Source organism: Balaenoptera musculus, chromosome 10, assembly GCF_009873245.2.
Source record: "Balaenoptera musculus isolate JJ_BM4_2016_0621 chromosome 10, mBalMus1.pri.v3, whole genome shotgun sequence".
Classification (NCBI taxonomy): domain Eukaryota; kingdom Metazoa; phylum Chordata; class Mammalia; order Artiodactyla; family Balaenopteridae; genus Balaenoptera; species Balaenoptera musculus.
The window spans coordinates 8,325,049-8,395,437 of record NC_045794.1 but is presented as its reverse complement, the minus strand read 5'-3'; the positions used below and the strand labels follow the sequence as shown (position 1 = coordinate 8,395,437).

The following is a 70,389-nucleotide window of genomic DNA, read 5'->3' as shown; positions in this document are numbered from 1 at the left end:
CCAAAAGGTCCTTGATACTTGGTCATATTTGGTCCTGTCCAAAACCATTTGGCGTGGACCAAATATGCTCATTGACATATTGGATAGGACCAAAGTTCAAGGACCTTTTGGCGTGGACCAAATGTCTTATGGACGTTTTGGCCAGGACCAAATGTCTGCTAACCTCCTGACCTGCAAAGCTGTTTCTGGGGCTTTGGTATACTGACCGTAGCTGTCAGTATGCACACGCCCTAGCACAGCCCCTATTCCAGATCCCTTAGTATATTTCTTGTTACTAGAGAAACTAGGCGTTCCCTCGGTCCTTTTAGTCTATCCTGTACCTGTGTAACAGGGTGATCGGGTGGGGCTTACGCTCTCCCTCTCTCTGTGCATGTGTGATCTCCTGGCTGATGCAAATCCCTCTATCAGGACCTTTGCTACGACACATACAGGCCATGGCTGTAGACTAGTGAGTGCTTGAGGGCTGTGAGCTTTCTGTTATTTTTCTCCTTAAGACTTTTTTCCAAGAAACTCTATGTTATATCTGCACCATGTGGCACTGGTGATTTGTGCCCCTTCGCACAACACTAACAATATCCAAACACAAATTTAGAAACTACTTTCTGTGGTCAGTAGATATAGAGAAATGAGAAAAGGAAGGGATAAGAGGAAGAAAGATGCTCTCTGTTCTTCTCTGAGGCCATGTATGGCAGCTCGTTTCCGGGAGTGTGGGTGATTGGTACTGTGCATTAAAACCAGAAGTTTAAGGTTATAGGTTTAAGCTTTGGTTTATAAACAGAAGTTGAAAACACAACTCCTGTTTATCATCCAACTCTTTTAGTTCACCCTCTTCTTTTCTTTCTTTTTTTTTTGCAGTTTGTCGGGCTTTCTTTGCATAGCCATCAATGTCTGAAGAAGTCACTTATGCAGATCTAAAATTCCAGGACTCCAGTAAGACAGGAAAAATCCAGGAGTTTGACAAATTTGGGATAAAAGGTAAGATTTTAAGCTATGGATGTGGTCAGAGTGCAGAAAGTGGCAGAAGTATAAGAGCAGATGCCCTGCCCCTTGGGTGTTAGTGAATTGGCAATGAACTCTCCATTTGAATTTTTAATTAATCTTCTTATTTTTACCAAAAATGTCCATACAAAATGACTATAAATTTTTTTTAAGGCAATGATCAGTGCATTGAACACTCAATCTTTTACAAATTTTCTGTTTTGTTTTCATATCACGATCAAGATAATTAGGACAGGATAGTATTTTCGTATGACTGGATTGTGAAACATTTTTCCCCCATGAAAGGAAGCCATGGACAATGAAGACGTGTTGTCCAGGGAAGTCATGGCTTTGTATGTTCTTTTTTATAAGAAAATGCTAGTGTGTGTGTGTGTGCATGTGTGTGTGTGTGCGTGCGTGTGCGTGCGTGTGTATGTATGTCTAAAAAAGAAATAGAGACAGAGAGACAAAGAGAGAGACAGACAGACAGAGAGGACCTTTAGAGGATTTTATTTGATTTTTTTACCGAATTGGGCCTATATTACTCTAAAAACTTTCCTACTTCTTTGGAGATCTTTTCCCAACTTTCTAAAACATAGAAGAGGTTCAGTTAAATGAAAAGACACATCAAGGACTAAAGAAAGAAAAGAGATAAAGAAATATTAGAAGATACAACATTCAAATCCACCTTGTGCCTGGAAGTTTTGTATTTTTTTATTCAAATTTAATTACGATAAATGGACTACTTGTGTTTCCTTTCAGTTTTTACTTCAATAAAGTATACCCTTATTTCCATCCTACTCAGAATCCCATATTTCTCTTATTGTAAGTAGCTTCTGCCTCTTGGCTTCTGGCCTTTTGGATGAAATCTGCCCCAGTATATCCATACTTAAAATCAGTGTGTATAAATTAAACAGTACATATGGAGAACAAAAAACGTGGTGGAAACAGTGAAATTAGGAGAAGGGGACTAACAGAAAAATTCTCATGCATTCTTTAAGTGTTTTTTTCCCCCATACAACATGTAACATTCTTTAAAGTTCTAACTTTACTGTGAACAGAATTTTCATTGTTAAACCTTGGAGCCATTTATCATCAGCATTGTAAATCCTGAGAAAGGATATCAGCTTAATTCTGCGGCCTTTTCCTTTAATACAGACTTTTTAAAAAAGGGTGGGAAGTTACTGATTTTATAATACTTCCTGTCTGAATTTCCATTTGTATTTCTCCTTTTTTATGGTGTGAGAGGAACATACCATGAACTTAATATACCATGATTGCTCTTTACATATACCATCACATCCTTTCTCATTTCCTGTCCTATTAATCATCCTTATTCTAAATTTGCACTTCAGAAATTCCTTGTCTCTGCAGAAATCTCGAATCCATGTCTCGTATGTCTTGTTGACTTTCTCAATTTTGTCTAATCTTCTCATTATTCAGCTTAAAGTCTATATTACGTAATATAAGTTTTATATTATTTAACATCTACCCTTACTCTCTTACTCTCTTATACACCCCCTCCTCTGTTTTTTCCTTGAAAAATTCCAATTCTTATTAAATTTAAGTATCCACCCAGTCTGTGCCCCACCTGAGCAGCTGAACACTGCGGGTAAAAACACACTAAGTTTCGAGCCCAGCTTACTCTCACTTGATGAGCTTTGCTCCTACTTCACACCACCCCTTTTCTCTCTATTACCAGAATTTCCATCCTGCCATATCCTCACTCATACTCTCTGCCTTACTTCTAGATAATATTTACAATGTACTTCTTTACTCTTATCAAAAGGCAGACCTCCTCATTTGGCTCTAAATTTCAATCCAGGTGTCCTTCTCAAAGACATTTCTTCCATAATTTTCTCCTTTCTCTCCTCTGCTATTCTCTCTCCTTCCTCTAGTTAATTACCCCTCCTTGGTGCACCAACATACTCTGCTACTCCTGTTTTAACAAAACACAGTCCCTACTTGGCCACTTAAAACTCTCCATTTATTCTTCCATTTCTTTGTTTCCTTTCACAACCCAACTTTTCGAGTGTATTGTCTTTGGTCACAAACTCCCAGTTCTCCATCTCTTGTTCTCTTCTCATCTGACTCTCCTGGGCTTCTGCTCTCATTGTCTCATGGAGACGATTCTTGTCTAGGTCACAGATGACCTCCTCCCTGATTCACCCTGACAGTCACATCTTTGATCTTGTACTACTTGAATTTCCTGCAGCATTTGCAAAGCTGAACAGTCCCTTTTATTTGAATACTTGTCTTTGCCCACTTTCACGGCCACGTCCTCATGGTTTCTGCTACCACAGTGGCTGCGCCCTCTCAATCTTCTCTTTCAACTTTTCCCCTTGTATCAGATTCCCTACAGATTACTTCAGGGCTCGGTTCTGGGTCCCCTTTTCTTATGTCACTGAACATGGGGTTCTAATTTCATTTCAAATTTAAAAGACCAAAAATAGAAATATTTATTTTTTCTCTAAAACTACTTCTTCTCTCCAATCATCCTCATCTCATTAATTACAAATATAAATACATATTTAAATACAATCACTAATTGTTTGCCATATGCTAGCACTGTTCTAATTGTGTTACAAATATTAAATCACTTAATCTCTGAAACTCTGTGGCTCTCTTTTTTTAACCAATGTAGAAACTAAGACACAGAGAGGTTAAATACCTTGTCCAAGGTCCCACGGGTGATACACAGAAGAACCAGGATTCAAGCCCAGGCACACTAATCTGAGAATGTGCTGTGCTATTTATCATAATGCTGTACTGCCTATAAATGTATACATCTTATTATCTACCAACTTTATCAAGTTGGAGCTCTCATAAACATTTCATAAATTTGAACTATAGATTCTAACTATAAGATGTATTGTTAATCTATCCATGCATCATCATTTTCTAATACTAGTAAAATCAAGCTACCATTCTCTCGTGCGTAGCATACTGAAATGTTTCTTGCTATTCTTCCTGCTTCCAATACTGTAGCCCTACAATTCATTCTCTATATTCAGTGACAGTGATCTTTCTATTAAAAAAAAAAACTTAATTATTTTCTCTTCCTGATTGCACCCCTCCAGTGGTTTTCCAAATAACTCCAATGCCCTTACTCTGGCTAACAAAGCCTGTAAATCTGTCTCCTGACTTTTTCTTTGACCACTTCTAACATCATTTCTCACCTTGGCCACAATTCTTTAGCCACTCTGAATCTTTTCTGTTTTTCAAATAGATAAAGCTTTCCCCAAAATTAGAGTCTTTGAACTAGGTGTTCTTGCTGTCTGTAATTTCTTTGCACTGATTTTTCATGCTGATTCTCAGTGGCCATAGGATCTGAACTACCTGCTCTCTATAATATAACTCAGTTTCAAATCTGTGCATACCATATAACAATTTGAGATATATCTCTATCTATCATCTATCTATCTATCTATCATGTATCTATCACCTATCTATCCATTTATTTTCTCTCACAATTAAAATTAATCTCCTATGAAAGCAGGAACTGGCATGTCTTGCTCACTTCTGTATTGTTAGCACCCAGACTAGTGTCCAGTGTTCAGATGGTATTCAATAGATAATTTTTGATTAATTGTATACATAAATACATTAGAAAAAGTTCGTAAGAATGATAGCACTTGAAGTCATGATTCTAACCTTAGATATGATCTTGACTATGTAATTCTTTTGCCATTAACTATTGTTCAAGGTCTAAAAAAGTTGTTTCACATTTTATTTTCAATTCTTTCTATATTTCACAGTACCACTGTATCACCAACTGTGATATGTAGGACATAGATCAGAAGTATTGTGAGGTAATGTTAACCCTGAATTGTATTTTCTTGAAATATCTAGCATCCATGTATACAAATGATGATAATTTAAATCACATAGTAACTTAATAATAATTAATTTATAATATAAAGTTTATATTATAAACTGGAGGATTTTTAGTAGGGAAATGATCTGTTTGGAGCCTCACTGTTCAGCAAAAAAGAAACATTCGACAAAAGTTTGTTGCTAAAAGCATGAAAAAATTCTGAGGAAATTATGCAATACAGAGACAGCTGATCATTTATGTTCCACAGCCGAACTCTCAGGATTTCCTGGGGACAAACATAAATAAATGAAATTATTTTCTCTGACACCCCACAATTGTCGACTCAAGGAAGGAATACTCAAATCGACCTTTCTGTTAGCTGCCTGCTACTCAGTTTCCCCAATTTTGTACAGACAAGATACGTTATTTCCAGATTGATTGGTCTTCTCACTTCTTTTTCAACCCAATTTTTGCCTGTTTCTTGAATCAGCCTATGAATTAACAGCCTCTCCTTTGAGAATCAGTTTGCATGCGAAACAATTAACAAAATGTTTTTGACTTCTTCTTGAGTTATTCTCTTAAAAGTTATTTTAAAATATCCTTGAGTTTCTAGCAAAATGCATTCCTTCACCAGGGACATGGGAGGAAAGAAATAAAGGCAAAATAAATGAATGCATGAATCAAATTAAGATGTGTACCATTCCAGGTGTCTTTGCTAATTTTGCTTCCAACAGTACCACCTGCTGCGTCCCACGTATGGCGTCAAAGAGCCTGGGCTCTGACTCTTCTATGCCTTCTGCTGCTGATTGGACTGGGAGTCTTAGGAAGCCTATGTATGTATTACCTGTGTTTTTATTGACAGGGAAAACACCTAGAATTGCACGAGTTTTACTCTTTGAATTGAGGCTTTGGAATGATTATAGGTGATATGCCCACAAAGGGACTTATAACTAGGTACTTACAACACGGTACTTAGTCTCTTTCTCTCACTCTCATGAAATAATTGCTTCCCTAGACCTTTAATATTCTTAATACAATTCAGCAAAAAGGAGGTGATGGTTGTACTGAGGGATTACAATTTTATATCATCTCTTTTTTTTTAATCTGGAGTTTACATAACTTCGAAGATACACATGGAAAAGTTGAATAAACTACAAAATTTCAAAGAAGAACTTCAGAGAAATGTTTCTCTACAACTAATGCATAACATGAATAGCTCCGAGAAGATCAGGAATCTCTCTATCACACTTCAAGAAACAGCCACCAAATTATGTCATGAGTTATATACAAAAATCCCAGGTAATCCTATATTTCTCTCTGAGTTATTTACTAGACAATGAACTAAACCTAGGAGTCACTTGAGAACCATTTCATCAACAGCTAGCAGCTTTTCCCTAGGAAACCATTATTTGGAGGAAAGAATTAAATGTAGCTGACAGAAGACTCACTGATATTTCTGTGCAGTTAGAAGAAAAACAGAATAATAACTATAGGCCCCCAAATTATCAGAAGATGATAGTTACTTACAAAAACATTAGACAGTCTACAGTTTCTCTAATCCTTCTCTAATCCTTTAAAAAGGACAGCGATGGAAGATAGGTCATCTCTTTACAGATGACCTCGTTCCTAAATTTCAGTCAGTGTTTGATGAGTTAACGTTAAGAAAAGAAGTCAAGTCTTACCTTTGGAATTGGGAGGAATTGGTCTTTTAATATCTCTAAGTTTCTATAGTTATTATAACTAAAACATGTTCTTTGTCCTCTTGAGAAGTCTTCCGAATATTCAGCAAGTCAGAGAGCTGGAAATGCTCTAGTTGGAAGAGGCAATGTTTCTTGTTATTACCTTTTATTGCCATGTAGAAATACGCAAAATGACAAAGGGAAAGAAGGAGATTAATTAATTGCTATTCAGGGCTCCTGAGGTAGGAAAATACACTGGAATCTGAGTGTTTAACTTCAAATATGGTCTAATTATGTTTTGGACACATTGTGGTGGTATACAGAAGCCTGGAACACAGGATTTATTTTCTTCACCTTTGATGTAAGAAGAAAGACAAGTAAATGTGGTTAATTTAACATAGAGAACAATGGAAATAATAAGAATTATGAAGATTAACCCCACAAACCAAATGAAAGTATGCTCTTCTTCCAGAGCACAAATGTAAACCTTGTCCAAAGAAATGGATGTGGCACGAGGACAGGTGTTATATACAATTTATGCATTACGAAACGTGGCAAAAGAGTGACAAGATATGTTCTGACCACAATGCCAGTCTGTTGAAGATTACAAACAAAAGCATGTTGGTAAGATCTCACGGATCTCTTCCTGTGAGGAAGGAAGTCACTTTCCCCATCATAGAACAGAGAGGAGTGAGGCATGTTGGGGAAGATTTGTATTAGTCCAGACATGAGTCTGGCTTATTTTAGTTGGGGTATGAGGTGAATAAAACTTAGTACACTTATCTCAGGGTATCAAGCCAAGGTTAGTCATATGAAACCTTAGCTTAGGACCTTAGCAGCAGAGAAATCTCAGAGGCTGAAGGGCAGATGGGTAGATATGGGGCACCCAGAATCTTTAGGTCTGCGAACATTTCCAAACTGGAACTTTAGGATCAACTCTTAGAGCACTATTTCTGAGCATTTATCTAAAAACAGAAGATCTGTAATTATTCCTGACTGTTACCAATTCCATAAGATCTACACAGGAGGAGGTTCTTTGTTTCCACCATTTTGTATTTTTTAAACTAAGAGAAAAAGCCAACATGTATTAGAATAAAAAGATAGCTTGGATAAAATATGTATAAAAAAGTAGAATTAAGATGGGGTAGCAAAGGCAAGTGCCAAGCAGATATATTGCACTGAGTTCCTCCTGGGTCCCAGGAAAAGTGAGTTCTCTGGAAGATTTATTTATATATTTATTTATTTATTCTAATATTTAAATAGTATCTCTATATTTTACTCATTAATTAGCATTTCTGGTCTTTCAGACAGTAATCCCATATTTATTTTTAAGCAAAAATATATTTCCCCAGAAGTCTCAGCTTCCCTACTCTAAGAATCCTTGCCCTCCTTTATAGAAGAGCGGAAATCAATCCATAGTCTCTTCCTTATCTGATTATTCTCAAATGATCCATTCATAGTTATTTGCTCAACGAATTACTGGAATATGAGAAAAAAACTATTACTTTGGCTACAAATTTCTGGACTGGTTTTGAATTCTATTCTATAACCACTCTCATCTGACCTTCCTACATTTTTCTCCTGCTCCTTGTGTTTCTCTTAACTTGTGTTTTTGTGAATAACCACCTCTTTTGCCCCCGAACTGAGTATTTACTGCTTAGCATTTGAATCCTGAAGTTTGTGACCCTCACTGACCCTAAGTTAAGGTTACACATGGATTAGTAGATCCTTCTCCATGTGAGACAGTAACTGAGGTATAAATGTTGAAGGAAATCTTACAGTAAGAGACACTTTGTCTCAATTTGTTTTAATGGCATAGAAAATAGTAGTAGAATGTCAAAGATGTCACCTTAGCACAGTAATTTGTAAGAAATTACATTGTGAGGTAATTTATAGAAATGGGAGAAAATGATTTTAACAAACAACCTCTGCTTCCTGTAGGAATTTATAAAATCCCTGAGGTTATATGACTATTGGCTGGGATTATCTCCCAGAAAATATAAAAACGGTTACAAGATCTTGGATGAGACAATTATATCCTCTAACTGGTAAGTCTTTATTCTTGTTGAATTTTTTTTTTTTTTTTTTTTAGTATTTATGCTTTCATTTTATTGTTTTTAAGAATTAAACTGCCATCTCAGTAGTCTTAAGAGCAATATAATGAAGCATACATACATTTAATTTAGACTTTTGTCCATCACAGCTTCAAAGACTTCCCTGAAGTAAGGCTAGGATTCACATCTTTTCCTTAAGGAAAGAAACAATACAGTAATTTCACTATCCTTCTACCCACCCACCCTCATTCAAACAATAACTGGATGAATTCAAGTCTAACACCGTTTTAAAAAATTGTCTGCTACGACACGTTCACCTGATCTGTCTTCCTGCATTGCACATATTTCTTAAACCTAACCAAAAAGAAATCATTTTTTAAAAGCCTACAAGAATTCTCTTAACATGTAGAATTTTATCATGATATTAATATTTTTGTCCAATACACAGGCTAAGTGGTTTCATGCCACATTCAATTCTAGTGAATTTCAATTAAAACAAGTGAGCTCTTCATAAATAGTTGAGAAGCTTTAAAGTGAATTCGGCTATTTCCTATTACATGAAACAAAAAATGGTACTGGATTTTAACAGCTCCTAAATAGGGCCGTGAAAGGGAATCAAGTTTGCACCAGTCCAAGTACCTACAGTAATATGATAGACGCACTCACCACCATTTCATACTATTTCACTCCCATGCTTCTAATAACAATTTCTCACTAGAAATATTGTGTTAACACTGAACTCTAAAATTGCTAGATGTGAAAAATCCCATACTTTCACTTAAAGAAAAGTGTTTTAGTTATTTTCAGCTGGTCAAGTTTGAAAGGGCCATTTATATTATTTCTAACTTCAGCTCTAAGTTCGTAGATGACTTTGCATCTGATTATCCAAGATGAGAAGTTGTTTTGCCTGTTCCTGAGAGAATTAAATGGTAAATTAGCAATCAATTCACCCTTTGTCGAAAAGAAATGTTCTAAATTTATACACTACAAACTATTTAATAAATGGTATCTGCATACTACACATTTCATGTTTACATTATGCACCATTTTAGGGGGGAGGAAGTGCTTCACAGGGGTTTATTCAAAGGATATATAGTAATATCCTAAGAATGTTGATTTATACATATGAGTTCTGTACAAACTGTAAGTGGTCATCTCAGCTGGCCTGTAACAGCCCCTATAATGCAAAAGCTGACTCTGAAGGCACCTTATAAAGCACTGAAATTCACAATTTAGGTTACTTTTCTTTTCTCCAATACAAAATCATCTGGTAGTCTTCACTGTTGACTCCATGCTAAAACGTTCCAAGTTTTAGACTGCTTAACTAATAAAAGAAACAGGAAATCACTAATAGTTTTTAAATGTCAAGTTAGAGGAAAAAACCTTATCACACGGTGATGAAACCTGAGCAACGCAAGTATGTGATTACAAGCATGTCCTTCATTAAGACAGTATTCAAATTCCTCCATGGCATGCAAATTATAGTTTAAAACCCAATAAACAAGAACCCACTTAAGTGGGGATCAAATTAACCCACGGGATCAAATTAACTCACGGGATCAAATTCTACCATGAAATGAGGAATTACATAAAGCCTGTTCAGCCCTAAATGTTTAGTTTAAGACAATGCGCAGAGAGGAACACACCTCATCTAAAGCACACCATTTAAACAGTTCTATAAAATAACGTTACTTAAAGATTAATTGGTGTGGTGCATCATGTGATTCCAACCATTCAGTAAAAAACATTAATGAGTACCAGCATCCCCAACAGCTTGGAGCCTACAGAGTTGATTACTTTGGCCGCAACTTTCCAAGTAACGAACACTGCCTTTCAATATTACAAACATAAATATTTCTTAGTACTGGAATTCCAACGTATTTTGGTGCTCCTGAGGCTGCCTACAAATGAAAAGGCATCCAAGTGAAGTGCCTTATACACCTAATATACCTCAAAATTTCAGTGCCTAACCTGTGAAATAATTTTCTACCATTTAACAGTCTGCCTTACAGTAAATTCTAGTAGATTTTTACTTTTAGGATTTTATTGTAACTTTGGGAAATTAGTGGTAAAACATATGCTTTAAAAAACAGTATGTGGCTGCACTTAAATTCACATAAAAATAGAGTTTTTACAACCCTATTGAAATTTAATCCTTTTACACAGGCTAACAAAATGTATCACAAGAAAAGCTAAATATTGGGTTTAACAAAAGCAATACTTTTGAAAGTGGAACGATGAAAACATGTTTTCAAATGTTTTACAAATGGTCACCTCTCAGTCAATTTACCACACTAGGGGAACAAAGTTGTTAAAATATAGTTGTGATCAACTGAGCCACTTATCTGCACTACAGTATAGGACTTGAAATCACTCCTAAGGTCAAGATTTAAAGCCATTTTAAGAGACAAGACCCTAAGTGTTTTACAGTCACCTCATTAAGAGGTGCTTTCCCTTCCCCAAACAGTCAAAGCTTAATTAAAAGATTGACTATACATAAGTTTGTTTCCTCATCATATCTTCAGTTCAAAATACTATTATCATTGGTAATACGGTTGTTAAAGTTTTATAGCTGGTTTCAGTAAAGGCGAATTCCCTACACTACAGTAGCAGTGTAGATTACAGTGAAAACTAGCTTCTATTGAAATTGCATCTTTAAAGAACTCTTTTCCATCAGGCTTCTGTACTGTGTTTAATAACGAAAAAGTTTCTGCGAATGTCTTCCCATTATCTTGACAAGTGAGTAAGGAACTTATAAGCCAAATAAGGGAGAATTTCTGTGAGTAATACGTTTATCTAAGAAAATTACAGAAACCAACAAAATTCACTAGGCTCGAATATGTACTTAAAATTGTGCTAAGTGCTGGGATTCAAAGAGGAATGAAAGACTGATTCTTCCCTTAGTTACTTAACCATTAATTGTATGCACAGGCTAATTAAACAATTTTACAGACGAAAAGAATAAAATGTGATAAATGCTTCAGTAAGGATACACGGAATAACAAAAAATAAATTTTAGCTTTGAAATTTGTGTTATAACTGACAGTTGAAATGGACATTTTTTAAAAAAATAAATTTATTTATTTATTTATTTTTGGCTGCACTGGGTCTTTGTTGCTGTGCGCGGGCTTTCTCTAGCTGCGGCGAGCAGGGACTCTTCGTTGCGGTGCAAGGGCTTCTCATTGCGGTGGCTCCTCTTGTTGCCGAGCACGGGCTCTAGGCACGCGGGCTACAGTCGTTGCGGCTCGTGGGCTCTGGAATGCAGGCTCAGTAGTTGTGGCGCACGGGCTTAGTTGCTCCGCGGCACTTGGGATCTTCCCGGACCAGGGCTCGAACCCGTGTCCCCTGCATTGGCAGGCGGATTCTTAACCACTGAGCCACCAGGGAAGCCCTGAAATGGACATTTTTTGAATAAAAAATTTAGAGATTGACTAGAAGAACATTTCTGGTAAAGAGAATAAAATGAACATGGGCATGATATATTGCATATATGGGATATATAAAATATTTTGTTGTGGTTAAGACATGTGGTTATAAATATAAATGGATTCATATGTTGCATTTGTTCTGTTTATAAGGGGGGGTGTTAGGCTTATCCATTTGTGTTTTATAATTCCTTAAATTTGGGAAGCAGACAGGATTACACTGAAGAAAGAAACCAGAGCCTCAAGCTGCTGGATGCTGTCCCAATCTCACAAATTTATACGTATTTGCTGGTTGAGGACACATCAAGCAGGGGTGAGCTCAGGATAACTGTTGAGGTGCTGCCTGAATCTAAACCCTGAGGTTCCTCCATACTCACCACGTTGGGCAAAGTGGCAAATAGAAGCTTTGATTGTTTTTGTTGTTGTTGTTTTGTTTTGTCTTGTTTGCTTTTTCCATCAGATAGAAATAGTATGTGTAGGAATAGGGGTCAGAAAGACAAGGCAGCTCTATCTTTGGCAGTCTGCAATGACAGCACAGAATGGGGGATAGGATATGCACAAACGGAGGAGAGAAGGTTATATATTCTGAAGACCTCATTTGGAGTGAAGTACTAGAGGTAAAGGTAATGTGAGCATCAGGGAACAGTATAGATGGACTCATTTCAAAAAGCAGGATTTCCACGTGTTTATTTGTAACTATTGCTAATGGGAAGGTAATCTATAATGGGATGGAAAACACAGTAAATATTTCAAATCATCAAGAAATAATACAGAAATAAAAATTATATTCTAGTATAGGTGAATACATTATTATGTATATATTTTCATATATAATATATGTAATTCCCTTTTGTTTTTTATCCTCGATGTTATTTTTGGGTTTGTTTCTGGAATTGGGATGTGATCAATAACATCTGTATTATGCCACTTCAAATGGGAAATTTCACTTTTGAAAATGTAACTGAGGAACTTATTTATTGATTGATCATTATTTATTGACCCAATATTGATGTTACATTTTTTCCCAAAGATAATATACTCAGTTTACAAGTTTGTCTCTAATGCACAGTCCCTCATCAGTAATCCTGTATTAGGGGCTGGTAATTATTCAGAACTTCATAGTAAAATCTCTGAAAAATGGCTGGAGGGAGGGAAATGTCACCTGGAGATGATATTGAGCTTAAGGTATCACAGATGAGGTTAATTCCTGGTTTTGGTGATTATGATTTGAGGAGGACAGTCTCAAAGATACACTACTGGTCCAATTTTCCTAGAGAATCTAATAGAATTACATTACTCCAAATCATATTAGGTATTGGGAAAGGGAGGTGTCTGGAAATAAAGGACAACAAATATTCCAGATGTGAGAAAGCAGAAAAGGCAGAGAGAAATCAGGCAGTGTGTGACACTGCATATTTGTCAATAAAAATGAGTAATTTGGACACTTGACATTCTAAATAATGATTAAACTTTATTTTAGACAACGCAGACCCTAGGAGCAATGATATGTTGGGAAAGTAATTTTTTTTCTGTGAATGTGTTTCAAATGTTTGACTTGCCAAGTGTAATTCTTTATTTTCTCTTTCAGGTTTACAAGAAATACAAATGACTTAGATGATTGGATGTATTGTGGATACACAGAAAACACATATGTTTATCATACTAGGTGCACCGAGACTAAACGTATTATATGTGAGAAGCTGGCCAATCCAGTGAAGATTGAGAGTATACTAATGAGTGAAGTACCAGAAGCATGAATGTAGTTAGTGCAATTATTTTGCCCCAGCTATTATCCTGCAATTAAAGGCAACTTTAGGGAGCATACATCTTGCGGATCACACAAATGGAATAAAGATGCACTGAGACTACATTTCTGCCTCTCTCCTAACAATTTAAATTTTCAAACTTTCTTCTTTCTCCTCGTTTGCTAAGTGAATAGAACCTAAAGTCATACCTAAAGTTATACTTTATCATCCAGATACAAGCCAGATACCGTTGCGCATAAACAGTGTTTTGGGTGAGAATACAGAAACTGAAGCTAATTTTTCCTGCTTCTCCAGAAACATGGTAAATATCAACTTTACAGAAAATCAAAGAAAACTAAATATTGGAATATATAGAAATAATCAAGTGGGACAATATACATTGATTTGCTTTTTGGAAGAAAAATAAAACAGAATACAGTACTATTTCAACAGATGTAGAAAAAGCATTAGATAAAATTCAACACCCAATCATAATAAAATCGCTTAGAAAACTAGAAGCAGAAGATATCTTTAATCTGATAATGTTGACATTAAAAAGAGAAAAGAAAAAAGAAAATACAACTAACAACAGTAACAAAAAACCCTAAGCCTAACATCATATTTCTAGTAAAAGAGTGAAAGTTTTTCTTTTGAAACCTGGAAGAATATAAAAATGGTCTTTATCAATTATTTTATTCAACAACCTCTACTGTTTATTGGAGGTTCTAGAAGTGAAACAAAGCAAGAAAAAAATTAATAATATAAAAAATGAGAAAGAAATAAGATTTTTAGATAATTTAATTATGTACATAAAAACCAATATAATTTATAAACTGTTAAATAATTTATCAAGGTCACTGATAAATTATATTTAATATATACTCAATATATATACATCAATCATATTTCCTTGTTAGCAGTAAGTAATGCAAAATAAAATTTAAAAGGCAATACCATTGATAATAGCATCCAAAAACAAAATAGTAATAAATATAATAATAAAAAAGTGAAAAATCTCTACATGTAAATATTATATGCTGTGTGATCCTATTGCCTCACCCAAAGTTACACCACCTTCCGAGGGATCTCTATATCCAGTGACTGGTAAGCACGGCATAGCAAGGACCAGGAATCCACTGTAAGATGCCTCAGAGAAAACAATAAGCTGTTTGCTGTCAAATTTGCTAATACGTACCCGTTCCACAATGGAAGGAGCCATGACTCACTTTGACAGGAACAGAGGCATATTTTGGGTATAGAATTGCTTGTCCTGTCCATAGCGTTCAGCCAGAACCAATATCCACAAACTTGGAGAATATTTGATCAACTAGAATAGGACCTTACATAACACCATGTCTGATGCTTTCTAGCAAAGAGGTAAGGGCTTGGACAATTGACCATGAGATCCACTAGTTATATCACAAATTGAAGCCACATACAGCTGCAGGTCAGATAGCACAATGGTAAGACTCAGGGCCTGTTGAAAGGACAGTTGGAGAACCAGCTCAGAGTTAATACTTATGACAACATGATGCCATCTTCCAAATTATAATGTATACTTAAATCAGTAACCTTTATATAGTGCTGTGTTCTCAGCAGGTAGAATACATGGGTCTAGAAACCAAGGGGAGAAGCAGGAGTGATCCTTCTTACCATCATTTCCAATAACCAACTTGGGAGATGTGTGCCTTCTGTCCAATCTTGCCTGTAAGGGACAAAAACTTCCACCAGGGGGCACAACATCTTGTTAGATGAATCACTATCTTGGGATGAGTAATTGACGCCGATCAACAGGAGAGGGGTAAGTTTGCTGTTACACAATAGGGACAGGAAGAAAGATGTTTGGCATCCAGTTATTCCAGCTGAGGACATCTTTCTAATCCATCCCCTATTTTGATGGTAAAAAGACAAATTGCAGTCACAGCCTGAGAATGGTAGGATGGGCTCAGACCCCAGGTAGGTGACTCTAAGATCAGCAGAGGTGCTGAGAGTGAGAGGAATTGAGGAGGAGTAATAGGAGAGGGAGACGATGAAGATCAGTTGTGACTCTGAGCTCAGCTGCAGCACCAGGGGCTAGAATTCATTCCACACACCTTCCTCTTACAAGTTTATTCCAAGAAAAGAGACATACCTTCAACCTGGACTTGCTTCACTTCCATGAAGGAATACATCTAGGCTGAAGAAACTTAAACTGTAGTGGACTCTATAATGTAATACACAGATCCCTCTTCAGGACTGAAGGGCTTATTCTTCTGGTTGCTGGGAGAGCTGTCAACATACAACTCTCAAGTATGAGCCCTTGCCTCTGTTGAAGAGAATTAACTCAACCAAGGTCATGTTGCCTTCCCAAGGCAGCTCATATCCAATGATTAGTGATGTGGGAATATGAAGGCCTGGCTGTCCTGCCCTAACTGGGTCAAACTCAAAAGGTCTATACCAGCTTCAGAGCTCCAACTGGAATTGACTGAGGCCTCGCTGAGAACCCATCACGCCCAACTTCCCCTTCTGCCCGACCCTGCTTCCTTCTGTTCTCTTCCACAGGTGGACGCACCAAGGGTGTCCCTGATAAACCTCCATCATACTAATCTTGTTTTCAGAATCTGCTTCCTTAGAAATCAAGCCTGTTAATGTTGCTGACAAAATTAAAGAAAACCTTAATAAGTGGAGAGATAACTATATACTTGGATTAGAAAAGTTCATATTTGGGGGATGTCTACTTTCCCAAAGTTGCCTCTAGATTTAATACAATCCCTGAACTTTTCAGATGGATTTTTTTTTTAAGTGACACGCTAATTCTAAAATTAACACAGAAATGCATAAGATTTAGAATTGCCAAGATAATATTGAAAAAGAAGAATATTTGGAGAAAGTACAGTACTCAATAACAAGACTTACTCTAAAGTCACAATAATAAAACAGTTTTGATACCAGGATAGATATACATCCACGGACCCAGATCAAGAGTCCAAAAGAGAGGATATGAAATGAGGTGGTCAAAAGGTCCAGACTTCCAGTTATGAGATAAATAGGTCCTGGGGATCTAATGTACAACATGATGACTATAGTTAAGACTGCTGTGTGGTATATTTGAACGTTGTTAAGAGAGCAAATCCCAAGAGTTCTCATCACAAGGAAAATATTTTTTCTTTTCTTTTGTATCTGTATGACATGATGAATAACTAAATTTATTGTGGTCATCATTTCACAATGTAAGTCAAATCATTATACTGGACACCTCAAACTTCTACAGTGCCGTGTATCAATTATATCTTAATAAAACTGGGGAAAAAAGAGTTTTGTTTGTTCAGTATCTTCACCAAGACTTGATATGGTAAGTTTTATTTTTACATTCTAAGAGTTATATAGGGGTGTCCTTTGTGATATTAATTTGCATTTCTCCAATGCATAATTATGTTGACTGTCTTTTTTTGTGCTTATTTGCCATTTGTATAACTTCTTTGATAATGTGTCCGTTCTAATCTTTTGCCCATTTTGTAATATTTTATTATCATTTTTCAGTGTTGAGAGTTCCTTATATAGTCTGGATATCAGACGTGTTATATCAGATATGTGAATGGCAAATATTTTTTCCCAGTGTTTGGCTTGTTTGTTCATGTCCTTAGGTGTCTTTCAAAAAGTGGAAGTTCTTAATTTTCATCAAGCCTAATTTTTAATTTATTTTGTTATTTTTGGATCTGCTTTTGGTGTTGTATCTAGAAAATCTTTGCCTAACCCCAAATCATAAACATTTTCTCCTTTATGTTCTTTTTGAAGTTTTATAGTTTCAGATTTTACATTTAGGTCTATGATCCATCATGAGTTTTTGTTGTTGCTGTTTTTATTGTTATTTTCTATGGTGAAAAGTATGGATAAAAATCCATTTTTTCATAATGATATCCTACTTTAGAAATTAATATGCTGTCTTCAGTGAAAAATAATCAACTGGCCACATACATAGGGTCTACTTTGGACTTCAATATTTTTCATTGAATTATTTATCTGACAATAACATCACACTGTCTTACATATGATAGCTTTTTAAAGAGTCTTAAGTCAGGTAGACAGTAAGTTTTCCAATATGTCTTTCTTTTTCAATATGTTTTTCAGTATGTTTCAATATGTTTGACTATTCATCATTGGTTCATGTAGAATGTCAAACAGATCAAGTGGGTTGATAGATCTGCTCAAGTCCACTATATACTTGCTGATTTTTTGTTAATCAATGTGCCTCATTTCAAAGGAAGCATAACAATCTGTTGAATTGCCTCTTTAACAAATTATTTTGTTGAAATAGTTCTCATATGCCAAATATTAGAATAAGAACAGGATGCAGGGGATAAGTTGGATCAAAAAGCCAATCACCTGGCCAATGTAAAAAGCAATTATGTAAGGAGTGTGTTCTCTGAGACCTTTTAACTCCCATTTCTACCATACTTCTGTAGTACTTTGAGGTAGTTGAAGGGAAAGGGTCTATTTTTGGGGAATAGTGTATTAATCAATTTCATCCTATCCCCACATTGTGAATTAATACATTTTCACTTGGGAATGAATGACCCAAGTCATTCCCACCAAACTGTTTTGGTAGGGACAGTTTGCCAATTTTTTTTCCAAGATGAAGTACATATTGTTACATGGAAAGTAACTAAGCAATGACTTTTGCCTTTGCCCAAATGGCAAAGTGAAGCTTTGTTTATGCGTGAAATCTCTTGACACTTGTGAGCTGCTCTGAAATGAGACATGTGACAGTGTGTTAGGAATTATGACAAATTGTGTTTAATCACACAATTTTCTCAAGGAAAAGTTCCATTAGAGTAAAGCTAAAATTAAGCATTAAAATGTTTATTTTTCACTACGTCAATGTTAACAAGTTATTTTTGCTACTCTGAATACTGGTCCCAAGGATGTGTTGTAAGTTGAAAAATCACCACTGAATACTCAAAGCATAATAGGTCAGTAATAATGAGTCTCTTTCTGGTAACTGAAGTTTTTTCCATATCTGCCAATTTTTAAAGTCAATTAGTAAAACCCACGGCTAAACTTTCATTTGATTTTTAAAAATAAGTTGTCTGAAAAAAATATTGGGTCAAATTCTATCATAACCTGTCTTTTCCAAATATAATCAAGCCTCATTTTATTTCACTTTATAAATTATTTAACTTTTGTTAATGAAGATATTATATACCGATTTTTTAACAGAGTAGATTTCAACAGGACAATATATACATATGTGGAGGGGGTTAATTATATATGTTGGAAAATTTGACCATGGATTTGATTCATGCATGTGTATACACACACATACAAACACACACACAACTAAATTGATAAAATGTTGTGCCTTGTGTTCTATACTTTACCCCATTTATATCTTAAAATTTTACCAACACCATACCTTGCATGATTACAAGTTAAGCAATGAGAAATAACATATTAATTGATTACTTTACCTTTATAACATGAAAGTGTGTAAATTAACTTCATTAGGTCTACATTATTTTAAATATGATTTAACTACTTTGGTGTTACAAATATAGTTCATAATATATCTTTAGTGGCTTTTAACGTATTTCTTAAAAATGCATATTGTTAACATGAATAGGAATAAGGTATTTTTTGACACTGTATAAGTCACATTGGAGGATGATAATGATTACTAGGTTTGTCAATAAGATTATAAAAAATATTTTTCATAAATTCATTGAACTATGTGGCTATCCTTTATTGACACAGATATACTAAAAACAATGAGATATAAACATTTTGTTTTAAAAATATGTTGGAGTTTAATGGAATTAATAGGATTTTGATAATTCAACATGCTCTGAGTATACTGGGTTCAACTAGTAGTCTCTAAGTGAAAAAGTATGATAGAGCTGTCACAGAGATAAATCTTAAGCTTTATATTTTCCCCCAAACTTGAGAAAATGAATGAAACTAATGACTAGGTAGCAAATTATTTTTGCACTTCTCATGGTTTCCAATTCTTTCACAAAAATTGGGAGAGGATTTAATCAGCTTATTAGGTAAATAAGTGATATTTGCTATTAAATAATTATGTAACCTTGGCAGGTAATTCACAAGGAATTCAAACAGCCGAGTGGCACTGCTAGAATGAATCGTTCTGTTTTCATCTTTTTATTTTTATGAACAGGAATTTTCTTAGTTTATACATCTATAAATAACAAAAAATAAAAACTGTTGAAAACTGTCTCAATCATAATTATGTAAATGTACCTGAACTAATTATAGAATGCACTAGTGTCATTAAAGAAAGCATTTCCAATACATTTGTTTAAAAGTTATTCAAATGAGTGATACATTTATATTGTTTTTATCAAATGAATATCAATTATTTTAATTGTAAACTTTAATACTTAGAGATTCAATTTATATATACAGGAATAAAACAAATATAAAGGGGCTTCCCTGGTGGCGCAGTGGTTGAGAGTCTGCCTGCCAATGCAGGGGACGCGGGTTCGCGCCCTGCTCTGGGAGGATCCCATATGCCGCGGAGCAACTGGGCCCGTGAGCCACAACTACTGAGCCTGCGCGTCTGGAGCCTGTGCTCCGCAACAAGAGAGGCTGCGATAGTGAGAGGCCCGCGCACCGCGATGAAGAGTGGCCCCCGCTTGCCACAACTGGAGAAAGCCCTCGCACAGAGGCGAAGACCCAACACAGCCAAAAATAAATAAATAAATAAAATGCTGGCTTAAAAAAAAAAAAAAGACATCACAAGTAAAGAAAATTATAGACCATCTTAAAAAAAAAAAAAAAAATATATATATATATATATATAATTCATAATCTGTACCCATACTTCACCGCAGAAAGTTTAATATGCTAATCAGTGGGTTTTAAATTGAGGGCAGAATCAACAGTAAAGAAACCTGTTGAGGCAAGGTCAGAATGAAGGCAAATTATGAAATGGAGAGAACCTTGTTTAATAGATATGAATATACACAATTGCTATTATTTTCATTTTTTCAAAGTAATATGTGTACTTGTTTAAAACAAAATAGACCAGAACAGCTTATTAGCCAATAAAAACATCTCCCCTCAAATGACTGTCTCGCTCCTCAATGGCAACTGTTTTTTTTTTTTTTTTTAAATAATATTTATTTATTTATTTATTTATTTTTGGCTGTGTTGGGTCTTCGTTTCTGTGCGAAGGCTTTCTCCAGTTGCGGCAAGCGGGGGCCACTCTTCATCGCGGTGCGCGGGCCTCTCACTATCGCAGCCTCTCTTGTTGCGGAGCACAGGCTCCAGACACACAGGCTCAGTAATTGTGGCTCACGGGCCTAGTCGCTCCGCGGCATGTGGGATCTTCCCAGACCAGGGCTCGAACCCGTGTCCCCTGCATTGGCAGGCAGATTCTCAACCGCTGCGCCACCAGGGAAGCCCCATGGCAACTGTTTTTAATAATTTGTTTTTATTTCTTACAGTGATTACCTTTGTAGCTTTAAATAATATTTATACTATTCTATATAGATTTATAAACTTTAGAAATTATCTACTGGCTCTGTTTTGATAAATGATTCATTTAAGACCACTCTCTCTCACTTCCTTTCCCTCACCCCTTCACATAAACCTTTATTTCTTATTTAACCACCATGGGGCATATATCTAAATTCTCCACTTCCTCCTATTCTCCTGTCCTCCCCCTCTCTCTTCTCATCTTACTATCTCTTAGTCTCTGTCATTTGATCCTCTGCTTTTATACTGCTAATATTTCAATATTATGAATAGTATGCATATACTCCATAGCCATAATTATTTCATGATTTTACCTTTGGCTGATTTTAAAAGTGAATTTTTTAAATGCATTTATTTATTTATCACATTACAATTGCATAATGATTAATTTCAATGCAGTGATTGCAAATCTTTCTCTGCATCTCCACTTAGCAACTCAAAGGACAATATTCTTAGCATAAATTTCAAATGGAATCTGTCTAATTGTTCAGTCATGCCAAATTTGTGTTTGCCTCACATTTGAACATAGTTATTCTAGTTTTTTGCTTTTGCCTCTTGATTGCCTAGTTCCCGTTCTTCTTTCCTTACTTTTTCTTATATCATATCCTCCAGATATTTGGATTGTCATATTGCATATTCTGTGATGTGTCCTGTTCTCCCAGAGTCCCCCCGGTCCTCCTACTTCATTCTGTACCAGTATTTTGCAAGAGCTGTTGCAATAATCAGCCTGGAACACTTGTTACTGCACTTGTGAGGATTGTCCACTGTTAGCCAGATCCCATATCTGTCAGCTTTTTTGGTTGCTGCCTTCTTTAGCTGGCTTGTTATTTTTCCAGCTGGTACCATGTTTGTGAATCGGTCGGTTTGGATATATCCAGGGATGAAGGGGTTGTGATTCAGGCTTTCAAGATAAAGAATCTTTGGTTGTGAAACACACCCAAGAGTCGATGTGCACCAAGTTACCGTGACTGCATCAGTGGATCAGAGGCTGGGAACATGAAGTAATTCTTATTCAGATCAAATAAGAACAAATATTTGACACATTTCCTGCCTTGGTCAAATTTGTCAAGGGATCAGTTTTGGGCCAAAAGTTGAAAAGGAGGAACATATTATGATGAAATTGAAAAGAAAGGGGAAATTTAAAAGGAACTGAAACCTTTGAAATTGAAGAGTGAATAACTTGTGACTCTTAGATTTCAGTAACTAAAAAAGATAGTAGGTATTACAGTATTTAATTAGCATGTTTTCATAGAATATATTTTTGTCGTTATTCTCTGGTTGTTTCAAATGACGCCTCCACAGAGAGGCCTTCCATGAGTCTCCCATTTAGTATAAGCCTCCTCTCCTTTCTCTCTCACGCTTTCTTCTACCTAGCTTTATTTCTATCCATAGTACTTGTCACTACTTTACATTATATTGCTTATCCATGATTAAATATATAAAATATTAATATAAAATATATATTTAAAAGTAAATATATGAAGTATAGAATGTAAACTACCTTAAGGAAAAAAACCGTTTCTATCATTTACTCTAGAATATTGCATAGCATACAGTAGGTACTCAATCTGTTGAATAAAGGAATGAATAAATGGATGAATAAGCAAATGTTTCTGAACCCCCAAGGAAAAATATTTACTTTTCAAAGTTAAATAGGCAGAATCCACTTATGAAATAAAATACATTGCATTTATATTTATGGAGACAAAGTTTATTATGATTAGACTAAGACGGGATGCACATCTATATCTGGGAGAAGAAAGCTGAGCCTTTGAAGATTTAGGAAGTAAACTACTACTCAAGTTTTCAGAAAGTAGATTGGAATATTGAATGAGTTTTCCTCAGGTAGTATCCTTGAGGATGCACATTTAGGAGGATGGTGGAAACACCTGTTCCTCCAGAGCAAATTCAAGACAGTGAAAATTCTGGGCTTCAGGGTAAGAGTTTTTGGTCTTTCCCTTTTTATCGAGGTTTACATATCAGAACGTGGTTTTCATACATACATGTATATATATATTTATATTCTCTTTCTCAACAACACATGAAATATTCCTTAACTTCTACCTTTATAATGTTTTTATTTTACCCTAGACACTGTACACCATAAACACATTTTCTGTTAAGAAGAGAGGTACAAAACATCAACCTGGCTTCTGATCTCATTATCTGAATGGTCAAGAATTTCAATTTTTCTTTTTGTCTAATATTTAACTCTTTTATCATTTCTCACCCTTTATAAATTAACAATATGATGAACATGAAAGTGCATAGATCTTTATCTATCTCTGCATCAAGTCCAAACAGTGAGATTACTGGCTCAAAGGAAATGTATGTTTTAAGACCTCAAAGAAGCATTAGATAGACTCACTCTTGGAAGGAGAAGTAGAATGAGAGTATCATATACATTTAGAAAAAATAGGTTAAAAGCTTTAGGTCTGAGAGACCTTCAAGATGGCGGAGGAGTAAGACGTGGAGATCACCTTCCTCCCCACAAATACATATGAAATACATCTACATGTGGAACAACTCCTACAGAACACCTACTGAATGCTGGCAGACCTCAGACTTCCCAAAAGGCAAGAAACTCCCCACGTACCTGGGTAGGGCAAAAGAAAAAGAAAAAACAGAGACAAAAGAATAGGGATGGGACCTGCACCAGTGGGAGGGAGCTGTGAAGGAGGAAAGGTTTCCACACACTAGGAAGCCCCTTCACTGGTGGAGATGGGGGGGTGGGGGGGGTGGCGTGGTCGGGGGGAAGCTTCAGAGCCACAGGGGAGAGCACAGCAACACAGGTGCAGAGGGCAAAGCGGAGAGATTCCCGCACAAAGGATCGGTGCCGACCAGCACTCATCAGCCTGAGACGCTTGTCAGCCCATCCGCCGGGGCGGGTGGGGGCTGGGAGCTGAGGCTTAGGCTTTGGAGGTCAGATCCCAGGGAAAGGACTGGGGATGGCTGTGTGAAGACAGGCTGAAGGGGATTCTTCAATATATGCTAATCAATCAATGTAATACACCATATTAACAAACGGAAGGATAGAAACCATATGATCATCTCAATAGATGCAGATAAAGTTCTTGACAAAATTCAACACCCATTTATGGGAAAAACTCTCCAGAAAGTAGGCATAGAGGGAACTTACCGCAACATAATAAAGGCCATATATGACAAACTCACAGCTGACATTGTTCTCAATGGTGAAAAACTGAAACCATTTCCTCTAAGATCAGGAACAAGACAAGGATGTCCACTCTCACCACTATTATTCAACATAGTTTTGGAAGTTTTAGCCACAGCAATCAAAGAAGAAAAAGACATAAAAAGAATCCAAATCAAAAAAGAAGAAGTAAAACTGTCACTGTTTGCAGATGACATGATACTATACATAAAGAATCCTAAAGATGCTACCAGAAAACTACTAGAGCTAATCAATGAATTTGGTAAAGTAGCAGGATACAAAATTAATGCACAGAAATATCTTGCATTCCTATACACTAATGATGAAAAATCTGAAAGTGAAATTAAGGAAACAATCCCATTTACCACTGCAACAAAAAGAATAAAATACTTGGGAATAAACCTTCCTAAGGAGACAAAAGACCTGTATGCAGAAAACTATAAGACACTGATGAAAGAAATTAAAGATGATACAAACAAATTGAGAGATATACCATGTTCTTGGATTGGAAGAATCGACATTATGAAAATGACTATACTACCCAAAGCAATCTACAGATTCAATGCAATCCCTATCAAGCTACCAATGGCATTTCTTCTCAGAACTAGAACAAAAAATTTCACGATTTGTATGGAAACACAAAAGACTCCGAATAGCCAAAGCAATCTTGAGAAAGAAAAACGGAGCTGGAGGAATCAGGCTCCCTGAGTTCAGACTATACTACAAAGCTACAGTAATCAAGACAGTATGGTACTGGCACAAAAACAGAAATATAGATCAATGGAACAGGGTAGAAAGCCCAGAGATAAACCCACGCACATATGGTCACCTTATCTTTGATAAAGGAGGCAAAAATATACAATGGAGAAAAGTCAGCCTCTTCAATAAGTGTGCTGGGAAAACTGAACAGCTATATGTAAAAGAATGAAATTAGAACACTTCCTAACACCATACACTAAAATAAACTCAGAATGAATTAAAGACCTAAATGTAAGGCCAGACACTATAAAACTCTTAGAGTACAACATAGGCAGAACACTCTATGACATACATCACAGCAAGATCCTTTTTGACCCACCTCCTAGAGAAATGGAAATAAAAACAAAAATAAACAAATGGGACATAATGAAACTTAAAAGCTTTTGCACAGCAAAGGAGACCATAAACAAGACAAAAGACAACCCTCAGAATGGGAGAAAATATTTGCAAATGAAGCAACTGACAAAGGATTAATCTCCAAAATATACAAGCAGCTCAATATCTAAAGAACAAACAACCCAATCCAGAAATGGGTGGAAGACCTAAATAGACTTTTTTCCCAAGAAGACATACAGATTGCCAACAAACACATGAAAGGATGCTCAACATCACTAATCATTAGAGAAATGCAAATCAAAACCACAATGTGCTATCACCTCACACCGGTCAGAATGGCCATCATCAAAAAATCTACAAACAATAAATGCTGGAAAGGGTGTGGAGAAAAGGGAACCCTCCTGCACTGTTGGTGCGAATGTAAATTGATACAGCCTCTATGGAGAACAGTATGGAGGTTCCTTAAAAAACTAAAAATAGAACTACCATATGACCCAGCAATCCCACTACTGGGCATATACCCTGAGAAAACCATAATTCAAAAACAGTCATGTACCACAATGTTCACTGCAGCACTATTTACAGTAGGCAGGACATGGAAGCAACTTAAGTGTCCACCAACAGATGAATGGATAAAGAAGATGTGGCATATATATACAGTGGAATATTACTCAGTCATAAAAAGAAACGAAATTGAGTTATTTGTAGTGAGGTGGGTGGACCTAGAGTCTGTCATACTGAGTGAAGTAAGTCAGAAAGAGAAAAACAAATACCGTATGCTAACCCATATATATGGAATTTTTAAAAAAAAATGGTTCTGATGAACCTAGGGGCAGGACAGGAATAAAGACACAGATGTAGAGAATGGATTTGAGGACACAGGGAGGGGGAAGGGTAAGCTGGGAAGAAGTGACAGAGTAGCATTGACATATATACACTACCAAATGTAAAATAGACAGCTAGTGGGAAGCAGCTGCATAGCACAGGGAGATCAACTCTATGCTTTGTGACAGAGGGGTAGGATAGAGAGGGTGGGAGGGAGGCTCAAGAGGGAGGGGATATGGGGATATATGTATACATATGGCTGATTCACTTTGTTATACAGCAGAAACTAACACAACATTGTAAAGCAATTGTACTCCAATAAAGATGTTAAAAAAAAAAAAAGCTTTAGGTCCATCCATTTAGTTTTTAATAAATAAGTGAGGTGACACCTAGAGACTTCCCTAATTTACTTAATATTAAAGAAAGCACTAAAGCACATGTTACCCACATATTTCCTGCCCCATCCCTGCCTCCACTCCAACCCCTGGTTGGAGTACAGTTTCTCCCCTCTATCATAAAGAAAAGTTCACTGTATTCCTACCTGATTGCAATGAGTTATGAATATTTCTTACTGTGTCTGAAGCATTCTGTTTTTAAAATGTTTCGAAGTCTGTAGTTTAAGGTAATGGCTTTTTCTTTGTATCAAGTTTCATAACACTTTCCTAAATTTACTCCTTATAGTTTTTTCTTTCTTTTTTAAAATTCGGTGGGAGGTTCTGTCTGCTTATTGCACAATGCCCCAATCTTTCTTGAAAGTCAATAAAAGGGAGGAGAGGGAAGGACAATCTTTATTTAGTGTAGCTCACTGCAGCTCTCTTTTTCTTGATTTTGTATTGCTCCATTAATATTCTGCTTTTAAGTTCTCAGGATTCTTCAATCCACAAAAATAAAGGAAAAATGGAAGGAAAAATGTTTTGGTGAGAATTAACTCACCTGTGATTTCCTGGGAGTCAGCCATGGGTTACGTACTGCATGCAATTACAACACAGTTCTCACAGGCACATGCTGATTAAGAGCTGATTATATATGCAGAAATAAATACACTTTCTTTGTATTTCCCTAGGATAGTCTCGAGTCTGGAGATCCAGATGGTTTTCCCACTAGCTGAAAAAAAAAAGATTATTTACATTTAAAACCCACATTTTTCTCTTAGTCATTTCTTCAACCTGGTGTTTTACTGGAGGAAGTTAGGAAACGAGAGGTAAGAGGGATGTACAGAGGTGAGAATAGTGCAGTTATGAAATTCTCAGTGGAACAGTTCTGTTTTCTGGCACTACTTCTTTTGCTTGGTCTTTACAAAGGTAGATCAGTCAACTCAGTGCCTGCGTGCATAGGTCACCCAACAGCAGCTTCTGAGAGTTCAGGGTGATATGCACAGTACACAGGGTGACTGAATTGTGCTCTGTTTTTTCAGTGATGCCTGAAGAAGTGACCTATGCAACTCTCAAATTTTCAGGTCCTAAGACGAAGGAACCCCGGGAGAGCCACAGTCTCAAAAGAATGGGTAAGACTCTCAATGAGGATCAGAAAGACCAGAGAAGCGGTTATTCAGCTATGCTGGTGGGTTCTCGTGTTTTCAACTCAAGGCTGTTAGTCCCCCCTGAGATTTAAATTTTGGAGTGCTAGTCCGTACAGCAGTCACTACACCAGAGCTTAGTTTTGTCTATCTTATTTAGTTTGTAAGATCATCATAGTGTGTGAAAAAAGACTGTGGGCTAAGCCTCTGGAAATCCAGATCTCCGTTGCCACCAAAGTAGCATTTCTTATATTTTTTAGACATTTTAGGATGATCTTACACACAGGATATTAGGGGAAGGAAAAACAGTAATAGCATGAACATAACTATCCAGTGTTTTTATTTAACTGCTAGAAGATGTGAAATAGGCATATGCTAAGGGTTTCATAGGACCATGGCACCCCAGTCAGTGATGATGTCGTAAACATTTATTTCATTCTGAGAAGGAATAAGACTGAAGCTTCCTTATCTCAGAATAATAGAATTGTAGTCTGTGATTCAATTCCTAGACAGTTAATAACAATGAAGCAGTAGGAAGATACTTTTTAGAAACATGAAAGTCATATTCACTGAAATTTCTTTATTGCTATGGGATACATGGTTTCTTGTGCATTCCCTCGGATTATTTTTTGTTATTTGTTATTTACATTATTTTTTCTGCTTTTGTATTTGTTTTTAAGTCCTTTTTATCTTAATATAAAATTATATCTTCTATATAGATGTGGATTTTTTAAAGTCATAAATTTACCTCAAAGTATTTTACATTTAAATAATGAAGTAAAAGCACTCAATATGAACAAATCTCTGATTGATTATAGAATTTTCGGCATCAGGTTAGTGGATGATGTTTTAGGGACTAGCTTCCCCCAAAAGAGTCATCTTCTCTGTCTCTATAATGTTTGATGAAGGCACTGCATGTATTTGGGAGAAGTACCACATCCTCACCATCCAATTGACATCATAGGCCACTGACTCAAGTTATTTATAAAATTGGAGATGCAATTTATGTTCTGATACGTATTTCCTAATATGTGTTTCCTTTTCTATACATCTGAGTAAACTGTTTGAATTCCATTTTTATAAAAGGTCACAAAGTGTCTATTTAAAAAATCTATCATCAGAATCAGAATCAAGCCAGGAACACTGGGAATATCTGGATAGTTAGAAAGTAAAAGGAAGATGAGAGAAAAGATTGATTTTTTTAAAAACACTGCCACTGTTTTTTTCCTGAAAAGACAACCATGAAGTGCCTGAGTTGGAGCTGGGTGTTGCAGCTGAAACTGCAACAGGGAGCATTGAGGGCACAGCCAAGGCGGCCAAGAGCAGAGCTGTGAGAGGTGAGACCTACTTCAATAAATAGAGCCACTGCGGCAAGAAGAAAATTAAGGACATAGTGGGAGATGCTGGGGCAGAAAAAATAAAGATTGCTTTTAAAAATAAAAGATAGATAATTTCTGGAGAAGGTGTGGAGAAAAGGGAACCCTACTAACTGTTGGTGGGCATGTAAATTGGTGCAGTCACTATAGAAAACAGTATGGAGGTTCCTTTAAAAACTAAAAATAGAGCTACCATATGATCCAGCAATCTCACTCCTGGGCATATATCTGGAGAAAACCGTAATTCGAAAAGATACATGAACCCCAATGTTCATTGCAGCACTATTCACAATAGCCAAGACATGTAAGCTACCTAAATCGACAGATGAATGGATAAAGAAGATGTGGTACATATATACAATAGAATATTACTCAGCCATAAAAAAGAATGAAATATTGCCATTTGCAGTGAAATGGATGGACGTAGAGATTATCATACTAAATGAAGTAAGTCAAAGACATATACCATATGATATCACTTATATGTGGACTCTGAAAAATGATACAAATGAACTTATTTACAAAACAGAAACAGACTCACAGACATAGAAAACAAACTTACAGTTACCAAAAGGGATCAGGGGGAGGAATAAATTAGGAACCTGAGATTAACATACACACACTAGTATATATAAAATAGATAACCAACAAGGACCTACTGTGTAGCACAGGGAACTATACTCAATACCTTATAATAACCTATAATGGAAAAGAATCTGAAAAAAATACATATATAAAACTGAATCACTTTGCTGTACATCAGAAACTGACACAACATTGTAAATCAACTATACTTCAACAAAAAATAAAACAAAAATTTTGAGAAAAGGAGGATAAACCAAAGGTAATAAACTCATGCCCTTTAGTTATGGAAAATCATCTCTTTTTGATTATTTTCTCTATCTACCTCCAGAGGTTTCATATAGTTTTCTGATATTTCCAATTTTTATAATATTAACCTCACTAACCCTCCCATTTTTCGTCATTTTATCTTTTATTATATTTCATGGGTGACTTTCTTAAATTATCTTTTTCTATTAAAAATGTGTTCCTGGTATTATTTTATTTTCAATGAACTCCTGCTATTGTTTTCTAAAGGCTTTTTTATGGCATTCTATTCTTATGTGTGGATGCAAAATCTTATCTTACTTCTCTGATGGTTTGAAAAATTGTACTTTCAAGTCAACATTATTGAAGCGTAATTTAAATACAAAATAATATGCCCACTTTAAGCATACAAACCACCAAAATTAAGATACAATATTTCCGCCACCCCAAGAAGACACCTTGTGTGTCTTTCAAGTTACCCTCACCACCATCACCACCAGTCTTAGTTTTAGCCCCAGCTAATCAGAAAGATTTACCTTCTGTCATTCTAGACTACTCTGTTAAGTCTAGAGTTTTATATAAATAGGTTCAAATAATACATATTCTTCAATGACTGGCTTCTTTCATTAAACATAATGTTTTTGAGATTCATCCATGTTCTGTGCATCAGCAGTGAATTCCTTTCCATGGCTGAGTAGTATTCCAGTGTGTGGCTATACTATACTATGTTGATCCATTTATCTGTAGATGAACGTTTCAGTTGCTTCCAGTTTGGAGCTAGTATAAATGAGGCTGCTATGATGTAGAAGTCTTTGTGTAGACATATTTTTAGAAATTTTATTAGGTAAATACCTAGGAGTAGAAGCCTGGGTTGGATGGTGTGTGTTTAACTATATAAGAAACGGACAAAACTGTTTTCCACATTTATACCTCCATCAGCCATCTAAGAGAATTCTAGTTTATTTACAGAGTTTCTGAAGTGGTCTCATTGTATTTCTGCTTCCTCTAAATTCTTGCTGTCTGTGTTTTCTGTTTCTTCAGTCTTTTATTATTGGCTGCTTTCTTAAAATATCTGATGACCCTTGGCTGCCTGCACTCATTTAAGTGTGTGGTACTAAACTGATTTAGTGAGACCTTGTGTAGATGAGATGGGCTTGTTAAATGGTAGCCTTCATGGACTGGAGCAGTTCACTGAGAAGTCCAATTTTCAATATTTGTATGTTTTTTTCCCCCTCTTGGGCCAGTTAAACTGCTCTGGAGATGAATGAATCCTCCAGTACTCTGACCAGGGTATTCTGCTATTATAATGGGTAAGAGAGGGTAACTCAGTTGTACAAAGTGGAGAGAAAAATATGGTATGAGGGGAGTATCAACATCTTATGTCGACTTTCAGGTATTTTTTCAGTTTTCAGGCTCACCCATACCTCCACTTGGAAAGATAAAGTACCACGTATCACTGATACATGGAGCCTTTGGGGTTCTTAAGTGAGAATCAGCTTGCTTCTTCTGTTTTCTCACTGCTGACTTTGCTTCTAAGGGTGTACAAAGTTACTAGTAGCCTTTGTATCTGTTATCTGCCTTCCAAAATGCCATTTCTGTGGCTTCCTTTCTCTTTATTATTGTGAATCTACACCTTCTTTAACCTATTTTCTATATTTTATTGGAGCTTTTAGAGAAAACCAAGGTAAAGGGATGATATCTATCTATAACCATTCATTCCAGACTGATTTTTAATCAACATTTCAATCAGCCCAAATGTACTTTCACTCTGCCTTTCTTTCCCATTTCCTACTAGCAAATACTTCCCCTGAAAGGAGCAACTGTAGGGGCTAGTAGCTAGGCAGGGCATTGCGGATATGTTTATGCCCCAAAGTCTTATGAGGTTCCAATGAAGAGAAGAGGTGATAGATTTGTGTACCACTGTGCTACTTAACAGCCTGGAGATTCACAGAAAAAAAGGCTTAGAGGAAGATTCAGGCCTCTCTGGTGCCTAGAAAGAACTTAGTCTGTTGAGATTATTAGACTCCATAGAAAAAAGGTGATACCAACTTTCTTGTGTGGTCCTGGGAGGACCTACTTGTCTTTCTGGCCTCAGAGGATTAGTATGCAAACTAAACAGGCATGCAGAAAAGGCCCTCTGTAATCCTAAATCATAGAGAGCACCAGACTTCATCTGAGAAGACAATGGACCAGGTTTCTTCTTTTATGGGGCATAAAATTAACAGCTTGTCATCTGGCGTGCCACTGACACAGTGAAACAAACAACTGTGCATTCTATCACACATAGATTTGACGCTTCTCAAAGTACTCCAAAGCTTGATCTCAAATCCAAGAGTCAGTAAAACTAAGGGAAAACAAATAAAAGCAACTAATTTTAGGGGACCCAGAAGCCAGAGGAGGAAGAAAAAGCCTAACAAGCAGCTCCTAGTAAAACAGAATCCCTGGAAGGGAAAGATAATCAAATTAAACAACCAACATAATAAGATAATTTATGACATTAAATTATGGCACTAAAATTTTAAAATTTGAAACATCACTTTCACTGTAATAACTCCAGTGGATGAGTTGAAAGAGAAAATGATAATTAAGGCCCAGTTGCATGTCCTGAAAGATCATACAGAAGAAATTATTCAAAATTAAAGAGATATGAAAATCATGATTGGATAATAAAGCCAAGTAATCTAATATGTAAATAATAAGATTCCATAAAGAATAAAAAGAATAGATATAAACAAGGAAATAAAGTAATTAGATATATCTAGTATTGAGTAAACATGGAGAGAAAATAACTGTCATTCATTCATCCTGAAATCAGAGAAGATAGAATTAATCCATTTTAGCAAAAGAAAAAAATCGTCATACACTCCATCTGAGAAATACTCAAGAAAATTTCCAGTCACGTGATTAATTAATAAGAACTTAAGGGAACATTTAGAGGCATGCAAAAAAATAATAGCTGATAATGGCATCATACAAAAACTATAAATATAAACGTGCTAAACAATTTTTCAATGAAATAGATATACTGCAAGAGAAAGTCTATAATAGTCTAGAACTGATTTTACTAAACCCTAGGGTAAGGGAGAGAAGCAGTGAGGGAATGAAAGTACTATAAAAATTCATATTGGAGACTGGATTTTCTACTAACATATTAAATAGATCACTTGAAAAGATCAAATCATCAGGGAACCGACTGTCAATTACATTAAATAGTATATTTCAAAACGAGCCTGGAAAAAGTAATGAAGAACATCCAGCAGGTGGTTAACACTGATTACCTGGAGATGGGAAGGTAGACCAACGAGAACAAGATTAAGAAGGTAGAGGGGAAGAAAGACTGCTAAAATATAAACAAGAGAGTATTCATAAAAATATCCAGAATATGTCATATGATCACATTTACATAAAATTCTGTGTTTTTAGTGTGAATGTAGAGGTGTATTCACGTTGGCTGAATATAAATGAGAACTCCTTGACTTTACAAGCAGTATTTTTAATTAAACAATAAAATAGAGATCCAACACTACTATGAACAGAGGAGTAGGGGATGGAAGGGGTTAAGGAAAGAGGAAGCAGCCTAAAATGTGTGGCTTCTTGTCATTTTCCTCATAGGACGTAGCACTCCATCGAAGGTGTGGTGCCCTATTGCTTTCATTTCACTGTTGCTGAACCTGGTGGTGCTGGCTGGACTGGGAACCCTGGGCTTAACGAGTAAGTTTCCACTTTTCTCTGAGGCTGTCCCTTGCTTTTATCAGGCATATCACAAATGAATCCTAGTCCTGAGACATACCCATATGAAATTTCCAGGAAAACAGGTTTCATTTCTGTATGACCATATAACATTAGTCATTCTTTTTAGGCTATTTTAATATCAGATCCCTTCAGTGCAACCAATGATGAAGACAGCAATGTAAAGCCTATGTTTCTAAAAGTTATAAAATCAGTACAACGACAGAAGTATAACTAATTTATACTCTGAGAGTTTTCATGATGATTTCATTTATTAGAAACAAACTCTTTATTTTCATGACATTTTCTCCCTGCCCAACCCATTCTAATTGCAAACATCTTTCAAGATACCACTATCGTTACTTGATTTTCTTTAATTTTTTCATTAGTAGGCCAGTTATTTTGTTCTAAGAATCACAATTTCAGATAGATATGATCTGGCTTCATGGTGCTGTCATTTGAAAAATAATTTCTCCCAAATGATAAACTAATTTTTTCTAGAACTTCCATAATTGTTCCTGACATTAGTATAATAATTGATGGGTAGAGTCTCTTTCCTCCAATATACTGCAAGCTTCTTAAGGGCACAGACTGTGGATTATTCATTCTCTGTACTTTTTGGTTGAATGAATGTATTAGTTGAATACACGAATGAGTGAATGAACAAACAAATGAATAAACAAGCAGAAACTAGTAGGCTTTTGACTATTAAAGCTGAAGTATATTTACAAGTAAAGGCACATCTCAACCTACTCTTTCAGCAGTTTGTTCCACATTTACGAAAAAAGGCAATCTCAAGTACTTTAAAATATATTTGCAATAAAGATCTTGTACATTGCCAAAACTTCAAAATATAGGAAAGGACAAGAAACTAAAAGCAATTAGTATCTGCCAATGGGAGGTAATAACTATTAAAATATAAAGATATACATTAATATCTTTTGTATCATGGATATCATTTTATATCAACATTTCATTGAGTAATGTAAATAAACACTCTCATAACAATTTACTTACTTTTTTGAGTACTGTTTTCCCAAGCTCTTCACATGCATTATCTCCTTTAATCTTTACCCCAACCATACTTTATAGTTACATTTTTCCTCAGTTTCCAGAGTCAGAGAGCCCAAAGTACTTTTCCAGTTCTGTGCAGTTTGTAAGTGACTAGTGGGGAATATTTGATCATACATCTATCATTTTATTTTACACTTTATGGTTTAATACCCCATTGTCTTTCCTTTGCTATATTGAGCATGTTTTTTTCTCTTTCTTGACTGTCTTCCCAATCATTACAATACTTTGTTTCTTTAAATATCCGTTAATTATGTATTTGATAAATAAAAGGTTTTTTTTTTTTAAACAACTCAGTATTTGGGGAGCATCGCTTCTCAAGCCTGGGTGCTATTGGGAAATGCTATTCCCTTTCCCTTCCCTCCGACAACAGTGGGTACAAAGCCATTCTGAGGAAATAGAGGATGATTAGGACAAAAATTGTTAACATTTCTTGAGTGTCCATTCTTTGTGATTGTTTCTCATTTAATCCTCATAAAACTTAAATTAAAAATGAAAGATTCTATGAGGTGGAAGGGCTGGCAGATAAACTAATATCAGTCTTGTAGAAAAGATAGGTTCTGTGTAATAATCCACAAAATGGAGATGCTATGTTTTCTGAATCTTCTGAAGTTCTTAGATACATGATTCCTATCTTCGGAAATTATTTTTTTTAATTCTGAGGCTGGTGTTTACTAATTCCGTATCCATAAATTATGGTTATATCTGTCCAAGAAACTCAAAATTACAACGCATAGGCTCACCGATGTATTCTGGTGCCTCCTAATCTCAAAAGAGTGGTTTGCATTTTTAAAAACTAACTACTGAATTGCACTTTTATTTTGAAATCTCTGCTTCTCATAGATATTTTTTGTTTTGTATTTTTAAACTTATTTGGGCAGTTCCTTAAACAAGAACTGGTACTCTGTTGAGTAACATCAAACATTGTTATCTCAAATAAATGTTAATCTTAAAAGTATATAGTATTCTACACTTACATAGCTATCATTTAAATATGTGCTCTCTATTAAATTTTTAAATGACTACTGTGATAGTAGTATAATTTACTGGTAGATTCTGAGTATGTTTAAGTCATTAATCTCCTGATATGACTTATAGATTACTACAAACTCATCATCTTCGGCAGCAGGACACATTATGACGTGCAAGAAAATGTAACGGAACGGGTGGAGAGAACTACGACATTACCCACGAATATGCCTACAAATGTCTCAGGTGAGCACATCATTTTAATATGTTAGAAAACACATTACAAGTGTTGAATAACTTTACCTCAAAGTACTTTGAAGAATTAAAGCAGAAGGAAAATGAAAGTGAAAGATGTCTCTGTTTCAGAGTCTCATCAGTAACATAGTTTTCTCCAATTTTCCCTTGTCTTTTCACTGCGTTCAAAATCTTGAAATATTTCTGAAATTTAAAAAAAAACATGGAAATATGGTAACCATTTACAAATTCTTCTATTAAGTAAACACTTTTTGTCTTTCTTGACTTAGTTTCTTTATATGTTTAATTATTATTTTTATCAAACTAACCTCCTTCCTCTCTCTGTTGGGTTAGACTGTTTTCTTGATTCCCTCTTTCTTCTTTTTTCCTTCTTTAACACTGACATTTACACACATTTTAATGGAGTTTAGCTGGGTATATGGGCGATAAATGTTCTGTATTATTGCATGTCTGAAAAAGTCTTTAATTTGGCTAACTATAAATTTGATGGTTAAAAATTCATTTCTTAGAGAATATTGAGAGAGTTACTTCATTGTCTCTGGCAAACAATGTTAATAAGAGGTCTGTTCCCAGTGTAATTTTCATTCTATAAAAATGACCTGACTGGCTGCTGGGGATCTGAAATTCTAGGATATTCTTGGGTATGAGTGTTTTTTAATTATTTATTTGCCGTGTACTCTGTGGGCCTTCTCAATCTGAAAGTTTAGGGCTTTCAAATTTAGGGAAGATATGTGCTATTCCTTATAAGTTTATTTTGTTCTCTACTTCATTTCCTCTGTTCTTTCCATGACTTCTCTCCTTTGGATGTTCAGATTTGCAGATTGTCATCTTTTCTTTGTATTTTCTGCCTCTTTTAGCATTAGATTCTGGGAGATTTCCTGAATTTTATTTTTCAATCTTTCTACTGATGATTTTTTCGACAATCATGTTTTTTAATGATCCTTGAGAGTTGTTTTTTGTAGCATCCTATTCCTACCTTATGTATATACTATCTTTTGGAGACATCTAAGTATATTAATTAGAGGTGTATTTTAAGATGTCAATCTCTTCTTTCAGAAATTCATTTTTTGGGGGGAGGGCAGTTTTTTCTTTTGTTTTTCTTTTATCATGAGAATTCTCTTTCATGTGCTGGTGCTCCTATATACCCTATGATTCTTGCTTCTCTGTTCATATTCAAGAAAGGAAGTGATGGCTGGTGTGGACTGACTACTGCTATTTAAAGAAGATACCAAATAAATAAATAAAGAGGACAGCTTTTCCACTAGATCTCTCCAGAAGTGAGAAATTTATGTGGATATTTTAAGGGTGGAAGGTCAGGGTGGAGTGATGAACAGGCAAATTTCCAGTTTAAATGAAGGTGGATATAAAGTACGGCACCAACAATTACAGTAGAAACCAAGGCTTTGCCGGATAGCTCATTCAATTTTTTCCAGAGATGAACTATGTCCTTTCCTCTCTGGAAAATTCTATAGATGCTCACTGATTTTATCCCTCCCTCTCTTCACTCTTTATCTTCTTTAATTAAACAAAAATGCACTGCACACCATATGTCAAGCACCTGGGAAACCCTGAGAATATAAATTTTTCTGCATAACAGTTATAACAATTTCTCATCTTGAGTCACTTACGGTGTGAGAGGAGAAGCAGACAAGTAAACAAAAAAATTACAATTCAGTTTAATGAGTGCTCATAAACATAAACACATAGTGCAAGAAACAATATAGTTGGAGGAAACAGTCCAGACTGAATAGGGGTACAATATTCAGTGCAGGGATTGGAGGCATATTTCCATAAAAGTAATGAGATAGCATGGCATTCTCAGGACAAATTCAAGATATTCAAGATAAATGGATGACAGGAAGCTAAGTGGACTAATAAGAGATAAAACTGGAGTGCCATGAGGGTTCCTATAAATAATGGGGAGAATCTGAATTTCAACCTGAAATCTATGGGAAAATAATGAATCATTTAAAGCAGAGTCTCATAGAAATGTCACTGGAAACAGTGAGGTGATAAGGTTTCTGTAGAAAACATAGCAGAATAGATAGGGACTAGGGTCCTGTTACAGCAAACTAAACATTCTGAAGTTTTCTCTGAGTGCTTTTAATAATCCCGTCATCGTTTTTTCCCCTCTATAGCTACGATTTTTCTTCTGTCTTCAGATTGTTCCAGATCCAAATCCTGTTTCATTTCAGGTCACACTCTCTTCTCTCATATTTTAAGCAATCATCTCTTTCAAAATATAACTTCTGTTAATCATTTCAATGTATAATGCAAATGTTTAGAAATTCTGATATATATGCTTATCTGTGCATACATATTATGCGTATGTGTGTTATCAGTATCATATCTTTATAGACTTTCCTCGTTTGTTTTTCAGACCCGGGATTTTACTTATGCTCAGAGTTGTGGATATGGCATGGAAGTAGCTGCTGTTACTTTTCTGCTGAACTAATGAGTTGGAATATGAGTAACAGTGACCATGGAAAGAATCACTGCTCCCTGATGAATATGGGCAATGGGGAAAACTGGAATAGAACCAAGGTCTGTGCTATGATTTGCAATACATCCATAGAAATTTCTTGGTTTTGTTAAAGTACAGGTAAGGAGCATTTGGGTAACAGCATTACTCCTTGGCCTTTCCTAATAAATGGCCTTCATGCCCTTTACTTTTGCCTTCTCCCTGAGTGGAGTCATTGGAAAATTCCTGTATCATGGGTCCAGAAAGCAAGGATTTACAGTTATTTGCTGGTCCACATGGTAAGCTATGGAAGTATATTTCTTTGGTATTTCTTGTTCCCTGTGATTTCTGTTTTTTGTAGAACCAGGAAGGAGAGAGTAAGGGTTTATTTCCAATTGCGAGGTATATTTTAAGTGACCACTGATGCAAATTACATCATACGATTCTCCTCCCCCTTAGAGCGGTTGTCCAGTGATGAAAAATCATACTCTGGGCTATAAACCACTTGGTACAATCATGTAAGTTATCTGTCTTATCTTCATATATTACAACCCTCTTTAAAAGTTAAAATTTAAAAAAAATCAGATAAAGTTACTGCAATGCTCATGATTATTTTGCTGTTGTTTTTCTTAATATGTGAGTGTAGAAAAATACCAAACTCCCAACTGTAGAATGCCAAAACCCTTACTATCCAGCACAATCCATTTGTTTAATTTCTTGTAACACACAGCATGCTCCAATCCAAAAGATTTTGTCATCAGCATTAATCTGAACGTGGTTCATGCCTCTGTGATTTTTGGCCTTTATGGTTTTACTACCTGAATTATTCTTCTTTCCCTTTTGAACTTGATTAATCCAACTCAGATTTCCAGTTTGTGGCTCGTTATAGGCATATAGTAAATAATTTGTGTCACTACTTATATGCATTATTTAACCATTTTGAGGTGTTTTCACTGTTAATTGCACTATTCTCGAAACTCTTTTCTTCATTAGTTCCCATGGCATCATGCCTTCTGTCAAACAGTCTCTATACGTTATCCCTAAATTTAAGATCCAGAAACTGAAATTCACAGAGGATAAGTAAATTTCTTAAGGTCACATGAGTAATAAGAAGCAGAAGCAAGCTCAAATCCTAGTCTGCCTATCTCCAAAGCCCAAGGTATGTCTAAAAATAAAGGATTAGTTGACAATTTAAAGATGACTCTGACAAGAGTCTTTTAAATGCAGTCGGTAATATGGGTTAAATATTGATAACATTTCAAACAAGTGCTTCTTAAGGGTTTACTAAGGTCTGCAACGTGGACTAAATGCTGGGGCTATAACAGTAATATATGTAATAAATCTTACAAAAGCTTATAATCTAAGGTGAATCGAAATAATAAATCAAGAATTATGCAAATGATTATCTAACTGCAATTTATGATGTTACGTTTATGTAAAATGAAAAGTACAGCTTCAAACTGGAGGAAAAGAAGAACAGACATGTGCCATTAATGGCTTTCTTACTGAATGGTTCTGTGAGTTTTTCAGAAGTTACCTTATCTGACAGCTACTTACTTATTTCCTGTCAGAGATAATTCTTTTGAGCCGGTTCTTCCTCAAAGAAGGAAGTTCCAAAGTTTTGGGGTTCCACAGACTCTCACTATTAGGGTTTCACTGGCTAGAGTCCTCTCAGATTCCAGCCAATGAATTTTTTAAAACTGTGGTAAAATATACATAACATAAAATTTCCCACCTTAACCATTTTTAAGTGTACAGTTCAGTAGTGTTCAATGCATTCACACTGCCGTACAACCAATCTCTAGAACTCTATTCATTCTGCAAAACTGAAACGCCGTATTCACTAAACAACAACTTCCCACTTCCCCCTCTTTCCACCCCCTGCCAAGCACTATTCCACTTTCTGTTTCTATGAATTTGACTAGTCTAGGTACCTCATATAAATGAAATCATAGAGTATTTGTTTTTCTGTGACTAACTTATTTTACTTAGCATAATGTCCTCAAGGCTCATCCATACTGTAGTATGTGTCAGTCCTCAAAGAGGATAGTTAAGAGACGGCTTGAAATCTGAATGAGGAAGAAGCATTAAAACAGAGCTTAAACTCCAGATTTTCTCTTAAGAATCTTGGAAGTTAATGGAAGACAAAATATCTTTTATATCTCGAGAGAAAATTCATAAGGCCAGTAAGAGTTTTAAAGACATTATGATTTAGTTCAGCGTGGGGAGGAAAAAACTTAAAAAGCAGGATAGAGACAAGTAAATTGGAAAAGAGTGGGGGGCCTCATTGGAAAGGCGAGTGTTTAATGAACGGGAACCTATTGCACAGTGAATGCAGAAAAGAAAATTAGAACCTCTGCAGATGTCTACAGGGTGGTATTTGCTCATCTGATGACTTGTTTTTGCCTATCATCTGCAAAATGTTAAGAGTGTAGTGATGGTGTTAAGTAGGACACTTGAGAAGAATAAAGAAGGTCTTTAAATCTCACTGAGGGAAAAGGGACAAGGAACCAAGAAGAAGTGAAATGATTGTTGAATGGAATTTTGATGACATGAACTTGGTTCTGTTGCACTTGAATTAGCTTCCAGTTGTACAAAGTAACCGATGTTTCCTTTTTTTATAGCTGCTCATTAGATGTCTTCCATCACCTATCTCCTGGACGAATCTGAATTTTACTCTCGACAACACAAATCACACAGCAGAGAATGTTTCAAATTTTTCCATTTTGACATGTGAGTTAACCTGTCTCTTCCTTTTTGTCAATAATAAAGGAATATCTGGCATGCTAATTTTGAAGATGTTTCTCTGACAGCCATCCTCCATATATGGTCAAAGGTGTATAAAGAGAAGGCAAGAAATTCCGGGAGCATTTGTCTGTAACTTAGGCAATTATTTTTTAGCAAAAAAAATCTATTCTATATAGGAGTTCCTTGGAATTGAGAGCACTTGGGGTAGAAATTCAGAAGCTTTGCTGTACTTCCCTTCCCTTATTTCATACTACTGCTCCATGCTTTCCTAGGATACTAAGGAAAGGAGACAAGGTAAAAGGACAAAGTCAAATCAGGGTCAAGGACATTACCCAGTGCAATAAAAAATAAAGTGTCTCCCTGGAGCCAAGAAATTCTGCTTTGTTTCTACTACTTTACATTGTTTAAAGAAATAATATAAGCTTATATACTTTACTAATGGAGGATTGTGATAGTATTTTAAGTGAGTTATAATCTGGGTGACCATATGATTTATTGTCCAAACCAGAACACTTCTGAGAGTGAAATGAGGCACTATTGATAATTACACCAAGACACCGGGCATAAATCAGTAGTGTCCTGGGCAAGCCAAGATTACTCAATGACCTCTTGGGTAAAATTGGTAACAGATAGACCAGAGGTAATTTGGGGTCCTAGACAGTTGAGGGGGCTGGAGAATTCTTAAAATAGTGTAAGGAATCACCAGAGCTATTGTCACTTTCTTCTCTTTTAACTAAAATAATCTAACAAGAAAAAAATGATAAGTTTGGAAGCAACATATTGGATTTATGAAGTAATTGTTTTTCAAGATAAAGCACAGGACTCATTTTCATTTATCTTTTTGTTCCAGGTTTGGTACCTCCGTAAGTATTTCACGTGCCGAAACAGTGAAGTATGCAGTATTCAATGGAAATGGAATAACTGGAAAATCTAATGACTCTAGTAGTTATTGTATCCGTGAAAACAAAGTAGATGTACCAAATTCTCAATCTTATGTAAATGCAAACACTTGTAATAATGCAGGATATAGAAATGACCGTGTAAGCTGAAACTATGCAAAAACAATCTCAGAATCAAATGGGGTAAATCTGATTGTTTTGTGACCTTTAAAACTTTTTGTCAAAACATTAAAAACTCCCTTACAGTTGATTGTAATTGTATAGGAAAATTTTTTTAAAACCTTACAGTTGATTGTAATTGTATAGGAAAATTTTTTAAAAAGTGAAATTAATATTACCTAGTCCACTTTAATTTAAAATATTAGAAACATTGAGAATTAAAGTGGCTTATTTTGCTTATCAAAAGTAGCATGAACAGTGGTACAACTTCTTGCAATACACTTTACTATCCAGATGGAATAGTCTTTTCTATCTTAGGTAAATTGTCACACTCTTTTCTAAGCTGGGAATCAGCTTCTATCACTTTATCCTTTCTGCGCTCAAAGACATGAAATATTTCCAACAGCTCCTTTAATGTGAAGGTTTTTTTTGCTGGTGTCACTTCCTTTAGACAATGTCATTTTCTTCATTGCAACTACTTTCCTTATTTATGTCAAAAAACTTTCTTTGGTAAGTTCCTCTGACTGCATATTGAGATTCTCTAAAATGATGGCGGTGTCAACATTCTCACAGTGAGCGATTTCTTTTATAACTATATTTAGATTATTATTTGCACAGTGTGCTAAAAGTTCCTGTCATACTATGAAGATGTTATTCACTGTTACTTCCTGCCAGGATGCTTGAATATTTTCAGCTGTATGCTTTATATCATATTTCTAAAACTCGGTTACTATTGCATTATCTGTAGTCTGTCCAAATGTCCATCTAAGATAAAAGATCTTAAAAGTTGAAATAACTCCTTGGTCCATTGACTGGATTAATGATGTTGCGTTTAATGATAAAAAGCAAATTTTCACATTTTCACTCAAGACCCTAAGAGAATAGTATGACCTAGAGCATTATCTAACAGTAGAAGTGCTTTAAAAACTAAATTATTTTGCTGACAGTTATCTCTATAAACTTGGAGGCAAGGAGGGAAAAGAATGGTATGCATTACTATCTATATGTGAACTGAATAAGAGATTCTCAGTAACCAATCCTGGAGAAATATTAAAAGAAGTAGCAAGATTGACCATAATGAGTATCTGTTATTTACATAGCAGCAAAGTTTGTACTTCATGCGATTACTCAGAATTAATATACTGTGGTAAATGAAAACTGAATCCTGTAGTTGGGTGGCTGGTGTTATTTAAGTGAACCGTGCTCTCTGAAATCTGCACGTGTGAGAACCATGAAAAGCAAGATCTGTCTGTGCCTCTAATACAATTCAGTTACTGCACAATTTGAGTACCTCCGTTAAATACTGTAGGTTATAGCAATTTTTAAATTCAATAATATCTATCTTACTCCCACTATTGTAGCATACTGGATATAGAGAAGATCAATGACTTTGTCTTTTCCCTCAAGCTGCTCAGTATGTACCTATAAGATACTAGTAAAAAATTATTATTTACCTTTTAACTCAAATATTCTATACCTTGGTTTTAAAAAAAGTGTTTTGTTTCTGTTTTTGTTTTTTTTAGAAACGATGTGATTTTTCTTTAGCCTTCCTTTTAGTAAAATTCTTTCTTTGTGCTATTGCAAACTTCATGTGAAATATTGGCAATTCATGTTCCTGGGAACTTGAGCAAATAATTCATGACACCAAGAACCTAACACTTACTGCATAATCATATTTTTCCATGTGTTACTGTATATTTATAACACCTATCCCTTTCTTAAGCATGTCTTTCTGAATGGTTATATCTGATCTCTTAATAGATGAGAAAAAACATATGATAGATTTAACATCTACTCCGGATTTAAGAAGCAGAAGAAAGAGGAGGAAGAGGAGAAAAAGGAGGAATCTGAGTGAATTAGAAATAGTAGAATAGTGCTTTAACATATTAATGACTGTATATTTAAAATTACAGCCAAAATAAACAAAACAGTGATTCTATACATTTTGTAATCACCAAAATTGTTTTATCATCATTACTATTTAACATTGCTCCAGAATTCTAGCCAGTGAAACGAAGAGGGAAATAAAAATTAGTGATGATTGATTATAAAAACAAGACAAAACACTGATTATGGATTTGTAGAAAATAAATTTGATGTAGAAAAACTGACTGAAAATTATGACACAGATAATTCATTAAGCTGACTAATCTCATGACAAATATCCATGGGATATACCCTATCTTAAATAAATAGAAAATTGTTACAATAGCAAATTGTTCTCTCTAATGATATAAAAGGTATTGTCCACCATAATAAAAAATAAATAAATTCATGTGAATAAATTAATGAGATATAAAATGACGACAATTTAAAATTATAGTGAAAGCTACCAAGATAAGTTCAACAAAAGAAGTAATGTAACTTTTTCTTGGATAGAAAGTTCAACCTTCTAAAAGCAGCATCACTTCTGTCAGATTAATCAATAAATGAAATGCAATTAAAATTAAAATTCCAGAAAACATCCATATAACTAATACTACTTTTGCAATTTTTTAAAAGTAAGAAGTAAATTCCTTTTAGATATAATCCTGTGCTGATTCTGAGAAGTAAACTAGTTTTATTAATATCAGATATACTGCCGACTTATTTTTTTAGAGTAAACATGTACTGTTTCTGACATTTTAAAAAGTTCACATAATAAATGAAAATGAGCATCTGAGGTGTGCTCCATTTTATAATCATGTCATTCTTTTTCTCCAGACTATTACATATTTTTATCAAATCTATGAAGTATTCTCAAGACAATAAAGTTGATACTTAATGAAGGTATGATCTAGCACTAATCCTCTCTTTTACTCTTATGTTGAAACATCCCTAGTCATTCATTAAAGCTAAGAAATAATCAGGCCAAAACTGAGGAGATAACAGGAACTCAGAGAACTAATTAAGATATTATGCCTATTTTTCTGAGAAGGTGTCTGCAATTTCCCACAGATTTGACCTTTTATTTAGATAGAGCCTGGGTCCTGGAGAAATGGAGGTTGGAATAAAGTAGTCTCCATACTATGAGCTAGGAACTCAAATAATTCTACCTTCATTGTAAGATTGAACCAAAAGTAAACAAGCCCTTCTAAGATCTTACAGCCCAGGTTACGATCATCTGTGTTTTCAAGAAATTTCAATCTTTATTCATGGGTTAAGGGGTCAAAATTGGTAAAGCCCTGGATCCTGAGAGAAGTAACATGTAACTCCTTTCTGGAGAAGGGTAACTTCATCCCAGAATACAGATTGTCAACAGAAAGAAAAACACAAAATGTAAGAGCTGAGAGTTGAATTGTATATAGGGTCTTACTGAGGACTATAGACCTGGAAACTGCTTCTCAGTAGCTCTGAGGGGACTGCTCTGGAAAGGTAGGGAGAGAAACCAGGGTGTGTGTATACGTATACACATATGGTTTTGGCTAGGGAATACATGCAGTCTTGCATACATCTCAGTAAAAGGCTACTGCAAGGAAACAGGACACAATTTATGAGAACTAGCAGAAATAAGTTAACAACAGAATGAGTCACTCTTGTCATATCGTGGACTTATCAAGCACAGAAAATGGAAATAGAACCACTATGTTTACTATGGCTAAACTTTAAAAAAAGACAAGCTTGAAAATACCTTTAGGGAAAGGGAAAATAAAAAATAATAAAGTGTATTTATTGAAATTGAATATATTTAGAACTTACTGAAAAATTAAGAAAATAGAAAGGATTTCCACAGATCTCACATCCAGTTTTAGCTGTCATTAATATCTAACATTAGGCTGGTATCTTTGCCACAATTAATGTACCAATAGGGATAAATTATTAACTAAAGTTTATACTTTTTTTCAAACGTCCTTAGTTGTTGTCTAATATTTTTCTGTTCCAGACCCCATGCACAGCAGGTATCACATTACATTTAATTTTTATATCTCTCTAGTGTCCTCTTGACTCTGATAGTTTCTCAGACTTTCCTTTATTTGATCATCTCAACAGTTTTGAAAGCTGGACAAATATTATAGAATGCTCCTCTATTGAAAATGATCTGATGTCCTTCTCATGGTTAAACTGGTATTATGGGCTTTTGGAAGGAAAACCACAGAGTATTAGTATTCATCACATATTAAGGGTATACAATATAAACATGATTTATCGCTGTTGATACGGATCCTGATCATCTCACTGAAATAGTACCTGTTTTCACATCTGGAAAGCTGCTCTTCTTTTCCCCCTTTTCCATACTGTACTCTTTGGAAGGAAGTCACTATATGTAGCCCAAACTTAAAGAGTGGAATTTATGGTTCCCAATTTTGAGGCTATAAATTACTGGAATTCGCCTGGAAGGAATATTATCTCCTCTCCATTTATTTATTTATTCAACCATTTATATCAGTAAGGACTCATGAATATTTATTTTATATTTTGGGTTATTAATCCAGTCCTACTTTATTTACTACGTTGCTCAAATTATTGCAATTCTGACTTTTGAGAATTCTTTCAATCAGCTTCTGTGCCCTTTGACACTCCCCCATCAATGTAGGTTTTGTTGTTTGTGTTGCTATGTTTATTTGCTTGTTTGAGCAGACTCATCTTGTATACTTCCTCCTCCAGTCCTAGAAACAACCATTTCTCTAAGGAACCTGGTTCCCTTTACTGGAGAGTGGTATTAAGAACCAAGATCTGCATGGCAGTAGCTCATTGCTACTGGAATGTTAATTGCTTACAGGCTCTTTCAGCTGAAAATGCAAAGAAATACATGTTGTGTTACTACACATGTTACTAAATACATGTTAGTGTACTAACACTTGTATATACATGTATCTATAAATATTTCTATAAGTAGTCAGTTATGCTTATATTAAGCTACCCGTTATACTGTCGTCTCCAACTCTAATCTATTACCACACAGATCATTCTAGCCTCCTTCCCCTGCTTATCTGTAAATTGTTCTTTCTCTAGTTTCTTAACATAGAAGCTTAGATTATTAATTTTAGATCTTTCTTATTTTCTAATATATGCATTTAGTGCTATACATTTTCCTCTAAGCTCTGTTCTTACTACATCCCACAAATTTTGATGTTCAGAAAATAGACATGTTAATTTTTGTTTAGTTCAAATTATTTTTAAAATGTCTTTTGAGACTTCTTTGACCTTTTAGTTATTTTAGAAGGATGCTATAAATTTCCAATTATTTGGGGATTTTTCTAACTATCTTTATCTTATTTATTTCTAGTTTTATGTCATTGTGGTTTGAGAGCATACTTTGTATGACCTTGATTCTTTTAAATTTGCTAAAGTGTGGTCTATTTCGTTAAATATTTCATTTGAGCTTAATAAGAATGTGTATTCTGCGGTTGTTGGATGAAGTAGTCTGTGAATGTCAATTCAATCAAGTTGATTGATAATGTTGTTCCATTCAGCTGTATCTTTACAGATTTTCTGCCCACTAGATCTGTCAATTATTGATAGAAGGGTGTTGAACTCTTTAGCTATACTAGCTATTTATCTATTTCTCCTTTTAGTTCTATCAGCTTTTGTCTCACATATTTTGATGTTCAGTTGATAGGTACAGACACATTTAGATTGTTATATCTTCTTGGAGAATTGACCATTTTATCATCATTTAAATGTGCCTCTTTATCTCTGATAATTTTCCTTGTTCTGAAGTTGGCTTTGTCTAAAATTAACGTAGCTACTTCAGTTTCCTTCTGATTGGTATTAGGATGATACCTCTTTCCACCCTTTACTTTGAAACCCTGCTCTAATACAATACAGACATAACATTTTAAAACCAAGAGAAAGTTATGCTCATACATGGAGTGGCATGGTCTTTGGAAAGGGATACTATTTCTTTCTGTGAGTGAATATGTGCAAGTGTGTGTGTGTGTGTGTGTGTGTGTTTGAGAGAGAGAGAGAGAGGAAGGCTTTAATTCTGGAGAAGAGATTAAGTACTTTGGATGACAATGGAGATTTCACTCTAGCTCCATATGCTTCAGATAATGTCATCTCTTCTCCATCCTCTAGACTTACATCAGCAGCAGTCTAGTGAAACTTAGATATCTATATCCTCACAAACATGGAAACTTTTCATTCTAAGAGAATCTTAATGAGTATTTTTTATTTGTGGTATGCACTTTCACATCTTTAATTACTTCTTAAAAAACTTTAAGAGAAATCTAATCACACTTAAGATCACCACTGATCACAGAATTGCCAATTAAATAGGCAATTTTTAGTCCTCGAACATTTCACACTATAAAAAACTAATTCCTCTTTGGAATTCTCTCATCCTTAACCTCACTCATGGTGATCCTATTGCTCTTTAACTGCTTTTCTATCTTTTCAGGCTCCTCTCTCTCTCCACTGTCCTTTTCTGAAGTTCTATGGTAGACCTTATTTTCTTTATACATGCTGCTTTCTTCATATGCCCAAGATATTAGCATTTACCCAAACGTGGATGAAGCCCTCATCATTATCTCAAGCAGTCCTCTCTCCTAACCTCCAAAACAACTTTTTTATCTCCCCAATTGGTCTGTTTTCCCCAATTAAGCCAAAAGAAACTCAAACTAAATAAAGCCAAGTTTATTATACCAACTCCCAATTTTCCAGTGTATAAATACGGGAAGCATTATGTTTCTACCTCAATTTTACCCCCTCCCCTACCAAAGTCAAATAAATCTAGTCTAGAAGCTTTTTTCTTATGTATCTATCACATTCTCCACTTTAGCTCATTCTATGTCCTAATCATCTCTCACCACTAATAATGTAGTCTACCAGGTCTTCTCCATCCTTTCATTTGTTAGATTAATCTTTCTTTTAAAATATCAGAAAATATCAAATCCCTAAAGAATGCATTTCATTGAATATAGCTTAATTTTAGCATGTTGCATAAGGTCTTTAATTATGCACCATAACATCGATACATAGAACTTACTCCCAATTATTTTAAGTTACGCAAATGTACATAATCTAGACACATGATCCTCTCACTCTTAATGTCTTTATGCTGTTGACATAGTAAACCATCAGTCTGAGATAACCCACACCACCGTAACTTTTTCATTTATTCCATATTTTTCATTTTCTATACAACTCTAGTGTAAAATAGTTTTGATGCCTCCCCTCCCTTTGTCTTTTCTCCCAGAACATTCTATGAATATCTGGTATATAAAGCTCTAAATTACATAGGAAAGAAACGTATTTCCAATGCTCTTATGTACCACATTGCTCGTAAAAATAAGTTACTATGTTGACTTTCCTAAAACCCACAAAATATATATCTTACATCCAAGCCTTTGCCTATGCTGCTCCTTGCAACTTTAGTATTACATTTTATACTTGCCCAATTAATTCCTAGTCACCCTTCCACATCTAGTGCAGGTGATTTAATGTTAGTGGGACATATCAAAATCATGTAACCAATTAAAATCAACTTCAGTCACATTATCAATTGACCGATGCTCGAGAGAAGATAATGAGTGATGATTTCTTGCAGTAGTAGCAGCAGAATGAAAATATCTTTTCTATACTTCATTTTTATTTTCTAAATAAAGAAACAAGATTTTTATACATTTTAACGTTTCCGTATTTACCCTCCAACCACCCTAGTTCAAGCAAGCTACTTACTGATTATGAACAAGCACTTAGACACAATTTTGCTTGTTAAATTGTGAATTCTTAAGAATGGGAAATTTAGAGCATGTGTTTCAGCTCAGTCCAGAAAATATATTTGCTGTGTGTTTGCCTCACTCAGAAGTAGTAGAGCCATGTGGAAATATCTGTGGTTTTTTGAAGATGGAAGAAACCACTTGCTAGGGCTATTGTGACCTTTTGTGAGGTTAGCACAGAGGATGTCTTTGAAGACTCAATCTTTTTCTTACCCCAGATATCTTCTAAGGGCATTTCCCCCTTAGAATATGCATGTAATTTAGAATAAGTAGAGAGAATAAAGAATATGCAAGACTAAATTAAAGGGGAAAATGAGAACAGATTTTGCAAATGAATTTGTATTGCTTTCAAATACAGTAAGTGAGCAAAACTAATTTTCTTTGGGGTATTAAAAATACAAAGTTTTAACATAAGAGATGGGAGAGAACACTTTACTTTCTCTTTTTTTACAGGTTAGAAAACTATGTACTTGTTTTTTTATTGAGCATCTTACTCTCAATAGGTCAAATATTCTACCATGGTTATATTTTACAGAAAAAAATTTTGCAGTTTCCCCCTGAAAACTATGTCTGTAATCTTTATTTCTTCCCTTACAGCTATTGAAATTCTGAAATTTTACTGTAAAATTCTTAAGTAGAATCTTCTGCTTTACACTTTTAGTCCCGTGTTAGAGGTTATGAGCTTCACATTGATACAAAATACCAGAATTCTGTCATATTCATGACTGCTCTAGTGGAAGTTGAAAGGATTGTTCAGCTCAAGGAAGAGTCTTTTTCTAAGGAATTGGGTAATAACATATGTATTTTTTGATGATGCCTGGTTTTAGTGAAGTGGCAGAACAAAACTGATCTGAGGAAAAGTAGATAAAAATGTATTTCCCATTATTAGCTTAGATTTTAGAGTTTAGTCCTTTGTCCTTAAGTCAAGAATATCCTTCCTATTTTCATAAGGAATATAATAAAATAAAAAGGTGAAGAAGACAAAATGTAATGAGTTACTGATGAGAAAGGAGCTTACAAGGCCAATCTGAAGTTTAAACCAGAACTAAGGATGGAAGCATGAGAAGTGATGTTTCTGAACTTTGCCAAGGCCCTGTCAAGATAAAAAATGAGATCCGAAAAAAGTCCTGTAGTTCAATAGTGAATTAAATGGACAAAAATTTCCACCCTCTGTATCTTTAAACTTGAACATAGGTTTTCCCAACTTTTCAATCATGTATTCATTACTTTCTATGGTATTTTTTAGAAATAAAATGATAATGTATCTTCTTCTCCAAGTATTGTTATTTTAATTTTCACATTTAGATATTAATCTATCTGAGGTTTAACTTCATGTATAATGTGAAACCAGGATCTACCTCTAACTTTACATGTTTATTACTGGAATTCTACACATATTGTACTTTTGAAACAATATACCAAAGAGTCGAGAAGAAGACGATGTTAATGAAAAGATTTCAATGGGATAGCACTTGACACTAAAAATGAATTTTCAGATATTTTCTCCTTGTAGGGCTCACATGAACCTTTTGATTTGCATAGGTTATCATAATCACTTATACAGATAAAAAGAAGAAACTGAGCTTCACAATTTAGGTTTTATGACTAAGGTTGTATTTAATACATGGTGAAGTTAAGTCAGGTCTTATGATTCAATGTTCTGCCTTTTCTCACTTTATTACATTATTATAATACTCACAGCACAGGAATAACTGGAGCATCATAACTATGTATCATTCCATGGTTTTATTTATTCAGTAGAAGTCGGTATGACTATGAATCAGAACAATATGTTAAAAACATATTTGATTAAAAAGTTCTAGGATCCACTCAGTTGAAGTCCCTAGTCAGTAAAATGATTTCTCATCTCCTGGCTTTTTATTAATTGGTTACAAAATGTCTATATTTAGTGGAAAGAAGGGAATTATGACAATAGAGGTTAACACAAGGTTAAAAATCTCAGTAATTTAATACAAGTGCATTACATGGGGATACAAGCTTAGTTGCAAGGATATTTCAAATGAAAGGTAGGTAAAGCCTTAGAGTCAGGAGACATCTATTTGCTGTCTATATTTCTCAATACCATTTTACTCATTTGTACACTACATTTTGTATTCATCTTTTATCACTACACTGAAACTACACTTTCAAATAGCATCAGCGATTTCCAAACCCATGTGTACTTGTCAGTATACATTACCTAAACTTTATAAACTATTATCAACTGAACTATCTCTGCACCTCTCCTATCCTTTTCTTCCTTATTATCATTTTCTACTGGTTTTCTTTCATTTTCTTTCATTTCAATTATTTTGGCTCCTTTGTAGAATTCTCCTTAATCAGCCTTTCAAATGTCGGTTGGCTCAGAGTTTTAACATTTTTTTTTCTTTCACTGTATACTTTCTCATCTTTGTACATGACTTTAAATAGAAAATATAGACAATACTCAAATCTCTATTTCTAGCTAGAAATAAATGGACCAGAGTAACATACTCAAATGAGGAATATGTTGCCTCCAAAATCCAAAGAAGCTCACTAAGTGTTGTGCCTCTTTTTCGGTGGTAAGAAAAGCCAGATGCAATAATTAATCTTCTCTTAGAAGAGATATCTTAATATGCCCTGCGAAAATGGACCCTTAGAAATTTCACTGAAGAAGAAGGCCCCTGAGTTTTTGTCAAATATATTTCCCACCCTCTGACACACAAATGTCTTACTAATAAATCTAGAGTAGTTGCTACTACTTACTCATTAAGTCCAATCAGAATAACATCAACAATGTAATGGACCAAGGTGATATCTGTGGAAGGAACAGGTGGTCAATATTCCTGCGTACTAAACTATGACATAGAACTTGAGAGGTGATATATCCCTGAGATGGAATATTGAAGGTGTACTGCTGGCTTTGCCAGCTGAAAGAAAATTGCTTCTGGTTGGTCTTATTGGCAAGAATGAAAAATAAGACATTTTCCAGATCGATAGCCTCATACCAGGTACCAGGGGATGTATAAATTTGTTTAAGCAATGAAACCACATCTGGTACAACACCTGTAATTGGAATAACAACCTGGTTAAACTTACCATAACCTACTGTCATTCTGCAAGATCCATTTGTCTTCACAGGTCAAATAGGAAAGTTGAATGGGGATGGCATTGGAATCACCACCTCTATATTTTTAAAGTCCTGACGGCAGGTGGCACTAATCTCTGAAATTCTCCCTGGAATCCAATATTGCTTTTGGTTTACTGTTTGCTAGATACAGGCAGTTCTAGCAGCTTCTGCTTGGGCTTTCCCGCCATCATAGCACTGAATCCACAGGTCAGGGAACCTGTATAAGATTCAGGGAGCAGACATTCGGTCCTGTCCAAAATGTCCATAAGGCATTTGATTCACACCGAAAGGTCCTTGATATTTGGGGTCCCATCCAAAAACTATTTGGCATGGACCAAGTATGCTCATGGACCTTTTGGAGTGGACCACATGCCTCACGGATGTTTTGGACAGGACGAAACGTCCTGCAAGGAGCCAGGGAAGCTGAGATGAGCCTTGCTGTCTCTGCACACTTGCTCAATCCATTTGAGCCAACTCTCAGCTGAAAAGGGGTGTTTTACCTGCCGCAAGCCCAGGGATACGGCCAAGTAAGTTGGAAACATACAAAACATGGCCTATATTCAGTTCATGAATCACTCGGTTTACTGTGCACAAGTAGCACACGACACAGGTTAGTTAAAAAAGTGAAAAGAGAAAAGTGGGTAACTTACCTCTCCAGGAAGAAGTCAGGAAGGAGACGTCTCATCACGAGTAAGCGGGCAGCGTTCCGCGTCTGGCAATGAGTCTCGCGAGAAGTGTGAACGGAAGTTGCCTTCTGCCCAGACGGAGCCTCCAGCCACTTCCGGAACAGCCGGAAGGGCTCTCGGCGGCGTGGAGTTGGGTCCGCCAGCGAAGTCGCTTAGCTCAGTGGTCCCATTTTAAGACGTCCTGCTGTAGGGTGTAATGGTTACACCCCAGGGGGCTTGTCTCTATCAGTCCCTCCTTCTGTTCTAGCAAAGTCTTTCTGTGGACGTTACTAAATAGATTCCTCATCCAAAGTAAACCTCTTAATTTGTCACATGAAGACACTCACAGGGGTATATTGTATATCAGACGTTTCAAAACAACTGACATGGAAGTTCAGGTTGGCCACTGTGACTCCACCTGGAATTATTTAACATAGCTGAAATCCTATGCATTTCACACAAGACGAGTAGGAATCATAACACAAAAGAAATCACATCATAAGGGGGGAGGAAATGAGCCTCCAGGGGATGTATAAATTTGACCAACGTGAGTGTCATAATTTGACCAAGCTTTCCTAGGAGGCAGGGTCCCATTCATTTCTTGATCAAGTATGCAGGATGGAGGTGAGGATTGGGGAATGAAGGCTTTTGAGTAAGTTCTTTTCTAACATTCATTTGTAAATCTTACTTTGAATTCTTATTGGTACTACTGCGTATAAATAACACAGATGGATAGGCTTTATTTATTATTTTTTTTACTAAAGAGAATATGTAAAGATTTTTTAAAATATGCAATAAAAATTTAACTGCTTTATTATGTTTGGATAGACAATAAAGATAAAATAAAATAATAGGTCCCTTTTATAAGAGCAACTAAAGAATTTTAAAACAAACAAAATAATAGGTATAAATTAACCAGGAATTTGCATAAGCAGCATGAAGAAAATCTTGAAACTTTTAAAAACAAGAGAAAAAAAGAAAAACACGCTTTGGGAGTAAAAGCATCAATATTATAGACAAAAGTTCAATCCTCCTAATTTATCTACACAATGTCAACTTAATTAAAATATTAATACACGTTTTCCCTGATACTTGCAAAAAAAAAAAAAACCATTGAAATTGGTCTGAGAATATAACCATGAACATACTTCCAGCACCATTTAAATGAAAGTATATACAAAACATATAATGATTATCTCATCCTACACACTTTACTAATGCTGGTTTCATCTTTACAAGTCTTTCAGCTAAGTACTGTTATTATCACCTTTATTTTACAGATGGAGAAGTGAACTGTAAAGAGGTTAAGTCCTGGGACTTCCCTGGTGGTCCAGTGGTTAAGACTCCACGCTCCCAGTGCAGGGGGCCTGGGTTTGATCCCTGGTCAGGGAACTAGATCCCACTCACATGCCACAACTAAGGAGCCCGCCTGCCTCAAGTAAGACCCAGTGCAACCAAATAAAAATAAATAAATAAATAAGAGGTTAAGTCCTTATCCAGCATCGCATAGATGGTAAGCGGTAGAGTTGGGACCCGACCAAGCAACCCGACTGCCTAGTTCAAATACATATTCACAGGCTATCATGCCTCTTACCGTGGGAACAGACTGGCCCTTTTCTTCCTTCTAGGTGGATCAAATATTTGTATACAAAGAATGAAAAGATTAACATTTTAGAAAAAAATACACATTGGTGGATTTATTTATTATTCTCCTTGAGTGGGAAAGAACTTTCTAAACAAAACAAGAAAAGCCACTAAAAACACTGACACAATTGACAATATAAAAGTTAAAAGCTCTTAATGTGACAAAGTGTAATAGAGTAAACTACCATGGCAAACTGAATAAAATCATGTATATCATATTATGTGTTATGTATGCATATAATACACAAAATATGTATATAATAATTATATACATACATCTTATAAATTTACAGGATGTTTATACAAAGCAATAGAAAAGAGACAAATATTAATGAGAAAATTGACACTGATATAACAGGTTTATATCTTTCTTTTTCGGAAGGAATTATTTTGTAATGGCTTAAAATTTATTTCTGGCAGAAGAACAATGAGAGAGGGAAAGGGAGGCTTTTACTTTTTATTTTGCATCTTACCATGCTCTTGTACATATGTTCCCTCCCTCCCTATCTTCTTTCTCTTCCTTTCTTTCTCTCTTCCTTCTTTTATTCTTATGTCTCTCTATCTGGTAAATCTCGATACTCTAAAGAGGAAAAAGTAAGCATTGAAGAATATATTTAAAAGGTAATAAAAATGTAAATAATCTGGTTAGTGTCCCAGGCTCTAACATAGGACCTGACTAAACATATATTGAAAGAATAAATAAAGAATGAATTAAAGTATCTCTTTGCTTCAGGGAGGGTGAGAACCTGCCGGTATATGGGCAGAGCCCTGCTCTGATGTTATATTGGTCCTTTGTTACACTGTGGATAGTTGCTTAATCAATTATCTGTGCTAAATGAAGAGTATGTAATGAATAGGCAGGCGCAACAAAAGAAGATATTTAAAACTGCTGTTTACAATGTGGTCTTCTTTGATGAAAATATTTGAATAACTGCAACTTCATACCAAATTCTTTGATTTAAACCCAGCCAGATCTTTAGAACTCTAGCTAAAACATTTATTTCCTCATGAATAAACCGAAATCTGGAATGATTTACAGTTTTCTACTCCACAGCCTATGTTAGTCTTGATTCTACTCAAATACTGAGAAATGATCTTCAAATATAATTACAAATGTTTCCCAATATTAAACATAAATAATAGTTAAATTGTCTAACACCTGAATTACATATATTTTTGTGGGTTATTACAATGGAAACTAGGGAGAGAAATAGAGATAGTTGAAGAGAAGTACACAGTGATAAAAATTCTAAGACATATACCTTCAGAGTCATATAATTGAAGAATTGAGAAACCACGGTCATAGTGACATACTCAAGTTCAAAAAAGAAACCCACAGTCAGGATCCAAATAGAAAAAAGTACAAACATTAAAAGGGGAATTTGTGGGACTTCCCTGGTGGCACAGTGGTTAAGAATCCGCCTGCCAATGCAGGGGACACAGGTTCGATCCCAGTTCCGGGAAGATCCCACATGCTGCAGAGCAACTAAGCTGGGGCACCACAACTACTGAGCCTGTGCTCTAGAACCCGCGAGCCACAACTACTGAGCCCACGTGCCACAACTACTGAAGCCCGCACACCTAGAGCCTGTGCACACAACAAGAGAAGCCACCACAAGAAGCCCGCGCACTGCAACGAAGAGTAGCCCCTGCTCGCCACAACTAGAGAAAGCCCGTGCTCAGCAACGAAGACCCAATGCAGCCAAAACTAAATAAAATTAAATCTTTTAAAAAAATAAAAGGGGAATTTGTTGCCAACAGCTAAACAATTTTATGTCTTGAGTTCCATCTTGCCCTCACTTAATCCTTAATTAAATTATTTTTAATTTCATTTATTATTCATTTAGGTTCTGAATTTCCATTTGACTCCTGAATTATTTCTATGCTGTGGAAATTCTTTATACTTTTCTCTCTTTACTTGAACACACGAATCATTTTTATTTTAAATTTCCTATCTGATATCATCAGTATCTGAAGCATCTACAAGTCAGTTTTTATTAGTTGGCTTATCAATTAGTATTTTGTCATTTAGTCAGTTTTTTAGGATGCTTCATAATTTTAAAGACAGTAAAGATTATGAATGATATGTTTCTATAAAGAGAGGCATTTGAGGTTTTTTTCTGGCAGGCATGTAGAATATAAGCAGTATATTGAAGTCCCTCGAGTTTGTCTTCTCAGTTGTTTTACAAATTCTGTCCAACTTTTATAGTGATTTTTTTGTAGGAGGTTTCATGTGATACAAGCTACAGTTTTACGGTCAGAATGGAGAGATCTCCCTATTGCTCACTGTATAACACCTACTGAGCATATATATATTTAAGAGCTATTGGTCAAACAATGCATCCACACCAGGTTTTCTGGGACATTTACTAGGGGACAATATCACAGATGCAGAAGCCATAGCAGTTGCTGAGCTTTCCTCTCCTCTTTCACAATATGGGGCCATGCACGGTAATCTGGCAGGTCTGGATGTCAGATTCCAGGAAGGAGATTCAGATGCTACAAGTGGGTTTTTAAGTGCGTGACTGGGGGACCAGCAGCTTCCCTGCAGGTGTGATTGAGGGCTGCGTTCTAGGCGTTTTGGTCACAACAGTATAATGAGAAAGTCTTGCTTCTCCCCCATTCTGCTGCCTCAGCATTTTCACCACAGAAACCACCAGCCCCAGTCCTTATGTCTATAACTGCAGGATGTGTCAGAACCTGTCATCTGAGCTGTCACTTAAGCACGTGATCCAAATGTTTGCCTTAAGCACTCAACTGTAGCCAGCTGCTTTGGAGACTTACAGGAGCTACCCTGAAGCACCATTATTCATTAATTCCTTCAAGTCTTGACTCTAAACTGTGGCTGATGTCTATCCCACTGCAACTGAGCAAACACTTGAACCTGTAAGGTCTGCAAGGCTGGGTCACTGGAACAGACAGCCACTGGAGGGGAAGACTCATTTCCACTCGGAGTGCAGAGAGCTGGGAAGTACATCACTCCAACTTTTACAACAAAGCAGAGGTGGAGAATCTGCAAATTCATAACTTGCTTAAACCCAGCAGAGCTCTGAGGTCACAGGGCAGTCAACTAAGCTGAAATCCAAGAAAAGACAGGTACCTCCAAGGAGAGACAGGGCATGAAATTTTGCTCATCTGGGGAAAATACTCAATTCATATAAGCTGTTATAAAGAATTCAGCCAAAACTTTTAACAAGTTGCTAAAGGCAGACTGTGGTTTTGCTTGAGAGCATAGACACCCTGAGAACTGCAGACACAAAGGTAAATCACAGCTACTTGAAGGCGCTTTACAGACCACACCAGATGCTGTAAGTTTGAGAGCAGGTCATGACATTTTAGCAAGTTTCCCTTATGTTTCAGGCCTGGGGAGATGAAGAGCAGTCATTGTTTAAAAGACACAAAGCCTGAAATTTCTCCTCTGTGGAATAAGAGCCTTAAGCCACTGGAGGCAGAGCAGCAAACTCTCCCTCTCAGGCTCAAGAGCAGCTCATTACAGCTGGAAATGAAAAAGAAACATCTCTGTACTCCTCGAGGACAGAGAGGGAAACAGCCTGATGGTATTCACACTGGCTTCTAGAAGTCCTCTGCTAAATGAAGCTCTAGATGTTCACAGTGGTAACTTGTTTGACAGGCCCCCTGTTTCAATTCTCTTGTTCCTTCAGTGTTTCTCTCACCTTCAAAATAAACTACTTGCGTTAGATTCCTCAAGATCTGCTTCTCAGCATCTCATGTCCTCTTTTTCTTCTTCCTCTTTCTTTGGCTTCTTTCCACCCTTGAAGGGACAGCAGTCTGTCTTTTCTTTGTTGCATATTTCCTTTCCTGTTCTCAGTCCCTGGGCTGCATCACTACCTAAAATTTCACAGAGGAGTGTAAGCAGAGAATCGAGGAAAACCCCCAGCCAAGCCCTGGAGCACCTAACAGTTTAAAAGCTAAAAAAAGAATTGTTGTGACCTAAGTAGGGTTGTCAGGTGAAAGACACGATATCCAGTTAAATTGTAAATTCAGATTAAAAATAGTATATTTTTCATGTAAGTAAGCCTCATGCAATGTTTCTATTTGTTTTATTTGCATTAATTTTTGTTGACCTGAAATTCAAACTTAACTGGGAATTCTAGGTTTTAGTTTGCTAAATCTGGTCACCCTATACGTAATTTCATTGGAATGGGTTGGCTAGAAAAATGAAGATGAGTTTGTATAGGCAGAAAAAATTCTTTTAATGAGAAGGAAGGAGTTTCCTGACCACCCATCCCTCCACACACATATCCATCGTTGTATCCATTACCTAATCCCATGGTTTTTCATAGCATTTATCAGGTATTTAGGTGCCCAGTTAATATTTTCCAAATGACTAAAAGGCATCAGGAAATTTATTGTGTTTTTTTTAATAAAATGGCTGCCTGCTACTCTAGTCTCTGGCCTTCACAAGTCACAGAAAGGGATGAAGCAAGAGCACAGCTACTGAGGTTTCTGCAAAGTCAGTTTGCTATTAGAAGAAACTTCACAGCACAAACTTCTCAATCCAGGTTGCTGCAACAGGTCTAATGAAATAGTACAAAACTATATAAGAGGCATATGCACTTATACACCAAATGTTTGGTCCAGTAGTGAACATCTCTACTTTTCTTTATTTCTGAAGACAGCTGGAGATCTGGTGGGGAGCAAGCACCACACAAGCTCAGTGCAATAGTCGCTGGAGGTGAGATCTGTCAAGGGAACGTTGCCAGGCAGCAAACTCAACCCCAGACCATCTTCAGATCATTACACACTAGACACTGGTTGAGCTGTTGCCTGGCAACATTCTCTTGACCAATCTCACTCTAGCGACTGCTGTACCATGTTCTTGGTTACTGTACTTCAAGGCAGCTGGATTCCAAATCTCACAAAATATAACTATTAATAATATAGCTGTTTTACCTTTTCGACTTTGTGTCTGAAACTTTTAAATCCTCCTTCTGAAGTAACCCTAAACTGTCCACAGGTAAAACTTAGAATTCAGAAGTTTAAAAGAACAGAAAAAAAACTTATTTAAAAAAATAAATAAATAAAGTTGGGCAAGAGGGGGCTGGGCAGAGCCACCTTGTGGTGCTGGAGAGTATACGCAGTTTACTGGCCAACACCCCATATGTTGTCAGATTGTCACAGATTTGAGATTTTAGGGAGCCCGTATGAAGACACCAAAACTGGAGGGTATGGGCCTCTACCGGCTGTGCTCTGAGTAGTTACCTGGAGAGAGGTAAGGAGCCAATCAGATATCGAATTTTCAGAGTCGTCACTGTGCTCCAACCAATCAGGCGCTGCTGAGACACTGCGCCTGCGGCTAGGGTACGGGTTGGTAATTGCCTAGGAGCCGTTACTACCCAGGTCCATAAAAACGGAAGACAAAAGGATAAACGATATGCACCGCCCGTGGGGATATCTGGCCGAAGTAGTCGTGGGACTGAGAGGAGGGTGCTAGATTGCTGCATTATTTCCAGTTCAGTCTTGCTGCCGCCCCATCCCTCAAGAAAACTGGTATCTTGCTTTCTTGCAGTTTGCATCAGATATAATTAGCAGTTCATCCTCAGGATTATTCCAGCAACTGTGACCGTGAAAGAGCTTTCTCCATGAGGGTCGGAGATGGAGGGTGAAAGGATTGGGAATAGAGAGGCTGTGAAGCAGAGGACCAAAAGACCAGGTAAGGGGGAAGACAGAGGTTGTCGTCAGATACAGGAACTGAGCATCCTTTCTTGATTCCACCTTGCATCCGCAGCATTTTGGTTTATATCGTGCATAATCTGGCCCTTACGTAAAAGCAATCTTAGTTATAAAACAAAGACTTCAGAGAAATGGTGGATCCACCCCTCTCCACCAGATTTCCCCCCATTTCTTGTTTTTTTTTTTAGTACATTTGCTTTACACTGTTGTGTTGGTTTCTGCTGTACAGTGAAGTGAATCTGTTATATGTATACATAGATCCACTCTTTTTTAGATTCCTTCCCATTTAGGTCAATTGGGTAACATAATTCTCAGAAGTGGCACCAAAAAGTGGAGCCAAAGCGCTTTTAAGACTGCTGCTGCTGAAAATTAGATCTCTGTGCCCTTCCTCATTTTGCTAACATGTTAATTACTGGGTTGTGAACAGTAGCACATAGAGAAGATAGAGGGAAAAAAACACCACTACTTGGGTCTTTTGTTTATTTGCCTGTTGTTTGTTTTTCTCTAGAAGATAAACAATGACATGTTTTTCACAGGTGTAGTAACAAAGAGAATGCTAATCATATCAAGTATGATATGTGCAGGCATCGCCTTTCTTCTTTGGGCAGCGTTAGGATTTCCTCAAAAATGTAAGTGAAAAATTTCTGCTAAAAATATGTTGACTGTATCAATATTATTATCGATTCAGTAACACGAGTGACTAACTTTTCCTTCCCCTTCACTGAACAATTGGATTCAGAAAGTATTCTCCCAACCAAAGCATCTAGCTCTTCTTCAAAATTAGTCACCCTGCTTTGCCTTCTAGAATGATCATTCTTTAAATAAATATCTATTGAACTTCAGGCATATGATGATCCCCAAATGAAAAAAGTGGATTTTCTGGCCTGGAAGGGATTCATCGTTAACTGAAGAAACAAGCATGTAAACAAATAGTAACACAATAAAATAACTGCTAAATAGAAGTACTTTCAATTTGAAGCAGAAGAGAAGGAGATTATAAGTCTGCCTCTAGTAGTTAGTGAGGCTTTACGAAGGGAGAAGTATTTGTGCTGAATCATAAAGTCAAGTAGGCATGTATCAGAGAGCACCTTAGAGGAGAAGAAGAACATGAGTGTCACAGAATCATACCAGGTGTAATTAGAATAGAGTTAGAAAGAAGTGGGGTGGGGTCTATAGCAATTGTATTACATTTCCCTACTGCATTAACTCTCTCACCTCCATAGATGATTATTTTATGCTTTCCCCTTTCTCTCCAAACCTTTAATGAGTCCACATCTTCACTGTCAAGTCTATATCCTTGCTTCCAATTTTACTTTAGAAATTGTAACGATTAGTAGAAAACTTCCAAATAACTCTCCTCCCCACACCTATCTTATTACCTCTATCTCTACCCATATACTCTATCCAGATTCTTGGTACTATATAGGTGGAGTATTCATGTTCTACACTAGATCCTATAGCCTCTTACCTGATCAATATTACTCTAGTAATTTTCCTGTCTCTCTTCTACATCATCAGTCTTTTCATGTTCAACTGAAACATCCACATGAGCAATATAATATAGTGACATCTCTCCTACCCTAAAAAAATAACCTCACTAGACTTTACTCTTCCTTTAGCTACCAATTTATTCATTGTCTCCTCTGTAAAGCAACCTCCTTGAACAATTTTCTTTGCTAGTTTTTTCTAATGTCTGTCATTTTCTGTTAAATCTACTCTGTTCAGGTTCCCACTTCCTATTTTTCCACCAACTTTATCTTTCAAGTTCATTAGTAACTTCCATTTCCATTCTTAGTCTTCATCTAACTTGATCTGTGCAGCATTCGGCACTCTCTCTTCTTGGAAATGATTTGTTCATTTGGCTTCCCAAACACCATTCTCTCATGCTTTGCTTCCTACCTAATTTGTCGCTTCTTGCAGGTTTCTTTTGTTTGTTCCTTCTTTTCTCCCTGACCTCTTACCTTTGCCCCATAGTTCAATCCCTTAGCAGGTCCCCTCTTCATCTACCTTTGTACCCTTGGTGACCTGAACCAGACTTACAACTTTTACATCAATACTGATGGTTTCCAAATACATCTCCAGTCTGGGTCTTCTCTCTGAATTCCAAATTTTTAAATCCAACTGCTGACTCTCTAATAAACATCTCAAACCTAACATTGTCCAAGTTGAAATTTTTAATCTGTCTATCTCCTATAACCTTTTCTATCTGTGGTCTTCCTCATCTCAGGAAATAGCAACTTTATCTTTTCAGCTTTCAAGCCAAAAACCTTACAGTCATCTTTTGACTCTTTTCCCACTCTCAAAGCCCAAATATAATTAGCAAATTCTGCCTGGTCTTTCAAAATATTTCCAGAATCTGAGTACTTTTCATCATTTGTACACCCCGGTTCCCAGCCAACATCTTCTCTCTTCTAAATGTTCTTCCCTTTTCCACCCTTGACCTCCTAGAGTGACACTGTCTAGTAAAAACATAACGTGAGTCACAAATGTCATTTAAATTTTAAAAGCCACACTGAAAGTAGAAAGAGAAAAATGACAACAGTTTTCATTGTATTTTTATTTAACCCAATATAGTCAATATGTTATCATTTCACCATGTAACAATGTAAACATTATTGGGATTTTTACATTAATTTTTTGTAGTAAGTTTTTGATATTCAACGTGTGTTTTATACTTAACAAGACATCTGGATTTGGACTAGCAATATTTCAAGTGCTCAATAGCCACATGTAGCTAGTGGCTACCATACTGGGCAGGAGAGTTCTAGAATATATTTTTAACAATTTTTTAAGACAAATCAGACCTGTACAAAATGCTGCAATGGTATTTTATTCAGTCGGAGTAATGCCAAAATCCTGCCAATGGCCCATAAGGCTCTGTTGGATCCAGTCACTGAATTACCTTTGTGATCTCATCTCTTACTATTTGCCCCTTTACTCATTCTTCTCCAGTCCTCCAAGCATCCTCACTATTCTGTGAACAAGGCAGGCACATTCACCTTTGTCCTTTGTCCTAGCTCTTCTTTTTGTTTGGGAAGATCTTCCCCTATATGTGTATATGCCTTACTAGCTACGTCCTTCAAATCCTTAGTAAATATCAGCTTCTCATTGAACACTATCCTGACTACCTCATTAAAATTGCAGCTCTTTCCACCAACAGTCCCAATTCCCTTCACTCTGATATATTTTATGACAAACTAGTATAGCCTACTAGACATGTAAGTCCCATTAAGGAGAAGGATTTTGTATGTTATATACACTGTTTTATTTCTAGACCTACAAAAGTGTCTGGCACATGATGGAAGCTCAAATGGTAATTGTTGAATGAATGAATGAACAAATTAGTGAGTGAATGAGAAAACCTGGCTTTCTGGTGACTGAAGTTCTGAACCAAATACTTGATTTTTGAACAAGCTGTTTATTTGAACTTGACATTTTAAAATCATTTTGAAATTAATATTGGTGACCTGATTTTTCCACTTGGCTTTTATACCACGGCTCATATGTACAGTCCCACACTGCTGGTTTATTGTCCAATTTGAGGGTCTTCCGTTCATAGTCTTGAATGTGAACCAGTCATTTCTTTCAGCTGTGGGTAAGAGGTGTCCTTTTGTTAAACCTTGTTTCTCTGAAGGTTATCACACCTTAACAAGTAATTTCATCTACCTAGTGGAGGTAAGTTGGAGAGTAAAAAGTGAATGGTAAAAAGCTAGGAAGATTTCAACATTTTTTCCCCTCTATTGTTTTGAGTTTAAGGATAAATGAATAATTTTAACAAGAGATGCTGTTCTTGAAAGACCATCTAGTCTCAGTTAAGTCAGCAATAGGGAGCCAGCTCTCTGAGGTTAGCAATAAGGAGAAATACTTCATTTATGGTGAGACGTGTCCCAGTCACCATGGTAAATCACAGGGAAGAAAATGGATAAATAGAGAAAATACCAGAAGTATGAAAAAATGGAAGGAAAAATGGCTAGAGAAGATTGAGTTTCTGGAAGTTTGTTTATTATTACTATCTTAAATTATGCATAGATCTGCATTCTTCAATGGTGGTTTGGTTCACGCTCTGTTCTTGATCTTTAATTTTTCTGAATTGATGTTTAAATTATTTGAATTGAATATGGAAGTAACATACATTTTCTCAGTCTGAAATATATGAGAATCTTTTACACTGAAGGTGAAACTCTTCCATTTTCTTACACTTTCTTCATTTTTTTCCCTCTATTATTGTGTTAATTTTAGCTAGAAATCCAAAGCTCTTTGACAACAAGACCTGCTCTGAGGATGCAACTGTATGTCCACAAGGCTGGAACCGAATCAATAATAATTGCTTCTTTCAATCTGAATGTGGAAAAACTTGGATAGATGGCCAGGCAAAGTGCATGGCCCATTATGGATCTCTGGCCATATTCAACTCCAAGAATGAAGCGGTTAGATGTTTCCTTTGCAATATACATTTCATTTAATTTATTGAGTCACTACTATATGACAGGTATACTTCAAGGGTGTGTTAGATCAGTCAACAAAACAGTCAAAGATCTTTGCCTTTATGGAGGTTACATCCCAAGGGAAGAAACAAGGAATAAAAAATAATCATAATAAATATATAAACTATGTAACATATCACAAGTTAGTAAATTTTATGCAAAAAAAATTATAAGTTAAGGGGTCTTATGAGTGTTTTGAATAGGGAGACCCCAAGTAAGATAGTCATCTCAGTGATATGATAACACTTGAGCAAAAATGTAATGTAGATAAGGGAGTTAGTCGGTCAAGGGAATATCTGAGGGATAAACTTCCCAGAAAAGGAAACAGGTAGAGCATGGATCTTAAGGTAGGTATTTGCCTGGAATATTCAAGGAACAGAAAAAAAGCAGCCATCAATGTACCTAAAATGAGGAAGTGAGTGAGGGATGTGGATCACCTGGGTCTTATAGGCTTTTGTAAAGACTTTGGTTTTTCCTCCAGGTAAAACTAAGGCGATATTGCAGAAAATGAAAAAAAAAAAGTGTGACATGACCTGATTTAAGTTTTGAAAGAATCATTTTCTTTTAAATGTGATGTGCCAGTGAATGACAAATATAAAATCAGAGTGTATGTTATTAGGCTGTTGCAATAACTCGAGCAAGAGAGTAATGGGCTCAAAGAAGGACCATAGCATTAGAGGTAGTGAGGATGAGAAAACTAGGAGGGATCCATTATAGAACTCTGCATTTTGTAAAAGGAATCTTTGATGCCCTATCTGGGACCCTCTTTTTATTGGATTGGACTGAAAAAGCACAATGCAAGCAAACTCTGGATATGGACAAATGGAGAAGCATTCAGCAATTGGTAAGCCTTAATAATATGCATTTGTTATTAAAAGTGTTAAGGATGGTAAGGATTCTGAGTCTATAATTAACTACCTCAATAATTTCCTCCACACTGTCTCCCAAAAGAGCCCTCAACAATTAGATGCCAAAGAGAAACTTCAAATAAATATATGGTCTTTAGTGAGGATCAAATACCAATATTTACTTCTATATGTTGAGATGGACTATACCACATGTGAACCACAGGGTTTCTTTTATTCTAGACTAAATGAAAGTCCAACTAGTTTGAGCCTTGCCTTGTTCTACTCAGGGCTTTGCCTTTGATTTGTTTGCTATTGCTTTGAATTCTCATTGGCATGGGAGTCTTAGAAAGTTTACTCAAGCCTACACTTACCACACCCACTGGTGGCCTGAAATGGAAGAAAATGAGAGAGAAAGACAAAATGTTTGCTTCAGTTGACCTTTATTTAAAAGTCTAGAACTTCTCTATGTTTCTAAGCTTGAAGAACTGATTGTACCTGTAGACTCCATTTCTGTTCTTGAAACATTAAAGTTCTTCCCCAAATTCAGGGAGGAGAAAGGAATTGGAAGGATACTGAGTTCCCCATAGAGGGGGGCCACTAGCTACAATTTATTGAGCACCTACTATAGATAGATACTGTCCTAGTTCTGTGGCATTCTAGATATGATATGGGGTATATGACATGATAAAGAGAGTAACAGGAGTTTCTGAATTTAGAGAAACTTCTGTCATCATTGTGTTTATATCCAATTTGGGGTGAAAATACACACACAATGATTTGAGCACAATGATATAGCCAAAAATTGTGTTTTTAACTTTGAAAAATGTATGAAAAAGTATAACAGAAACTTTCTGACTACCAAACTTAACACTTATGGAATTTTCTTGAAAGAAAATATTGGCAGCTTTATATGATATTATATATTACATATAGTCCTGCTTTGAAAAAAAAAATGAGGAAGAAGTAAAAGTAAGTTGGTTAAAGTTGGTGTCATAATTTGCTAAGGCTACTGTAACAAATACCGCAGACTAGGTGGCTTAAACAATAGTTCTGGAGACTAGAAGTCCCAGATCAAGGTTTGGCAGGGTTGATTTCTTCTGAGGCCTCTCTCCGTGGCTTGTTTATGGCCACTGTCTCCTTCTGTGTCTTCACATGGTCTTCCCTCTGTGCACACACCTATCTGTGCCCAAATTTCTTCTTCTTATGAGGAGACCAGTCATACTGGATTAGGGCCCACTGTAAAGACCTCATTTTAACTTAACCAACTCTTGAAACACTTCATCTCCTGATACGGTTACATTCTGAGCTACTAGCGGTTAGGTCTTCGACATATGAATTTGGGGGCTGGTGGCCATAATTCAGCCCATAGCAATTACTGAGTTCTCAGTTGGCACCAGGGAATGCATAGGCACAGAAATACCCATACATTTTAGAAACTGGCAGGATAAAAATTTGAAGGTACCCTAGAAGTTAGGAAGTGTACACCAGTGCTGCAAAGTCCTCCACCAAAAAATGCTGAAAGCATTTTAATTACCAGAAATTATATACCAGCAATTCATCATGACTCACCGTTCTATTTTTCTTTTCCTTATTTTGAATTTTCAACTTCCTCTCTTTATATATGACCTAAAATAGGAATTTAGGAATTCCTTGCTAGATATTTTATTTATGATTATTTACGTGTATCATAATCTATCAAGTAAAGGATACCTACTTCACCATGACAATGGTTGCAAAGAGTGGATGAATGAACATCTGTTTCAGCCTTAAGATAGTCCAATTTTTTTGACATGTGAAGGGTGGTCAATGAAGTGTCAGTTACACTGTCCTTCTATGTAATCTTTAAACAGCTAAAGAAATTTATTTGTTAATTGCTATTTTAAAGTACAAAGGGAAGAATCCCATCCTTCACAAAACAACTTAACAATGTTTACTACCCTCGTATCCCTTTCTTCCCACCATCACAGGTAAAGTTTGGAGGTAGATTTTGATAAGAGGAGAGAAGCAGCTTATTTCACTTCCTCTCCTCCTTCTTACATTTTGAAACATATTCACCAGAATTTACACTACATATTTTAGGCTGTGCTTCGTTATTTTTCATGAAGTTCCGTAAATAAAGAACGAATCTCTTGGTTTTGTTCCAGGTTCAATATTGAAGGAAGTGGAGAGTGTGCCTACATGTTTAAGAAGGGCATAAGTAGTGCCAACTGTGATGATGCAAGAAAATATATATGCAGCCATAAAGGGTTTTGTCCTAGATAAAGAGTTCTTCCCATACAGGAAATAAAGTAATTAAAGAAAAACTTATCTTTTATGCATTATAAATTCATATTGATACATCTTCCTTTTCATCAGACATATGTTTTAAGTTCATTGATGAAACTTTAAATGTCTTTTATCTCATTTAAATACTTATCTGAGAAGCCAAGAAACTAAACTGAGCTTTTACACAGTGTTACTGGACCACGTAAGTTGGTGCAGTAAGCCTATGGCTGTAGTGGTGGTCTTGGTCGTAACTGATGAATCAGCATGCCTCGGTGGACCAGATTGGAGGGTAAAGGGAAGGGAAGGAAAAATACCTCTACTTATCTGAGACAAAAGAGATGAAGCATGAGGTCAGCACTGAGTGTTCCACTCAGCCTCAAGAGGTGTGTCACTCATTTAGAACTTGGAAAGAAGGCCCATGGGATTCGTATTCAGAGACTAATTAGGATTTCTTACCTTGCATCACCATCGAAGATCAAATCCCCTGGAAATAAATGCATACTGAGCCAGGTACAGTTTTCCATGATTTCCTAGATCTTTATTCAAGTTACTGAACTGAAGAGTGAGTTACATTCAATGGATTTGTTGTTGCCACTGTTCGTGAAACCAGTAAAGGAGTCAGGCTTTTTTTTTTTTTTAATACATATGTTTACCTACTTTTCTTTTTTATTATTAATTAATTAATTAATTAATTTATTTATTTATTTATTTATTTATGGCTGTGTTGGGTCTTCGTTTCTGTGCGAGAGCTTTCTCTAGTTGCGGCAAGAGGGGACCACTCTTCATCGCGGTGCGCGGGCCTCTCACTGTCGCAGCCTCTCTTGTTGCGGAGCACAGGCTCCAGACGCGCAGGCTCAGTAGTTGTGGCTCACGGGCCTAGATGGTCCGCGGCACGTGGGATCTTCCCAGACCAGGGCTCGAACCCGTGTCCCCTGCATCGGCAGGCAGATTCTCAACTACTGCTCCACCAGGGAAGCCCAGGAGTCAGGCTTTGCAATATGAGTCACGGTGAGCAGAGCAGGCGTATGTACAGATGGAGCAGAATGCGAGGAAAGAAGCCCCGCTGACTTGAAGAAAGCGTGGAGATTTCTCTGGTCTCTCACACAGCTATGGGATTTAGACTCCAGATAATATTTAAACAGGTATCTGAGGGACAGAGAGCGAGGGTCAACATCTAATTTTCATTAAGAGCCTGTGCACCTTTAAATAGCTAATATTTTACTTTAGCCTGCCTTTCTTCATATTTACGTTTACAAACACGATGAGATCCTCTTTTGAGTATTGCTTATATCATGAATTATGCTGAGTGTTTTCAACCCCTCAGTGGTGAACATTTCATAGCAATTTTTCTTAAATAAATAGACAAGTGAAAGCTTAGATTATTTAGCTGAGATTAAACTAAATGACGGAACTACATTTTCAGCTCAGTTCTGTCTCATGCCCATTGTAAAAATTCAAACAATATGGAAAATAATATATTTTAGAAAAAATAGAAGTCATGTATAGCATCACCGGAAGCAAATTTTGGCAACATCTTTCCTTTCTTCTGCACAAGGACTAGGATTTAAACGTGTATAAAACGTGTTAGCAGGTTGAATACATGCTTTGTTAAAATATGGTTTACATGCTGTGCAAGAACAAAAAATTTTCTAAATTTTTTCCGATTACTATGCTACAAAAGATAACCATTGTCAGCAAAAGAAGGATGTGAAATGGGACTTGTACGTTTTCACTAGGGTTATCTGGAGTGGTGACTCACATTT

General features: G+C 35.9%; 3 protein-coding genes across 5 annotated transcripts in view; all 3 read left to right on the top strand.

The window, feature by feature from the left end:
- The window catches only part of CLEC12A (C-type lectin domain family 12 member A), an 18,452-nt gene extending 4,629 nt beyond the window's left edge, over positions 1-13,823 (top strand). For all 3 annotated transcript variants that reach the window (XM_036865273.1, XM_036865274.1, XM_036865275.1), the window contains exons 2-7: positions 856-975; positions 5,530-5,628; positions 5,906-6,094; positions 6,947-7,098; positions 8,416-8,522; positions 13,542-13,823. In XM_036865273.1, coding sequence (XP_036721168.1) covers positions 885-975; positions 5,530-5,628; positions 5,906-6,094; positions 6,947-7,098; positions 8,416-8,522; positions 13,542-13,710 — 807 coding nt within the window. In that variant the 5' untranslated portion in view covers positions 856-884 and the 3' untranslated portion in view covers positions 13,711-13,823. The remainder of the gene's footprint in view (positions 1-855; positions 976-5,529; positions 5,629-5,905; positions 6,095-6,946; positions 7,099-8,415; positions 8,523-13,541) is intronic.
- A 13,833-nt stretch (positions 13,824-27,656) lies between these two features.
- Positions 27,657-42,306, top strand: LOC118902650 (C-type lectin domain family 12 member A-like). Its single transcript, XM_036867233.1, has 6 exons — positions 27,657-27,770; positions 33,599-33,697; positions 35,885-36,001; positions 38,391-38,554; positions 41,096-41,204; positions 42,070-42,306. The coding sequence occupies exons 1-6, from the start codon at positions 27,683-27,685 to the stop codon at positions 42,084-42,086; spliced, it is 594 nt and encodes a 197-aa protein (XP_036723128.1). The 5' UTR covers positions 27,657-27,682; the 3' UTR covers positions 42,087-42,306.
- Positions 42,307-60,694: 18,388 nt separating this feature from the next.
- LOC118901636 (C-type lectin domain family 2 member H-like) lies at positions 60,695-68,658 on the top strand. Its single transcript, XM_036864949.1, has 5 exons — positions 60,695-61,009; positions 61,566-61,658; positions 65,269-65,456; positions 66,251-66,357; positions 68,506-68,658. The coding sequence occupies exons 1-5, from the start codon at positions 60,952-60,954 to the stop codon at positions 68,621-68,623; spliced, it is 564 nt and encodes a 187-aa protein (XP_036720844.1). The 5' UTR covers positions 60,695-60,951; the 3' UTR covers positions 68,624-68,658.
- Positions 68,659-70,389: the final 1,731 nt, after the last annotated feature.

Bases quoted from the DNA above. Each gene is read 5' to 3' on its own strand.
- LOC118902650 (XM_036867233.1), top strand. From the start codon at position 27,683: ATGCCTGAAGAAGTGACCTATGCAACTCTCAAATTTTCAGGTCCTAAG. The intron at 33,698-35,884 runs GTAAGTTTCCAC...TATGACTTATAG, and splicing joins GGGAACCCTGGGCTTAACGA to ATTACTACAAACTCATCATC. The intron at 38,555-41,095 runs GTCTGTGCTATG...CTTTTTTTATAG, and splicing joins AAAACTGGAATAGAACCAAG to CTGCTCATTAGATGTCTTCC.
- LOC118901636 (XM_036864949.1), top strand. From the start codon at position 60,952: ATGGAGGGTGAAAGGATTGGGAATAGAGAGGCTGTGAAGCAGAGGACC. The intron at 61,010-61,565 runs GTAAGGGGGAAG...TGTTTTTCACAG, and splicing joins GCAGAGGACCAAAAGACCAG to GTGTAGTAACAAAGAGAATG. The intron at 66,358-68,505 runs GTAAGCCTTAAT...GTTTTGTTCCAG, and splicing joins GGAGAAGCATTCAGCAATTG to GTTCAATATTGAAGGAAGTG.